The following is a 72,089-nucleotide window of genomic DNA, read 5'->3' on the forward strand; positions in this document are numbered from 1 at the left end:
CAGAATCCACTGATGTCATGTTCCCCGGCCACAGGGTTCCAGAATCCACTGATGTCATGTTCCCAGGCCACCGGATTCCAGAATAAAACCTCAGTCATGTTCCCAGTCCACAGGGTTCCAGAACCAAGCCTCAGTCAGGTTCCCAGGTCCCAGTATTCAACAATCTAAACAGATGTCATGTTCGCAGGCCACAGCATTCCAGAATCACGCCTCAGTCTTGTTCCAGGCCACAGGGTTCCAGAATCAAACCAATGTCAAGTTCCCAGGCCATGGGTTTCAAGTATCAGGTCGCAGTCATGTTTCCAGGGCACAGGGTTCTACAATCAAACCTCAGTCATGTTGCCAGTCCACAGGTTTCTGCCATCAAACCTCAGTCAAGTTCCCAGGCCACAGATTTCCAGAATCAAAGCTCAGTCATATTCCCAGGACACATGGTTCCAGAATCAAACCTCAGTCATGTTCCCAGGCCACAGGGTTCCAGAATCAAACCAATGTCAAATTCCTAGGCCATGGGTTTCCAGTACCAAGCCACAGTCATGTTTCCAGGGCACAGGATTCCAGAATCTCGCCTCAGTCATGTTCCCTGGCCACAGGGTTCCAGAATCAAACCAATGTCAAGTTCCCAGGCCATGGGTTTCAAGTATCAGGTCGCAGTCATGTTTCCAGGGCACAGGGTTCTACAATCAAACCTCAGTCATGTTGCCAGTCCACAGGTTTCTGCCATCAAACCTCAGTCACGTTCCCAGGCAACAGATTTCCAGAATCAAACCTCAGTCATATTCCCAGGACACATGGATCCAGAATCAAACCTCAGTCATGTTTGCAGGACCCATGGTTCCACAATCAAACCACAGTCATGTTCCCAGGACAAAGGTGTCCAGAAGCAAACCTCACTCATGTTCCCAGGGAACAGGGTTCCAGAAACAAACCTCAGTCATGTTGCCAGGCCACAGGTTTCCACCATCAAACCTCAGACATATTCCCAAGGCACAGGGTTCCAGAATCCACTGATGTCATGTTCTCCAGCCACAGGGTTCCAGAATCAATCCTCAGTTATGTTCCAAGGCTACAGGGTTCAAGAATAAATGCTCAGTCATGTTCCCAGTCCACAGGGTTCCAGAACAAAGACTCAGTTAGGTTCCCAGGGCCCAGTATTCCACAATCTAAACAGATGTCATGTTCGCAGGCCACAGCATTCCAGAATCACGCCTCAGTCTTCTTCCTGGCCACAGGGTTCCAGAATCAAACCAATGTCAAGTTCCCAGGCCATGGGTTGCAAGTATCAGGTCGCAGTCATGTTTCCAGGGCACAGGGTTCTACACTCAAACCTCAGTCATGTTACCAGTCCACAGATTTCTGCCGTCAAACCTCAGTAAAGTACCCAGGCCACAGATTTCCAGAATCAAACCTCAGTCATATTCCCAGGCCACACTTTTCCAGAATCACGCCTCAGTCATGTTCCCAGGCCACAGGTTTCCAGAATCAAACCAATGTCAAATTCCTAGGCCATGGGTTTCCACTACCAGGCCACAGTCATGTTTCCAGGGCACAGGGTTCTACAATCAAACCTCAGTCATGTTGCCAGTCCACAGGTTTCTGCCATCAAACCTCAGTCAAGTTCCCAGGCCACAGATTTCCAGAATCAAACCTCAGTCATATTCCCAGGACACATGGATCCAGAATCAAACCTCAGTCATATTTGCAGGACCCATGGTTCCACAATCAAACCACAGTCATGTTCCCAGGACAAAGGTGTCCAGAAGCAAAACTCACTCATGTTCCCAGGGAACAGGGTTCCAGAAACAAACCTCAGTCATGTTGCCAGGCCACAGGTTTCCACCATCAAACCTCAGACATATTCCCAAGGCACAGGGTTCCAGAATCCACTGATGTCATGTTCCCCGGCCACAGGGTTCCAGAATCAATCCTCAGTTATGTTCCAAGGCTACAGGGTTCCAGAATAAATGCTCAGTCATGTTCCCAGTCCACAGGGTTCCAGAACCAAGCCTCAGTCAGGTTCCCAGGGCCCAGTATTCCACAATCTAAACAGATGTCATGTTCGCAGGCCACAGCATTCCAGAATCACGCCTCAGTCTTCTTCCTGGCCACAGGGTTCCAGAATCAAACCAATGTCAAGTTCCCAGGCCATGGGTTTCAAGTATCAGGTCGCAGTCATGTTTCCAGGGCACAGGGTTCTACACTCAAACCTCAGTCACGTTACCATTCCACAGATTTCTGCCGTCAAACCTCAGTCAAGTACCCAGGCCACAGATTTCCAGAATCAAACCTCAGTCATATTCCCAGGCCACACTTTTCCAGAATCACGCCTCAGTCATGTTCCCAGGCCACAGGTTTCCAGAATCAAACCAATGTCAAATTCCTAGGCCATGGGTTTCCACTACCAGGCCACAGTCATGTTTCCAGGGCACAGGGTTCTACAATCAAACCTCAGTCATGTTGCCAGTCCACAGGTTTCTGCCATCAAACCTCAGTCAAGTTCCCAGGCCACAGATTTCCAGAATCAAACCTCAGTCATATTCCCAGGACCCATGGTTCCAGAATCAAACCTCAGTCATGTTTGCAGGACCCATGATTCCACAATCAAACCACAGTCATGTTCCCAGCACAAAGGTGTCCAGAATCAAACCTCAGTCATGTTCCCAGGGAACAGGGTTCCAGAAACAAACCTCAGTCATGTTGCCAAGCCACAGGTTTCCACCATGAAACCTCAGACATGTTCCCAGGCCACAGGGTTCCAGAATCAAACCGTTCTCAAGTTCCCAGGCAACAGGGTTCCAGAATCCACTGATGTCATGTTCCCAGGCCACAGGATTCCAGAATAAAACCCCAGTCATGTTCCCAGTCCACAGGGTTCCAGAACCAAGCCTCAGTCAGGTTCCCAGGGCCCAGTATTCCACAATCTAAACAGATGTCATGTTCGCAGGCCACAGCATTCCAGAATCACGCCTCAGTCTTGTTCCTGGCCACAGGGTTCCAGAATCAAACCAATGTCAAGTTCCCAGGCCATGGGTTTCAAGTATCAGGTCGCAGTCATGTTTCCAGGGCACAGGGTTCTACAATCAAACCTCAGTCATGTTGCCAATCCACAGATTTCTGCCATCAAACCTCAGTCAAGTACCCAGGCCACAGATTTCCAGAATCAAACCTCAGTCATATTCCCAGGACACATGGATCCAGAATCAAACCTCAGTCATGTTTGCAGGACCCATGGTTCCACAATCAAACCACAGTCATGTTCCCAGGACAAAGGTGTCCAGAAGCAAAACTCACTCATGTTCCCAGGGAACAGGGTTCCAGAAACAAACCTCAGTCATGTTGCCAGTCCACAGGTTTCCACCATCAAACCTCAGACATATTCCCAAGGCACAGGGTTCTAGAATCAAACCGTTCTCATGTTCCCAGGCCACAGGGTTCCAGAATCCACTGATGTCATGTTCCCCGGCCACAGGGTTCCAGAATCAATCCTCAGTTATGTTCCAAGGCTACAGGGTTCCAGAATAAAAGCTCAGTCATGTTCCCAGTCCACAGGGTTCCAGAACCAAGCCTCAGTCAGGTTCCCAGGGCACAGTATTCCACAATCTAAACAGATGTCATGTTCCCAGTCCACAGGTTTCCAAAATCACGCCTCAGTCATGTTCCCTGGCCACAGGGATCCAGAATCAAACCTCAGTCATGTTGCCAGGCCATAGGGTACCACCATCAAACCTCAGTCATATTCCCAGACCATAGGTTTCCACAATCAAACCGATTTCATGTTCCCAGGCAACATGGTACCAGAATCCAAACCGATGTCATGTTTCCAGGCCACAGGATTACACAATCTAACATCAGACATATTCCCAGTCCAATGGCTTCCAGAATCAAACCACAGTCATATACCCAGGCGACATGGTCTCAGAATCAATCCTGAGTCATGTTCCCAGTCCACAGGATTCCAGAACCAAGCCTTCAGTCAGGTTCCCAGGGCACAGTATTCCACAATCTAAACAGATGTCATGTTCCCAGGCCGCAGGTTTCCCGAATCACACCTCAGTCATGTTCCCAGGCCACAGGGTTCCAGAATCCACTGATGTCCTGTGCCCCGGCCACAGGGTTCCAGAATCCACTGATGTCATGTTCCCCGGCCACAGGGTTCCAGAATCCACTGATGTCATGTTCCCAGGCCACCGGATTCCAGAATAAAACCTCAGTCATGTTCCCAGTCCACAGGGTTCCAGAACCAAGCCTCAGTCAGGTTCCCAGGGCCCAGTATTCCACAATCTAAACAGATGTCATGTTCGCAGGCCACAGCATTCCAGAATCACGCCTCAGTCTTGTTCCAGGCCACAGGGTTCCAGAATCAAACCAATGTCAAGTTCCCAGGCCATGGGTTTCAAGTATCAGGTCGCAGTCATGTTTCCAGGGCACAGGGTTCTACAATCAAACCTCAGTCATGTTGCCAGTCCACAGGTTTCTGCCATCAAACCTCAGTCAAGTTCCCAGGCCACAGATTTCCAGAATCAAAGCTCAGTCATATTCCCAGGACACATGGTTCCAGAATCAAACCTCAGTCATGTTCCCAGGCCACAGGGTTCCAGAATCAAACCAATGTCAAATTCCTAGGCCATGGGTTTCCAGTACCAAGCCACAGTCATGTTTCCAGGGCACAGGATTCCAGAATCTCGCCTCAGTCATGTTCCCTGGCCACAGGGTTCCAGAATCAAACCAATGTCAAGTTCCCAGGCCATGGGTTTCAAGTATCAGGTCGCAGTCATGTTTCCAGGGCACAGGGTTCTACAATCAAACCTCAGTCATGTTGCCAGTACACAGGTTTCTGCCATCAAACCTCAGTCAAGTTCCCAGGCAACAGATTTCCAGAATCAAACCTCAGTCATATTCCCAGGACACATGGATCCAGAATCAAACCTCAGTCATGTTTGCAGGACCCATGGTTCCACAATCAAACCACAGTCATGTTCCCAGGACAAAGGTGTCCAGAAGCAAACCTCACTCATGTTCCCAGGGAACAGGGTTCCAGAAACAAACCTCAGTCATGTTGCCAGGCCACAGGTTTCCACCATCAAACCTCAGACATATTCCCAAGGCACAGGGTTCCAGAATCCACTGATGTCATGTTCTCCAGCCACAGGGTTCCAGAATCAATCCTCAGTTATGTTCCAAGGCTACAGGGTTCAAGAATAAATGCTCAGTCATGTTCCCAGTCCACAGGGTTCCAGAACAAAGACTCAGTCAGGTTCCCAGGGCCCAGTATTCCACAATCTAAACAGATGTCATGTTCGCAGGCCACAGCATTCCAGAATCACGCCTCAGTCTTCTTCCTGGCCACAGGGTTCCAGAATCAAACCAATGTCAAGTTCCCAGGCCATGGGTTGCAAGTATCAGGTCGCAGTCATGTTTCCAGGGCACAGGGTTCTACACTCAAACCTCAGTCATGTTACCAGTCCACAGATTTCTGCCGTCAAACCTCAGTAAAGTACCCAGGCCACAGATTTCCAGAATCAAACCTCAGTCATATTCCCAGGCCACACTTTTCCAGAATCACGCCTCAGTCATGTTCCCAGGCCACAGGTTTCCAGAATCAAACCAATGTCAAATTCCTAGGCCATGGGTTTCCACTACCAGGCCACAGTCATGTTTCCAGGGCACAGGGTTCTACAATCAAACCTCAGTCATGTTGCCAGTCCACAGGTTTCTGCCATCAAACCTCAGTCAAGTTCCCAGGCCACAGATTTCCAGAATCAAACCTCAGTCATATTCCCAGGACACATGGTTCCAGAATCAAACCTCAGTCATGTTCCCAGGCCACAGGGTTCCAGAATCAAACCAATGGCAAATTCCTAGGCCATGGGTTTCCAGTACCAAGCCACAGTCATGTTTCCAGGGCACAGGATTCCAGAATCTCGCCTCAGTCATGTTCCCAGGCCACAGGGTTCCAGAATCAAACCAATGTCAAGTTCCCAGGCCATGGGTTTCAAGTATCAGGTCGCAGTCATGTTTCCAGGGCACAGGGTTCTACAATCAAACCTCAGTCATGTTGCCAGTCCACAGGTTTCTGCCATCAAACCTCAGTCAAGTTCCCAGGCAACAGATTTCCAGAATCAAACCTCAGTCATATTCCCAGGACACATGGATCCAGAATCAAACCTCAGTCATGTTTGCAGGACCCATGGTTCCACAATCAAACCACAGTCATGTTCCCAGGACAAAGGTGTCCAGAAGCAATCCTCACTCATGTTCCCAGGGAACAGGGTTCCAGAAACAAACCTCAGTCATGTTGCCAGGCCACAGGTTTCCACCATCAAACCTCAGACATATTCCCAAGGCACAGGGTTCCAGAATCCACTGATGTCATGTTCCCCGGCCACAGGGTTCCAGAATCAATCCTCAGTTATGTTCCAAGGCTACAGGGTTCCAGAATAAATGCTCAGTCATGTTCCCAGTCCACAGGGTTCCAGAACCAAGCCTCAGTCAGGTTCCCAGGGCCCAGTATTCCACAATCTAAACAGATGTCATGTTCGCAGGCTACAGCATTCCAGAATCACGCCTCAGTCTTCTTCCTGGCCACAGGGTTCCAGAATCAAACCAATGTCAAGTTCCCAGGCCATGGGTTTCAAGTATCAGGTCGCAGTCATGTTTCCAGGGCACAGGGTTCTACACTCAAACCTCAGTCACGTTACCATTCCACAGATTTCTGCCGTCAAACCTCAGTCAAGTACCCAGGCCACAGATTTCCAGAATCAAACCTCAGTCATATTCCCAGGCCACACTTTTCCAGAATCACGCCTCAGTCATGTTCCCAGGCCACAGGTTTCCAGAATCAAACCAATGTCAAATTCCTAGGCCATGGGTTTCCACTACCAGGCCACAGTCATGTTTCCAGGGCACAGGGTTCTACAATCAAACCTCAGTCATGTTGCCAGTCCACAGGTTTCTGCCATCAAACCTCAGTCAAGTTCCCAGGCCACAGATTTCCAGAATCAAACCTCAGTCATATTCCCAGGACACATGGTTCCAGAATCAAACCTCAGTCATGTTTGCAGGACCCATGATTCCACAATCAAACCACAGTCATGTTCCCAGCACAAAGGTGTCCAGAATCAAACCTCAGTCATGTTCCCAGGGAACAGGGTTCCAGAAACAAACCTCAGTCATGTTGCCAAGCCACAGGTTTCCACCATGAAACCTCAGACATGTTCCCAGGCCACAGGGTTCCAGAATCAAACCGTTCTCAAGTTCCCAGGCAACAGGGTTCCAGAATCCACTGATGTCATGTTCCCAGGCCACAGGATTCCAGAATAAAACCCCAGTCATGTTCCCAGTCCACAGGGTTCCAGAACCAAGCCTCAGTCAGGTTCCCAGGGCCCAGTATTCCACAATCTAAACAGATGTCATGTTCGCAGGCCACAGCATTCCAGAATCACGCCTCAGTCTTGTTCCTGGCCACAGGGTTCCAGAATCAAACCAATGTCAAGTTCCCAGGCCATGGGTTTCAAGTATCAGGTCGCAGTCATGTTTCCAGGGCACAGGGTTCTACAATCAAACCTCAGTCATGTTGCCAATCCACAGATTTCTGCCATCAAACCGCAGTCAAGTACCCAGGCCACAGATTTCCAGAATCAAACCTCAGTCATATTCCCAGGACACATGGATCCAGAATCAAACCTCAGTCATGTTTGCAGGACCCATGGTTCCACAATCAAACCACAGTCATGTTCCCAGGACAAAGGTGTCCAGAAGCAAAACTCACTCATGTTCCCAGGGAACAGGGTTCCAGAAACAAACCTCAGTCATGTTGCCAGTCCACAGGTTTCCACCATCAAACCTCAGACATATTCCCAAGGCACAGGGTTCCAGAATCAAACCGTTCTCATATTCCCAGGCCACAGGGATCCAGAATCCACTGATGTCATGTTCCCCGGCCACAGGGTTCCAGAATCAATCCTCAGTTATGTTCCAAGGCTACAGGGTTCCAGAATAAAAGCTCAGTCATGTTCCCAGTCCACAGGGTTCCAGAACCAAGCCTCAGTCAGGTTCCCAGGGCACAGTATTCCACAATCTAAACAGATGTCATGTTCCCAGTCCACAGGTTTCCAAAATCACGCCTCAGTCATGTTCCCTGGCCACAGGGATCCAGAATCAAACCTCAGTCATGTTGCCAGGCCATAGGGTACCACCATCAAACCTCAGTCATATTCCCAGACCATAGGTTTCCACAATCAAACCGATTTCATGTTCCCAGGCAACATGGTACCAGAATCCAAACCGATGTCATGTTTCCAGGCCACAGGATTACACAGTCTAACATCAGACATATTCCCAGTCCAATGGCTTCCAGAATCAAACCACAGTCATATACCCAGGCGACATGGTCTCAGAATCAATCCTGAGTCATGTTCCCAGTCCACAGGATTCCAGAACCAAGCCTTCAGTCAGGTTCCCAGGGCACAGTATTCCACAATCTAAACAGATGTCATGTTCCCAGGCCGCAGGTTTCCAGAATCACGCCTCAGTCATGTTCCCAGGCCACAGGCTTCCAGAATCAAACCAATGTCAAGTTCCCAGGCCATGGGTTTCAAGTATCAGGTCGCAGTCATGTTTCCAGGGCACAGGGTTCTACAATCAAACCTCAGTCATGTTGCCAGTCCACAGATTTCTACCATCAAACGTCAGTCAAGTACCCAGGCCACAGATTTCCAGAATCAAACCTCAGTCATATACCCAGGACACATGGATCCAGAATCAAACCTCAGTCATGTTTGCAGGACCCATGGTTCCACAATCAAACCACAGTCATGTTCCCAGGACGAAGGTGTCCAGAAGCAAAACTCACTCATGTTCCCAGGGAACAGGGTTCCAGAAACAAACCTCAGTCATGTTGCCAAGCCACAGGTTTCCACCATCAAACCTCAGACATATTCCCAAGGCACAGGGTTCTAGAATCAAACCGTTCTCATGTTCCCAGGCCACAGGGTTCCAGAATCCACTGATGTCATGTTCCCCGGCCACAGGGTTCCAGAATCAATCCTCAGTTATGTTCCAAGGCTACAGGGTTCCAGAATAAAAGCTCAGTCATGTTCCCAGTCCACAGGGTTCCAGAACCAAGCCTCAGTCAGCTTCCCAGGGCACAGTATTCCACAATCTAAACAGATGTCATGTTCCCAGTCCACAGGTTTCCAAAATCACGCCTCAGTCATGTTCCCTGGCCACAGGGATCCAGAATCAAACCTCAGTCATGTTGCCAGGCCATAGGGTACCACCATCAAACCTCAGTCATATTCCCAGACCATAGGTTTCCACAATCAAACCGATTTCATGTTCCCAGGCAACATGGTACCAGAATCCAAACCGATGTCATGTTTCCAGGCCACAGGATTACACAATCTAACATCAGACATATTCCCAGTCCAATGGCTTCCAGAATCAAACCACAGTCATATACCCAGGCGACATGGTCTCAGAATCAATCCTGAGTCATGTTCCCAGTCCACAGGATTCCAGAACCAAGCCTTCAGTCAGGTTCCCAGGGCACAGTATTCCACAATCTAAACAGATGTCATGTTCCCAGGCCGCAGGTTTCCAGAATCACACCTCAGTCATGTTCCCAGGCCACAGGGTTCCAGAATCCACTGATGTCCTGTGCCCCGGCCACAGGGTTCCAGAATCCACTGATGTCATGTTCCCCGGCCACAGGGTTCCAGAATCCACTGATGTCATGTTCCCAGGCCACCGGATTCCAGAATAAAACCTCAGTCATGTTCCCAGTCCACAGGGTTCCAGAACCAAGCCTCAGTCAGGTTCCCAGGGCCCAGTATTCCACAATCTAAACAGATGTCATGTTCGCAGGCCACAGCATTCCAGAATCACGCCTCAGTCTTGTTCCAGGCCACAGGGTTCCAGAATCAAACCAATGTCAAGTTCCCAGGCCATGGGTTTCAAGTATCAGGTCGCAGTCATGTTTCCATGGCACAGGGTTCTACAATCAAACCTCAGTCATGTTGCCAGTCCACAGGTTTCTGCCATCAAACCTCAGTCAAGTTCCCAGGCCACAGATTTCCAGAATCAAAGCTCAGTCATATTCCCAGGACACATGGTTCCAGAATCAAACCTCAGTCATGTTCCCAGGCCACAGGGTTCCAGAATCAAACCAATGTCAAATTCCTAGGCCATGGGTTTCCAGTACCAAGCCACAGTCATGTTTCCAGGGCACAGGATTCCAGAATCTCGCCTCAGTCATGTTCCCTGGCCACAGGGTTCCAGAATCAAACCAATGTCAAGTTCCCAGGCCATGGGTTTCAAGTATCAGGTCGCAGTCATGTTTCCAGGGCACAGGGTTCTACAATCAAACCTCAGTCATGTTGCCAGTCCACAGGTTTCTGCCATCAAACCTCAGTCACGTTCCCAGGCAACAGATTTCCAGAATCAAACCTCAGTCATATTCCCAGGACACATGGATCCAGAATCAAACCTCAGTCATGTTTGCAGGACCCATGGTTCCACAATCAAACCACAGTCATGTTCCCAGGACAAAGGTGTCCAGAAGCAAACCTCACTCATGTTCCCAGGGAACAGGGTTCCAGAAACAAACCTCAGTCATGTTGCCAGGCCACAGGTTTCCACCATCAAACCTCAGACATATTCCCAAGGCACAGGGTTCCAGAATCCACTGATGTCATGTTCTCCAGCCACAGGGTTCCAGAATCAATCCTCAGTTATGTTCCAAGGCTACAGGGTTCAAGAATAAATGCTCAGTCATGTTCCCAGTCCACAGGGTTCCAGAACAAAGACTCAGTCAGGTTCCCAGGGCCCAGTATTCCACAATCTAAACAGATGTCATGTTCGCAGGCCACAGCATTCCAGAATCACGCCTCAGTCTTCTTCCTGGCCACAGGGTTCCAGAATCAAACCAATGTCAAGTTCCCAGGCCATGGGTTGCAAGTATCAGGTCGCAGTCATGTTTCCAGGGCACAGGGTTCTACACTCAAACCTCAGTCATGTTACCAGTCCACAGATTTCTGCCGTCAAACTTCAGTAAAGTACCCAGGCCACAGATTTCCAGAATCAAACCTCAGTCATATTCCCAGGCCACACTTTTCCAGAATCACGCCTCAGTCATGTTCCCAGGCCACAGGTTTCCAGAATCAAACCAATGTCAAATTCCTAGGCCATGGGTTTCCACTACCAGGCCACAGTCATGTTTCCAGGGCACAGGGTTCTACAATCAAACCTCAGTCATGTTGCCAGTCCACAGGTTTCTGCCATCAAACCTCAGTCAAGTTCCCAGGCCACAGATTTCCAGAATCAAACCTCAGTCATATTCCCAGGACACATGGTTCCAGAATCAAACCTCAGTCATGTTCCCAGGCCACAGGGTTCCAGAATCAAACCAATGGCAAATTCCTAGGCCATGGGTTTCCAGTACCAAGCCACAGTCATGTTTCCAGGGCACAGGATTCCAGAATCTCGCCTCAGTCATGTTCCCAGGCCACAGGGTTCCAGAATCAAACCAATGTCAAGTTCCCAGGCCATGGGTTTCAAGTATCAGGTCGCAGTCATGTTTCCAGGGCACAGGGTTCTACAATCAAACCTCAGTCATGTTGCCAGTCCACAGGTTTCTGCCATCAAACCTCAGTCAAGTTCCCAGGCCACAGATTTCCAGAATCAAACCTCAGTCATATTCCCAGGACACATGGATCCAGAATCAAACCTCAGTCATGTTTGCAGGACCCATGGTTCCACAATCAAACCACAGTCATGTTCCCAGGACAAAGGTGTCCAGAAGCAAAACTCACTCATGTTCCCAGGGAACAGGGTTCCAGAAACAAACCTCAGTCATGTTGCCAGGCCACAGGTTTCCACCATCAAACCTCAGACATATTCCCAAGGCACAGGGTTCCAGAATCCACTGATGTCATGTTCCCCGGCCACAGGGTTCCAGAATCAATCCTCAGTTATGTTCCAAGGCTACAGGGTTCCAGAATAAATGCTCAGTCATGTTCCCAGTCCACAGGGTTCCAGAACCAAGCCTCAGTCAGGTTCCCAGGGCCCAGTATTCCACAATCTAAACAGATGTCATGTTCGCAGGCCACAGCATTCCAGAATCACGCCTCAGTCTTCTTCCTGGCCACAGGGTTCCAGAATCAAACCAATGTCAAGTTCCCAGGCCATGGGTTTCAAGTATCAGGTCGCAGTCATGTTTCCAGGGCACAGGGTTCTACACTCAAACCTCAGTCACGTTACCATTCCACAGATTTCTGCCGTCAAACCTCAGTCAAGTACCCAGGCCACAGATTTCCAGAATCAAACCTCAGTCATATTCCCAGGCCACACTTTTCCAGAATCACGCCTCAGTCATGTTGCCAAGCCACAGGTTTCCACCATGAAACCTCAGACATGTTCCCAGGCCACAGGGTTCCAGAATCAAACCGTTCTCAAGTTCCCAGGCAACAGGGTTCCAGAATCCACTGATGTCATGTTCCCAGGCCACAGGATTCCAGAATAAAACCCCAGTCATGTTCCCAGTCCACAGGGTTCCAGAACCAAGCCTCAGTCAGGTTCCCAGGGCCCAGTATTCCACAATCTAAACAGATGTCATGTTCGCAGGCCACAGCATTCCAGAATCACGCCTCAGTCTTGTTCCTGGCCACAGGGTTCCAGAATCAAACCAATGTCAAGTTCCCAGGCCATGGGTTTCAAGTATCAGGTCGCAGTCATGTTTCCAGGGCACAGGGTTCTACAATCAAACCTCAGTCATGTTGCCAATCCACAGATTTCTGCCATCAAACCTCAGTCAAGTACCCAGGCCACAGATTTCCAGAATCAAACCTCAGTCATATTCCCAGGACACATGGATCCAGAATCAAACCTCAGTCATGTTTGCAGGACCCATGGTTCCACAATCAAACCACAGTCATGTTCCCAGGACAAAGGTGTCCAGAAGCAAAACTCACTCATGTTCCCAGGGAACAGGGTTCCAGAAACAAACCTCAGTCATGTTGCCAGTCCACAGGTTTCCACCATCAAACCTCAGACATATTCCCAAGGCACAGGGTTCCAGAATCAAACCGTTCTCATATTCCCAGGCCACAGGGATCCAGAATCCACTGATGTCATGTTCCCCGGCCACAGGGTTCCAGAATCAATCCTCAGTTATGTTCCAAGGCTACAGGGTTCCAGAATAAAAGCTCAGTCATGTTCCCAGTCCACAGGGTTCCAGAACCAAGCCTCAGTCAGGTTCCCAGGGCACAGTATTCCACAATCTAAACAGATGTCATGTTCCCAGTCCACAGGTTTCCAAAATCACGCCTCAGTCATGTTCCCTGGCCACAGGGATCCAGAATCAAACCTCAGTCATGTTGCCAGGCCATAGGGTACCACCATCAAACCTCAGTCATATTCCCAGACCATAGGTTTCCACAATCAAACCGATTTCATGTTCCCAGGCAACATGGTACCAGAATCCAAACCGATGTCATGTTTCCAGGCCACAGGATTACACAGTCTAACATCAGACATATTCCCAGTCCAATGGCTTCCAGAATCAAACCACAGTCATATACCCAGGCGACATGGTCTCAGAATCAATCCTGAGTCATGTTCCCAGTCCACAGGATTCCAGAACCAAGCCTTCAGTCAGGTTCCCAGGGCACAGTATTCCACAATCTAAACAGATGTCATGTTCCCAGGCCGCAGGTTTCCAGAATCACGCCTCAGTCATGTTCCCAGGCCACAGGCTTCCAGAATCAAACCAATGTCAAGTTCCCAGGCCATGGGTTTCAAGTATCAGGTCGCAGTCATGTTTCCAGGGCACAGGGTTCTACAATCAAACCTCAGTCATGTTGCCAGTCCACAGATTTCTACCATCAAACGTCAGTCAAGTACCCAGGCCACAGATTTCCAGAATCAAACCTCAGTCATATACCCAGGACACATGGATCCAGAATCAAACCTCAGTCATGTTTGCAGGACCCATGGTTCCACAATCAAACCACAGTCATGTTCCCAGGACGAAGGTGTCCAGAAGCAAAACTCACTCATGTTCCCAGGGAACAGGGTTCCAGAAACAAACCTCAGTCATGTTGCCAGTCCACAGGTTTCCACCATCAAACCTCAGACATATTCCCAAGGCACAGGGTTCTAGAATCAAACCGTTCTCATGTTCCCAGGCCACAGGGTTCCAGAATCCACTGATGTCATGTTCCCCGGCCACAGGGTTCCAGAATCAATCCTCAGTTATGTTCCAAGGCTACAGGGTTCCAGAATAAAAGCTCAGTCATGTTCCCAGTCCACAGGGTTCCAGAACCAAGCCTCAGTCAGCTTCCCAGGGCACAGTATTCCACAATCTAAACAGATGTCATGTTCCCAGTCCACAGGTTTCCAAAATCACGCCTCAGTCATGTTCCCTGGCCACAGGGATCCAGAATCAAACCTCAGTCATGTTGCCAGGCCATAGGGTACCACCATCAAACCTCAGTCATATTCCCAGACCATAGGTTTCCACAATCAAACCGATTTCATGTTCCCAGGCAACATGGTACCAGAATCCAAACCGATGTCATGTTTCCAGGCCACAGGATTACACAATCTAACATCAGACATATTCCCAGTCCAATGGCTTCCAGAATCAAACCACAGTCATATACCCAGGCGACATGGTCTCAGAATCAATCCTGAGTCATGTTCCCAGTCCACAGGATTCCAGAACCAAGCCTTCAGTCAGGTTCCCAGGGCACAGTATTCCACAATCTAAACAGATGTCATGTTCCCAGGCCGCAGGTTTCCAGAATCACACCTCAGTCATGTTCCCAGGCCACAGGGTTCCAGAATCCACTGATGTCCTGTGCCCCGGCCACAGGGTTCCAGAATCCACTGATGTCATGTTCCCCGGCCACAGGGTTCCAGAATCCACTGATGTCATGTTCCCAGGCCACCGGATTCCAGAATAAAACCTCAGTCATGTTCCCAGTCCACAGGGTTCCAGAACCAAGCCTCAGTCAGGTTCCCAGGGCCCAGTATTCCACAATCTAAACAGATGTCATGTTCGCAGGCCACAGCATTCCAGAATCACGCCTCAGTCTTCTTCCTGGCCACAGGGTTCCAGAATCAAACCAATGTCAAGTTCCCAGGCCATGGGTTGCAAGTATCAGGTCGCAGTCATGTTTCCAGGGCACAGGGTTCTACACTCAAACCTCAGTCATGTTACCAGTCCACAGATTTCTGCCGTCAAACCTCAGTAAAGTACCCAGGCCACAGATTTCCAGAATCAAACCTCAGTCATATTCCCAGGCCACACTTTTCCAGAATCACGCCTCAGTCATGTTCCCAGGCCACAGGTTTCCAGAATCAAACCAATGTCAAATTCCTAGGCCATGGGTTTCCACTACCAGGCCACAGTCATGTTTCCAGGGCACAGGGTTCTACAATCAAACCTCAGTCATGTTGCCAGTCCACAGGTTTCTGCCATCAAACCTCAGTCAAGTTCCCAGGCCACAGATTTCCAGAATCAAACCTCAGTCATATTCCCAGGACACATGGATCCAGAATCAAACCTCAGTCATGTTTGCAGGACCCATGGTTCCACAATCAAACCACAGTCATGTTCCCAGGACAAAGGTGTCCAGAAGCAAAACTCACTCATGTTCCCAGGGAACAGGGTTCCAGAAACAAACCTCAGTCATGTTGCCAGGCCACAGGTTTCCACCATCAAACCTCAGACATATTCCCAAGGCACAGGGTTCCAGAATCCACTGATGTCATGTTCCCCGGCCACAGGGTTCCAGAATCAATCCTCAGTTATGTTCCAAGGCTACAGGGTTCCAGAATAAATGCTCAGTCATGTTCCCAGTCCACAGGGTTCCAGAACCAAGCCTCAGTCAGGTTCCCAGGGCCCAGTATTCCACAATCTAAACAGATGTCATGTTCGCAGGCCACAGCATTCCAGAATCACGCCTCAGTCTTCTTCCTGGCCACAGGGTTCCAGAATCAAACCAATGTCAAGTTCCCAGGCCATGGGTTTCAAGTATCAGGTCGCAGTCATGTTTCCAGGGCACAGGGTTCTACACTCAAACCTCAGTCACGTTACCATTCCACAGATTTCTGCCGTCAAACCTCAGTCAAGTACCCAGGCCACAGATTTCCAGAATCAAACCTCAGTCATATTCCCAGGCCACACTTTTCCAGAATCACGCCTCAGTCATGTTGCCAAGCCACAGGTTTCCACCATGAAACCTCAGACATGTTCCCAGGCCACAGGGTTCCAGAATCAAACCGTTCTCAAGTTCCCAGGCAACAGGGTTCCAGAATCCACTGATGTCATGTTCCCAGGCCACAGGATTCCAGAATAAAACCCCAGTCATGTTCCCAGTCCACAGGGTTCCAGAACCAAGCCTCAGTCAGGTTCCCAGGGCCCAGTATTCCACAATCTAAACAGATGTCATGTTCGCAGGCCACAGCATTCCAGAATCACGCCTCAGTCTTGTTCCTGGCCACAGGGTTCCAGAATCAAACCAATGTCAAGTTCCCAGGCCATGGGTTTCAAGTATCAGGTCGCAGTCATGTTTCCAGGGCACAGGGTTCTACAATCAAACCTCAGTCATGTTGCCAATCCACAGATTTCTGCCATCAAACCTCAGTCAAGTACCCAGGCCACAGATTTCCAGAATCAAACCTCAGTCATATTCCCAGGACACATGGATCCAGAATCAAACCTCAGTCATGTTTGCAGGACCCATGGTTCCACAATCAAACCACAGTCATGTTCCCAGGACAAAGGTGTCCAGAAGCAAAACTCACTCATGTTCCCAGGGAACAGGGTTCCAGAAACAAACCTCAGTCATGTTGCCAGTCCACAGGTTTCCACCATCAAACCTCAGACATATTCCCAAGGCACAGGGTTCCAGAATCAAACCGTTCTCATATTCCCAGGCCACAGGGATCCAGAATCCACTGATGTCATGTTCCCCGGCCACAGGGTTCCAGAATCAATCCTCAGTTATGTTCCAAGGCTACAGGGTTCCAGAATAAAAGCTCAGTCATGTTCCCAGTCCACAGGGTTCCAGAACCAAGCCTCAGTCAGGTTCCCAGGGCACAGTATTCCACAATCTAAACAGATGTCATGTTCCCAGTCCACAGGTTTCCAAAATCACGCCTCAGTCATGTTCCCTGGCCACAGGGATCCAGAATCAAACCTCAGTCATGTTGCCAGGCCATAGGGTACCACCATCAAACCTCAGTCATATTCCCAGACCATAGGTTTCCACAATCAAACCGATTTCATGTTCCCAGGCAACATGGTACCAGAATCCAAACCGATGTCATGTTTCCAGGCCACAGGATTACACAGTCTAACATCAGACATATTCCCAGTCCAATGGCTTCCAGAATCAAACCACAGTCATATACCCAGGCGACATGGTCTCAGAATCAATCCTGAGTCATGTTCCCAGTCCACAGGATTCCAGAACCAAGCCTTCAGTCAGGTTCCCAGGGCACAGTATTCCACAATCTAAACAGATGTCATGTTCCCAGGCCGCAGGTTTCCAGAATCACGCCTCAGTCATGTTCCCAGGCCACAGGCTTCCAGAATCAAACCAATGTCAAGTTCCCAGGCCATGGGTTTCAAGTATCAGGTCGCAGTCATGTTTCCAGGGCACAGGGTTCTACAATCAAACCTCAGTCATGTTGCCAGTCCACAGATTTCTACCATCAAACGTCAGTCAAGTACCCAGGCCACAGATTTCCAGAATCAAACCTCAGTCATATACCCAGGACACATGGATCCAGAATCAAACCTCAGTCATGTTTGCAGGACCCATGGTTCCACAATCAAACCACAGTCATGTTCCCAGGACGAAGGTGTCCAGAAGCAAAACTCACTCATGTTCCCAGGGAACAGGGTTCCAGAAACAAACCTCAGTCATGTTGCCAGTCCACAGGTTTCCACCATCAAACCTCAGACATATTCCCAAGGCACAGGGTTCTAGAATCAAACCGTTCTCATGTTCCCAGGCCACAGGGTTCCAGAATCCACTGATGTCATGTTCCCCGGCCACAGGGTTCCAGAATCAATCCTCAGTTATGTTCCAAGGCTACAGGGTTCCAGAATAAAAGCTCAGTCATGTTCCCAGTCCACAGGGTTCCAGAACCAAGCCTCAGTCAGCTTCCCAGGGCACAGTATTCCACAATCTAAACAGATGTCATGTTCCCAGTCCACAGGTTTCCAAAATCACGCCTCAGTCATGTTCCCTGGCCACAGGGATCCAGAATCAAACCTCAGTCATGTTGCCAGGCCATAGGGTACCACCATCAAACCTCAGTCATATTCCCAGACCATAGGTTTCCACAATCAAACCGATTTCATGTTCCCAGGCAACATGGTACCAGAATCCAAACCGATGTCATGTTTCCAGGCCACAGGATTACACAATCTAACATCAGACATATTCCCAGTCCAATGGCTTCCAGAATCAAACCACAGTCATATACCCAGGCGACATGGTCTCAGAATCAATCCTGAGTCATGTTCCCAGTCCACAGGATTCCAGAACCAAGCCTTCAGTCAGGTTCCCAGGGCACAGTATTCCACAATCTAAACAGATGTCATGTTCCCAGGCCGCAGGTTTCCAGAATCACACCTCAGTCATGTTCCCAGGCCACAGGGTTCCAGAATCCACTGATGTCCTGTGCCCCGGCCACAGGGTTCCAGAATCCACTGATGTCATGTTCCCCGGCCACAGGGTTCCAGAATCCACTGATGTCATGTTCCCAGGCCACCGGATTCCAGAATAAAACCTCAGTCATGTTCCCAGTCCACAGGGTTCCAGAACCAAGCCTCAGTCAGGTTCCCAGGGCCCAGTATTCCACAATCTAAACAGATGTCATGTTCGCAGGCCACAGCATTCCAGAATCACGCCTCAGTCTTCTTCCTGGCCACAGGGTTCCAGAATCAAACCAATGTCAAGTTCCCAGGCCATGGGTTGCAAGTATCAGGTCGCAGTCATGTTTCCAGGGCACAGGGTTCTACACTCAAACCTCAGTCATGTTACCAGTCCACAGATTTCTGCCGTCAAACCTCAGTAAAGTACCCAGGCCACAGATTTCCAGAATCAAACCTCAGTCATATTCCCAGGCCACACTTTTCCAGAATCACGCCTCAGTCATGTTCCCAGGCCACAGGTTTCCAGAATCAAACCAATGTCAAATTCCTAGGCCATGGGTTTCCACTACCAGGCCACAGTCATGTTTCCAGGGCACAGGGTTCTACAATCAAACCTCAGTCATGTTGCCAGTCCACAGGTTTCTGCCATCAAACCTCAGTCAAGTTCCCAGGCCACAGATTTCCAGAATCAAACCTCAGTCATATTCCCAGGACACATGGTTCCAGAATCAAACCTCAGTCATGTTCCCAGGCCACAGGGTTCCAGAATCAAACCAATGGCAAATTCCTAGGCCATGGGTTTCCAGTACCAAGCCACAGTCATGTTTCCAGGGCACAGGATTCCAGAATCTCGCCTCAGTCATGTTCCCAGGCCACAGGGTTCCAGAATCAAACCAATGTCAAGTTCCCAGGCCATGGGTTTCAAGTATCAGGTCGCAGTCATGTTTCCAGGGCACAGGGTTCTACAATCAAACCTCAGTCATGTTGCCAGTCCACAGGTTTCTGCCATCAAACCTCAGTCAAGTTCCCAGGCAACAGATTTCCAGAATCAAACCTCAGTCATATTCCCAGGACACATGGATCCAGAATCAAACCTCAGTCATGTTTGCAGGACCCATGGTTCCACAATCAAACCACAGTCATGTTCCCAGGACAAAGGTGTCCAGAAGCAATCCTCACTCATGTTCCCAGGGAACAGGGTTCCAGAAACAAACCTCAGTCATGTTGCCAGGCCACAGGTTTCCACCATCAAACCTCAGACATATTCCCAAGGCACAGGGTTCCAGAATCCACTGATGTCATGTTCCCCGGCCACAGGGTTCCAGAATCAATCCTCAGTTATGTTCCAAGGCTACAGGGTTCCAGAATAAATGCTCAGTCATGTTCCCAGTCCACAGGGTTCCAGAACCAAGCCTCAGTCAGGTTCCCAGGGCCCAGTATTCCACAATCTAAACAGATGTCATGTTCGCAGGCCACAGCATTCCAGAATCACGCCTCAGTCTTCTTCCTGGCCACAGGGTTCCAGAATCAAACCAATGTCAAGTTCCCAGGCCATGGGTTTCAAGTATCAGTTCGCAGTCATGTTTCCAGGGCACAGGGTTCTACACTCAAACCTCAGTCACGTTACCATTCCACAGATTTCTGCCGTCAAACCTCAGTCAAGTACCCAGGCCACAGATTTCCAGAATCAAACCTCAGTCATATTCCCAGGCCACACTTTTCCAGAATCACGCCTCAGTCATGTTCCCAGGCCACAGGTTTCCAGAATCAAACCAATGTCAAATTCCTAGGCCATGGGTTTCCACTACCAGGCCACAGTCATGTTTCCAGGGCACAGGGTTCTACAATCAAACCTCAGTCATGTTGCCAGTCCACAGGTTTCTGCCATCAAACCTCAGTCAAGTTCCCAGGCCACAGATTTCCAGAATCAAACCTCAGTCATATTCCCAGGACCCATGGTTCCAGAATCAAACCTCAGTCATGTTTGCAGGACCCATGATTCCACAATCAAACCACAGTCATGTTCCCAGCACAAAGGTGTCCAGAATCAAACCTCAGTCATGTTCCCAGGGAACAGGGTTCCAGAAACAAACCTCAGTCATGTTGCCAAGCCACAGGTTTCCACCATGAAACCTCAGACATGTTCCCAGGCCACAGGGTTCCAGAATCAAACCGTTCTCAAGTTCCCAGGCAACAGGGTTCCAGAATCCACTGATGTCATGTTCCCAGGCCACAGGATTCCAGAATAAAACCCCAGTCATGTTCCCAGTCCACAGGGTTCCAGAACCAAGCCTCAGTCAGGTTCCCAGGGCCCAGTATTCCACAATCTAAACAGATGTCATGTTCGCAGGCCACAGCATTCCAGAATCACGCCTCAGTCTTGTTCCTGGCCACAGGGTTCCAGAATCAAACCAATGTCAAGTTCCCAGGCCATGGGTTTCAAGTATCAGGTCGCAGTCATGTTTCCAGGGCACAGGGTTCTACAATCAAACCTCAGTCATGTTGCCAATCCACAGATTTCTGCCATCAAACCTCAGTCAAGTACCCAGGCCACAGATTTCCAGAATCAAACCTCAGTCATATTCCCAGGACACATGGATCCAGAATCAAACCTCAGTCATGTTTGCAGGACCCATGGTTCCACAATCAAACCACAGTCATGTTCCCAGGACAAAGGTGTCCAGAAGCAAAACTCACTCATGTTCCCAGGGAACAGGGTTCCAGAAACAAACCTCAGTCATGTTGCCAGTCCACAGGTTTCCACCATCAAACCTCAGACATATTCCCAAGGCACAGGGTTCCAGAATCAAACCGTTCTCATATTCCCAGGCCACAGGGATCCAGAATCCACTGATGTCATGTTCCCCGGCCACAGGGTTCCAGAATCAATCCTCAGTTATGTTCCAAGGCTACAGGGTTCCAGAATAAAAGCTCAGTCATGTTCCCAGTCCACAGGGTTCCAGAACCAAGCCTCAGTCAGGTTCCCAGGGCACAGTATTCCACAATCTAAACAGATGTCATGTTCCCAGTCCACAGGTTTCCAAAATCACGCCTCAGTCATGTTCCCTGGCCACAGGGATCCAGAATCAAACCTCAGTCATGTTGCCAGGCCATAGGGTACCACCATCAAACCTCAGTCATATTCCCAGACCATAGGTTTCCACAATCAAACCGATTTCATGTTCCCAGGCAACATGGTACCAGAATCCAAACCGATGTCATGTTTCCAGGCCACAGGATTACACAGTCTAACATCAGACATATTCCCAGTCCAATGGCTTCCAGAATCAAACCACAGTCATATACCCAGGCGACATGGTCTCAGAATCAATCCTGAGTCATGTTCCCAGTCCACAGGATTCCAGAACCAAGCCTTCAGTCAGGTTCCCAGGGCACAGTATTCCACAATCTAAACAGATGTCATGTTCCCAGGCCGCAGGTTTCCAGAATCACGCCTCAGTCATGTTCCCAGGCCACAGGCTTCCAGAATCAAACCAATGTCAAGTTCCCAGGCCATGGGTTTCAAGTATCAGGTCGCAGTCATGTTTCCAGGGCACAGGGTTCTACAATCAAACCTCAGTCATGTTGCCAGTCCACAGATTTCTACCATCAAACGTCAGTCAAGTACCCAGGCCACAGATTTCCAGAATCAAACCTCAGTCATATACCCAGGACACATGGATCCAGAATCAAACCTCAGTCATGTTTGCAGGACCCATGGTTCCACAATCAAACCACAGTCATGTTCCCAGGACGAAGGTGTCCAGAAGCAAAACTCACTCATGTTCCCAGGGAACAGGGTTCCAGAAACAAACCTCAGTCATGTTGCCAAGCCACAGGTTTCCACCATCAAACCTCAGACATATTCCCAAGGCACAGGGTTCTAGAATCAAACCGTTCTCATGTTCCCAGGCCACAGGGTTCCAGAATCCACTGATGTCATGTTCCCCGGCCACAGGGTTCCAGAATCAATCCTCAGTTATGTTCCAAGGCTACAGGGTTCCAGAATAAAAGCTCAGTCATGTTCCCAGTCCACAGGGTTCCAGAACCAAGCCTCAGTCAGCTTCCCAGGGCACAGTATTCCACAATCTAAACAGATGTCATGTTCCCAGTCCACAGGTTTCCAAAATCACGCCTCAGTCATGTTCCCTGGCCACAGGGATCCAGAATCAAACCTCAGTCATGTTGCCAGGCCATAGGGTACCACCATCAAACCTCAGTCATATTCCCAGACCATAGGTTTCCACAATCAAACCGATTTCATGTTCCCAGGCAACATGGTACCAGAATCCAAACCGATGTCATGTTTCCAGGCCACAGGATTACACAATCTAACATCAGACATATTCCCAGTCCAATGGCTTCCAGAATCAAACCACAGTCATATACCCAGGCGACATGGTCTCAGAATCAATCCTGAGTCATGTTCCCAGTCCACAGGATTCCAGAACCAAGCCTTCAGTCAGGTTCCCAGGGCACAGTATTCCACAATCTAAACAGATGTCATGTTCCCAGGCCGCAGGTTTCCAGAATCACACCTCAGTCATGTTCCCAGGCCACAGGGTTCCAGAATCCACTGATGTCCTGTGCCCCGGCCACAGGGTTCCAGAATCCACTGATGTCATGTTCCCCGGCCACAGGGTTCCAGAATCCACTGATGTCATGTTCCCAGGCCACCGGATTCCAGAATAAAACCTCAGTCATGTTCCCAGTCCACAGGGTTCCAGAACCAAGCCTCAGTCAGGTTCCCAGGGCCCAGTATTCCACAATCTAAACAGATGTCATGTTCGCAGGCCACAGCATTCCAGAATCACGCCTCAGTCTTGTTCCAGGCCACAGGGTTCCAGAATCAAACCAATGTCAAGTTCCCAGGCCATGGGTTTCAAGTATCAGGTCGCAGTCATGTTTCCAGGGCACAGGGTTCTACAATCAAACCTCAGTCATGTTGCCAGTCCACAGGTTTCTGCCATCAAACCTCAGTCAAGTTCCCAGGCCACAGATTTCCAGAATCAAAGCTCAGTCATATTCCCAGGACACACTTTTCCAGAATCACGCCTCAGTCATGTTCCCAGGCCACAGGTTTCCAGAATCAAACCAATGTCAAATTCCTAGGCCATGGGTTTCCACTACCAGGCCACAGTCATGTTTCCAGGGCACAGGGTTCTACAATCAAACCTCAGTCATGTTGCCAGTCCACAGGTTTCTGCCATCAAACCTCAGTCAAGTTCCCAGGCCACAGATTTCCAGAATCAAACCTCAGTCATATTCCCAGGACACATGGTTCCAGAATCAAACCTCAGTCATGTTCCCAGGCCACAGGGTTCCAGAATCAAACCAATGGCAAATTCCTAGGCCATGGGTTTCCAGTACCAAGCCACAGTCATGTTTCCAGGGCACAGGATTCCAGAATCTCGCCTCAGTCATGTTCCCAGGCCACAGGGTTCCAGAATCAAACCAATGTCAAGTTCCCAGGCCATGGGTTTCAAGTATCAGGTCGCAGTCATGTTTCCAGGGCACAGGGTTCTACAATCAAACCTCAGTCATGTTGCCAGTCCACAGGTTTCTGCCATCAAACCTCAGTCAAGTTCCCAGGCAACAGATTTCCAGAATCAAACCTCAGTCATATTCCCAGGACACATGGATCCAGAATCAAACCTCAGTCATGTTTGCAGGACCCATGGTTCCACAATCAAACCACAGTCATGTTCCCAGGACAAAGGTGTCCAGAAGCAATCCTCACTCATGTTCCCAGGGAACAGGGTTCCAGAAACAAACCTCAGTCATGTTGCCAGGCCACAGGTTTCCACCATCAAACCTCAGACATATTCCCAAGGCACAGGGTTCCAGAATCCACTGATGTCATGTTCCCCGGCCACAGGGTTCCAGAATCAATCCTCAGTTATGTTCCAAGGCTACAGGGTTCCAGAATAAATGCTCAGTCATGTTCCCAGTCCACAGGGTTCCAGAACCAAGCCTCAGTCAGGTTCCCAGGGCCCAGTATTCCACAATCTAAACAGATGTCATGTTCGCAGGCCACAGCATTCCAGAATCACGCCTCAGTCTTCTTCCTGGCCACAGGGTTCCAGAATCAAACCAATGTCAAGTTCCCAGGCCATGGGTTTCAAGTATCAGGTCGCAGTCATGTTTCCAGGGCACAGGGTTCTACACTCAAACCTCAGTCACGTTACCATTCCACAGATTTCTGCCGTCAAACCTCAGTCAAGTACCCAGGCCACAGATTTCCAGAATCAAACCTCAGTCATATTCCCAGGCCACACTTTTCCAGAATCACGCCTCAGTCATGTTCCCAGGCCACAGGTTTCCAGAATCAAACCAATGTCAAATTCCTAGGCCATGGGTTTCCACTACCAGGCCACAGTCATGTTTCCAGGGCACAGGGTTCTACAATCAAACCTCAGTCATGTTGCCAGTCCACAGGTTTCTGCCATCAAACCTCAGTCAAGTTCCCAGGCCACAGATTTCCAGAATCAAACCTCAGTCATATTCCCAGGACCCATGGTTCCAGAATCAAACCTCAGTCATGTTTGCAGGACCCATGATTCCACAATCAAACCACAGTCATGTTCCCAGCACAAAGGTGTCCAGAATCAAACCTCAGTCATGTTCCCAGGGAACAGGGTTCCAGAAACAAACCTCAGTCATGTTGCCAAGCCACAGGTTTCCACCATGAAACCTCAGACATGTTCCCAGGCCACAGGGTTCCAGAATCAAACCGTTCTCAAGTTCCCAGGCAACAGGGTTCCAGAATCCACTGATGTCATGTTCCCAGGCCACAGGATTCCAGAATAAAACCCCAGTCATGTTCCCAGTCCACAGGGTTCCAGAACCAAGCCTCAGTCAGGTTCCCAGGGCCCAGTATTCCACAATCTAAACAGATGTCATGTTCGCAGGCCACAGCATTCCAGAATCACGCCTCAGTCTTGTTCCTGGCCACAGGGTTCCAGAATCAAACCAATGTCAAGTTCCCAGGCCATGGGTTTCAAGTATCAGGTCGCAGTCATGTTTCCAGGGCACAGGGTTCTACAATCAAACCTCAGTCATGTTGCCAATCCACAGATTTCTGCCATCAAACCTCAGTCAAGTACCCAGGCCACAGATTTCCAGAATCAAACCTCAGTCATATTCCCAGGACACATGGATCCAGAATCAAACCTCAGTCATGTTTGCAGGACCCATGGTTCCACAATCAAACCACAGTCATGTTCCCAGGACAAAGGTGTCCAGAAGCAAAACTCACTCATGTTCCCAGGGAACAGGGTTCCAGAAACAAACCTCAGTCATGTTGCCAGTCCACAGGTTTCCACCATCAAACCTCAGACATATTCCCAAGGCACAGGGTTCCAGAATCAAACCGTTCTCATATTCCCAGGCCACAGGGATCCAGAATCCACTGATGTCATGTTCCCCGGCCACAGGGTTCCAGAATCAATCCTCAGTTATGTTCCAAGGCTACAGGGTTCCAGAATAAAAGCTCAGTCATGTTCCCAGTCCACAGGGTTCCAGAACCAAGCCTCAGTCAGGTTCCCAGGGCACAGTATTCCACAATCTAAACAGATGTCATGTTCCCAGTCCACAGGTTTCCAAAATCACGCCTCAGTCATGTTCCCTGGCCACAGGGATCCAGAATCAAACCTCAGTCATGTTGCCAGGCCATAGGGTACCACCATCAAACCTCAGTCATATTCCCAGACCATAGGTTTCCACAATCAAACCGATTTCATGTTCCCAGGCAACATGGTACCAGAATCCAAACCGATGTCATGTTTCCAGGCCACAGGATTACACAATCTAACATCAGACATATTCCCAGTCCAATGGCTTCCAGAATCAAACCACAGTCATATACCCAGGCGACATGGTCTCAGAATCAATCCTGAGTCATGTTCCCAGTCCACAGGATTCCAGAACCAAGCCTTCAGTCAGGTTCCCAGGGCACAGTATTCCACAATCTAAACAGATGTCATGTTCCCAGGCCGCAGGTTTCCAGAATCACACCTCAGTCATGTTCCCAGGCCACAGGGTTCCAGAATCCACTGATGTCCTGTGCCCCGGCCACAGGGTTCCAGAATCCACTGATGTCATGTTCCCCGGCCACAGGGTTCCAGAATCCACTGATGTCATGTTCCCAGGCCACCGGATTCCAGAATAAAACCTCAGTCATGTTCCCAGTCCACAGGGTTCCAGAACCAAGCCTCAGTCAGGTTCCCAGGGCCCAGTATTCCACAATCTAAACAGATGTCATGTTCGCAGGCCACAGCATTCCAGAATCACGCCTCAGTCTTGTTCCAGGCCACAGGGTTCCAGAATCAAACCAATGTCAAGTTCCCAGGCCATGGGTTTCAAGTATCAGGTCGCAGTCATGTTTCCAGGGCACAGGGTTCTACAATCAAACCTCAGTCATGTTGCCAGTCCACAGGTTTCTGCCATCAAACCTCAGTCAAGTTCCCAGGCCACAGATTTCCAGAATCAAAGCTCAGTCATATTCCCAGGACACATGGTTCCAGAATCAAACCTCAGTCATGTTCCCAGGCCACAGGGTTCCAGAATCAAACCAATGTCAAATTCCTAGGCCATGGGTTTCCAGTACCAAGCCACAGTCATGTTTCCAGGGCACAGGATTCCAGAATCTCGCCTCAGTCATGTTCCCTGGCCACAGGGTTCCAGAATCAAACCAATGTCAAGTTCCCAGGCCATGGGTTTCAAGTATCAGGTCGCAGTCATGTTTCCAGGGCACAGGGTTCTACAATCAAACCTCAGTCATGTTGCCAGTCCACAGGTTTCTGCCATCAAACCTCAGTCACGTTCCCAGGCAACAGATTTCCAGAATCAAACCTCAGTCATATTCCCAGGACACATGGATCCAGAATCAAACCTCAGTCATGTTTGCAGGACCCATGGTTCCACAATCAAACCACAGTCATGTTCCCAGGACAAAGGTGTCCAGAAGCAAACCTCACTCATGTTCCCAGGGAACAGGGTTCCAGAAACAAACCTCAGTCATGTTGCCAGGCCACAGGTTTCCACCATCAAACCTCAGACATATTCCCAAGGCACAGGGTTCCAGAATCCACTGATGTCATGTTCTCCAGCCACAGGGTTCCAGAATCAATCCTCAGTTATGTTCCAAGGCTACAGGGTTCAAGAATAAATGCTCAATCATGTTCCCAGTCCACAGGGTTCCAGAACAAAGACTCAGTCAGGTTCCCAGGGCCCAGTATTCCACAATCTAAACAGATGTCATGTTCGCAGGCCACAGCATTCCAGAATCACGCCTCAGTCTTCTTCCTGGCCACAGGGTTCCAGAATCAAACCAATGTCAAGTTCCCAGGCCATGGGTTGCAAGTATCAGGTCGCAGTCATGTTTCCAGGGCACAGGGTTCTACACTCAAACCTCAGTCATGTTACCAGTCCACAGATTTCTGCCGTCAAACCTCAGTAAAGTACCCAGGCCACAGATTTCCAGAATCAAACCTCAGTCATATTCCCAGGCCACACTTTTCCAGAATCACGCCTCAGTCATGTTCCCAGGCCACAGGTTTCCAGAATCAAACCAATGTCAAATTCCTAGGCCATGGGTTTCCACTACCAGGCCACAGTCATGTTTCCAGGGCACAGGGTTCTACAATCAAACCTCAGTCATGTTGCCAGTCCACAGGTTTCTGCCATCAAACCTCAGTCAAGTTCCCAGGCCACAGATTTCCAGAATCAAACCTCAGTCATATTCCCAGGACACATGGTTCCAGAATCAAACCTCAGTCATGTTCCCAGGCCACAGGGTTCCAGAATCAAACCAATGGCAAATTCCTAGGCCATGGGTTTCCAGTACCAAGCCACAGTCATGTTTCCAGGGCACAGGATTCCAGAATCTCGCCTCAGTCATGTTCCCAGGCCACAGGGTTCCAGAATCAAACCAATGTCAAGTTCCCAGGCCATGGGTTTCAAGTATCAGGTCGCAGTCATGTTTCCAGGGCACAGGGTTCTACAATCAAACCTCAGTCATGTTGCCAGTCCACAGGTTTCTGCCATCAAACCTCAGTCAAGTTCCCAGGCAACAGATTTCCAGAATCAAACCTCAGTCATATTCCCAGGACACATGGATCCAGAATCAAACCTCAGTCATGTTTGCAGGACCCATGGTTCCACAATCAAACCACAGTCATGTTCCCAGGACAAAGGTGTCCAGAAGCAATCCTCACTCATGTTCCCAGGGAACAGGGTTCCAGAAACAAACCTCAGTCATGTTGCCAGGCCACAGGTTTCCACCATCAAACCTCAGACATATTCCCAAGGCACAGGGTTCCAGAATCCACTGATGTCATGTTCCCCGGCCACAGGGTTCCAGAATCAATCCTCAGTTATGTTCCAAGGCTACAGGGTTCCAGAATAAATGCTCAGTCATGTTCCCAGTCCACAGGGTTCCAGAACCAAGCCTCAGTCAGGTTCCCAGGGCCCAGTATTCCACAATCTAAACAGATGTCATGTTCGCAGGCCACAGCATTCCAGAATCACGCCTCAGTCTTCTTCCTGGCCACAGGGTTCCAGAATCAAACCAATGTCAAGTTCCCAGGCCATGGGTTTCAAGTATCAGGTCGCAGTCATGTTTCCAGGGCACAGGGTTCTACACTCAAACCTCAGTCACGTTACCATTCCACAGATTTCTGCCGTCAAACCTCAGTCAAGTACCCAGGCCACAGATTTCCAGAATCAAACCTCAGTCATATTCCCAGGCCACACTTTTCCAGAATCACGCCTCAGTCATGTTCCCAGGCCACAGGTTTCCAGAATCAAACCAATGTCAAATTCCTAGGCCATGGGTTTCCACTACCAGGCCACAGTCATGTTTCCAGGGCACAGGGTTCTACAATCAAACCTCAGTCATGTTGCCAGTCCACAGGTTTCTGCCATCAAACCTCAGTCAAGTTCCCAGGCCACAGATTTCCAGAATCAAACCTCAGTCATATTCCCAGGACACATGGTTCCAGAATCAAACCTCAGTCATGTTTGCAGGACCCATGATTCCACAATCAAACCACAGTCATGTTCCCAGCACAAAGGTGTCCAGAATCAAACCTCAGTCATGTTCCCAGGGAACAGGGTTCCAGAAACAAACCTCAGTCATGTTGCCAAGCCACAGGTTTCCACCATGAAACCTCAGACATGTTCCCAGGCCACAGGGTTCCAGAATCAAACCGTTCTCAAGTTCCCAGGCAACAGGGTTCCAGAATCCACTGATGTCATGTTCCCAGGCCACAGGATTCCAGAATAAAACCCCAGTCATGTTCCCAGTCCACAGGGTTCCAGAACCAAGCCTCAGTCAGGTTCCCAGGGCCCAGTATTCCACAATCTAAACAGATGTCATGTTCGCAGGCCACAGCATTCCAGAATCACGCCTCAGTCTTGTTCCTGGCCACAGGGTTCCAGAATCAAACCAATGTCAAGTTCCCAGGCCATGGGTTTCAAGTATCAGGTCGCAGTCATGTTTCCAGGGCACAGGGTTCTACAATCAAACCTCAGTCATGTTGCCAATCCACAGATTTCTGCCATCAAACCTCAGTCAAGTACCCAGGCCACAGATTTCCAGAATCAAACCTCAGTCATATTCCCAGGACACATGGATCCAGAATCAAACCTCAGTCATGTTTGCAGGACCCATGGTTCCACAATCAAACCACAGTCATGTTCCCAGGACAAAGGTGTCCAGAAGCAAAACTCACTCATGTTCCCAGGGAACAGGGTTCCAGAAACAAACCTCAGTCATGTTGCCAGTCCACAGGTTTCCACCATCAAACCTCAGACATATTCCCAAGGCACAGGGTTCCAGAATCAAACCGTTCTCATATTCCCAGGCCACAGGGATCCAGAATCCACTGATGTCATGTTCCCCGGCCACAGGGTTCCAGAATCAATCCTCAGTTATATTCCAAGGCTACAGGGTTCCAGAATAAAAGCTCAGTCATGTTCCCAGTCCACAGGGTTCCAGAACCAAGCCTCAGTCAGGTTCCCAGGGCACAGTATTCCACAATCTAAACAGATGTCATGTTCCCAGTCCACAGGTTTCCAAAATCACGCCTCAGTCATGTTCCCTGGCCACAGGGATCCAGAATCAAACCTCAGTCATGTTGCCAGGCCATAGGGTACCACCATCAAACCTCAGTCATATTCCCAGACCATAGGTTTCCACAATCAAACCGATTTCATGTTCCCAGGCAACATGGTACCAGAATCCAAACCGATGTCATGTTTCCAGGCCACAGGATTACACAGTCTAACATCAGACATATTCCCAGTCCAATGGCTTCCAGAATCAAACCACAGTCATATACCCAGGCGACATGGTCTCAGAATCAATCCTGAGTCATGTTCCCAGTCCACAGGATTCCAGAACCAAGCCTTCAGTCAGGTTCCCAGGGCACAGTATTCCACAATCTAAACAGATGTCATGTTCCCAGGCCGCAGGTTTCCAGAATCACGCCTCAGTCATGTTCCCAGGCCACAGGCTTCCAGAATCAAACCAATGTCAAGTTCCCAGGCCATGGGTTTCAAGTATCAGGTCGCAGTCATGTTTCCAGGGCACAGGGTTCTACAATCAAACCTCAGTCATGTTGCCAGTCCACAGATTTCTACCATCAAACGTCAGTCAAGTACCCAGGCCACAGATTTCCAGAATCAAACCTCAGTCATATACCCAGGACACATGGATCCAGAATCAAACCTCAGTCATGTTTGCAGGACCCATGGTTCCACAATCAAACCACAGTCATGTTCCCAGGACGAAGGTGTCCAGAAGCAAAACTCACTCATGTTCCCAGGGAACAGGGTTCCAGAAACAAACCTCAGTCATGTTGCCAAGCCACAGGTTTCCACCATCAAACCTCAGACATATTCCCAAGGCACAGGGTTCTAGAATCAAACCGTTCTCATGTTCCCAGGCCACAGGGTTCCAGAATCCACTGATGTCATGTTCCCCGGCCACAGGGTTCCAGAATCAATCCTCAGTTCTGTTCCAAGGCTACAGGGTTCCAGAATAAAAGCTCAGTCATGTTCCCAGTCCACAGGGTTCCAGAACCAAGCCTCAGTCAGCTTCCCAGGGCACAGTATTCCACAATCTAAACAGATGTCATGTTCCCAGTCCACAGGTTTCCAAAATCACGCCTCAGTCATGTTCCCTGGCCACAGGGATCCAGAATCAAACCTCAGTCATGTTGCCAGGCCATAGGGTACCACCATCAAACCTCAGTCATATTCCCAGACCATAGGTTTCCACAATCAAACCGATTTCATGTTCCCAGGCAACATGGTACCAGAATCCAAACCGATGTCATGTTTCCAGGCCACAGGATTACACAATCTAACATCAGACATATTCCCAGTCCAATGGCTTCCAGAATCAAACCACAGTCATATACCCAGGCGACATGGTCTCAGAATCAATCCTGAGTCATGTTCCCAGTCCACAGGATTCCAGAACCAAGCCTTCAGTCAGGTTCCCAGGGCACAGTATTCCACAATCTAAACAGATGTCATGTTCCCAGGCCGCAGGTTTCCAGAATCACACCTCAGTCATGTTCCCAGGCCACAGGGTTCCAGAATCCACTGATGTCCTGTGCCCCGGCCACAGGGTTCCAGAATCCACTGATGTCATGTTCCCCGGCCACAGGGTTCCAGAATCCACTGATGTCATGTTCCCAGGCCACCGGATTCCAGAATAAAACCTCAGTCATGTTCCCAGTCCACAGGGTTCCAGAACCAAGCCTCAGTCAGGTTCCCAGGGCCCAGTATTCCACAATCTAAACAGATGTCATGTTCGCAGGCCACAGCATTCCAGAATCACGCCTCAGTCTTCTTCCTGGCCACAGGGTTCCAGAATCAAACCAATGTCAAGTTCCCAGGCCATGGGTTGCAAGTATCAGGTCGCAGTCATGTTTCCAGGGCACAGGGTTCTACACTCAAACCTCAGTCATGTTACCAGTCCACAGATTTCTGCCGTCAAACCTCAGTAAAGTACCCAGGCCACAGATTTCCAGAATCAAACCTCAGTCATATTCCCAGGCCACACTTTTCCAGAATCACGCCTCAGTCATGTTCCCAGGCCACAGGTTTCCAGAATCAAACCAATGTCAAATTCCTAGGCCATGGGTTTCCACTACCAGGCCACAGTCATGTTTCCAGGGCACAGGGTTCTACAATCAAACCTCAGTCATGTTGCCAGTCCACAGGTTTCTGCCATCAAACCTCAGTCAAGTTCCCAGGCCACAGATTTCCAGAATCAAACCTCAGTCATATTCCCAGGACACATGGTTCCAGAATCAAACCTCAGTCATGTTCCCAGGCCACAGGGTTCCAGAATCAAACCAATGGCAAATTCCTAGGCCATGGGTTTCCAGTACCAAGCCACAGTCATGTTTCCAGGGCACAGGATTCCAGAATCTCGCCTCAGTCATGTTCCCAGGCCACAGGGTTCCAGAATCAAACCAATGTCAAGTTCCCAGGCCATGGGTTTCAAGTATCAGGTCGCAGTCATGTTTCCAGGGCACAGGGTTCTACAATCAAACCTCAGTCATGTTGCCAGTCCACAGGTTTCTGCCATCAAACCTCAGTCAAGTTCCCAGGCAACAGATTTCCAGAATCAAACCTCAGTCATATTCCCAGGACACATGGATCCAGAATCAAACCTCAGTCATGTTTGCAGGACCCATGGTTCCACAATCAAACCACAGTCATGTTCCCAGGACAAAGGTGTCCAGAAGCAATCCTCACTCATGTTCCCAGGGAACAGGGTTCCAGAAACAAACCTCAGTCATGTTGCCAGGCCACAGGTTTCCACCATCAAACCTCAGACATATTCCCAAGGCACAGGGTTCCAGAATCCACTGATGTCATGTTCCCCGGCCACAGGGTTCCAGAATCAATCCTCAGTTATGTTCCAAGGCTACAGGGTTCCAGAATAAATGCTCAGTCATGTTCCCAGTCCACAGGGTTCCAGAACCAAGCCTCAGTCAGGTTCCCAGGGCCCAGTATTCCACAATCTAAACAGATGTCATGTTCGCAGGCCACAGCATTCCAGAATCACGCCTCAGTCTTCTTCCTGGCCACAGGGTTCCAGAATCAAACCAATGTCAAGTTCCCAGGCCATGGGTTTCAAGTATCAGGTCGCAGTCATGTTTCCAGGGCACAGGGTTCTACACTCAAACCTCAGTCACGTTACCATTCCACAGATTTCTGCCGTCAAACCTCAGTCAAGTACCCAGGCCACAGATTTCCAGAATCAAACCTCAGTCATATTCCCAGGCCACACTTTTCCAGAATCACGCCTCAGTCATGTTCCCAGGCCACAGGTTTCCAGAATCAAACCAATGTCAAATTCCTAGGCCATGGGTTTCCACTACCAGGCCACAGTCATGTTTCCAGGGCACAGGGTTCTACAATCAAACCTCAGTCATGTTGCCAGTCCACAGGTTTCTGCCATCAAACCTCAGTCAAGTTCCCAGGCCACAGATTTCCAGAATCAAACCTCAGTCATATTCCCAGGACACATGGTTCCAGAATCAAACCTCAGTCATGTTTGCAGGACCCATGATTCCACAATCAAACCACAGTCATGTTCCCAGCACAAAGGTGTCCAGAATCAAACCTCAGTCATGTTCCCAGGGAACAGGGTTCCAGAAACAAACCTCAGTCATGTTGCCAAGCCACAGGTTTCCACCATGAAACCTCAGACATGTTCCCAGGCCACAGGGTTCCAGAATCAAACCGTTCTCAAGTTCCCAGGCAACAGGGTTCCAGAATCCACTGATGTCATGTTCCCAGGCCACAGGATTCCAGAATAAAACCCCAGTCATGTTCCCAGTCCACAGGGTTCCAGAACCAAGCCTCAGTCAGGTTCCCAGGGCCCAGTATTCCACAATCTAAACAGATGTCATGTTCGCAGGCCACAGCATTCCAGAATCACGCCTCAGTCTTGTTCCTGGCCACAGGGTTCCAGAATCAAACCAATGTCAAGTTCCCAGGCCATGGGTTTCAAGTATCAGGTCGCAGTCATGTTTCCAGGGCACAGGGTTCTACAATCAAACCTCAGTCATGTTGCCAATCCACAGATTTCTGCCATCAAACCTCAGTCAAGTACCCAGGCCACAGATTTCCAGAATCAAACCTCAGTCATATTCCCAGGACACATGGATCCAGAATCAAACCTCAGTCATGTTTGCAGGACCCATGGTTCCACAATCAAACCACAGTCATGTTCCCAGGACAAAGGTGTCCAGAAGCAAAACTCACTCATGTTCCCAGGGAACAGGGTTCCAGAAACAAACCTCAGTCATGTTGCCAGTCCACAGGTTTCCACCATCAAACCTCAGACATATTCCCAAGGCACAGGGTTCCAGAATCAAACCGTTCTCATATTCCCAGGCCACAGGGATCCAGAATCCACTGATGTCATGTTCCCCGGCCACAGGGTTCCAGAATCAATCCTCAGTTATGTTCCAAGGCTACAGGGTTCCAGAATAAAAGCTCAGTCATGTTCCCAGTCCACAGGGTTCCAGAACCAAGCCTCAGTCAGGTTCCCAGGGCACAGTATTCCACAATCTAAACAGATGTCATGTTCCCAGTCCACAGGTTTCCAAAATCACGCCTCAGTCATGTTCCCTGGCCACAGGGATCCAGAATCAAACCTCAGTCATGTTGCCAGGCCATAGGGTACCACCATCAAACCTCAGTCATATTCCCAGACCATAGGTTTCCACAATCAAACCGATTTCATGTTCCCAGGCAACATGGTACCAGAATCCAAACCGATGTCATGTTTCCAGGCCACAGGATTACACAGTCTAACATCAGACATATTCCCAGTCCAATGGCTTCCAGAATCAAACCACAGTCATATACCCAGGCGACATGGTCTCAGAATCAATCCTGAGTCATGTTCCCAGTCCACAGGATTCCAGAACCAAGCCTTCAGTCAGGTTCCCAGGGCACAGTATTCCACAATCTAAACAGATGTCATGTTCCCAGGCCGCAGGTTTCCAGAATCACGCCTCAGTCATGTTCCCAGGCCACAGGCTTCCAGAATCAAACCAATGTCAAGTTCCCAGGCCATGGGTTTCAAGTATCAGGTCGCAGTCATGTTTCCAGGGCACAGGGTTCTACAATCAAACCTCAGTCATGTTGCCAGTCCACAGATTTCTACCATCAAACGTCAGTCAAGTACCCAGGCCACAGATTTCCAGAATCAAACCTCAGTCATATACCCAGGACACATGGATCCAGAATCAAACCTCAGTCATGTTTGCAGGACCCATGGTTCCACAATCAAACCACAGTCATGTTCCCAGGACGAAGGTGTCCAGAAGCAAAACTCACTCATGTTCCCAGGGAACAGGGTTCCAGAAACAAACCTCAGTCATGTTGCCAAGCCACAGGTTTCCACCATCAAACCTCAGACATATTCCCAAGGCACAGGGTTCTAGAATCAAACCGTTCTCATGTTCCCAGGCCACAGGGTTCCAGAATCCACTGATGTCATGTTCCCCGGCCACAGGGTTCCAGAATCAATCCTCAGTTATGTTCCAAGGCTACAGGGTTCCAGAATAAAAGCTCAGTCATGTTCCCAGTCCACAGGGTTCCAGAACCAAGCCTCAGTCAGCTTCCCAGGGCACACTATTCCACAATCTAAACAGATGTCATGTTCCCAGTCCACAGGTTTCCAAAATCACGCCTCAGTCATGTTCCCTGGCCACAGGGATCCAGAATCAAACCTCAGTCATGTTGCCAGGCCATAGGGTACCACCATCAAACCTCAGTCATATTCCCAGACCATAGGTTTCCACAATCAAACCGATTTCATGTTCCCAGGCAACATGGTACCAGAATCCAAACCGATGTCATGTTTCCAGGCCACAGGATTACACAATCTAACATCAGACATATTCCCAGTCCAATGGCTTCCAGAATCAAACCACAGTCATATACCCAGGCGACATGGTCTCAGAATCAATCCTGAGTCATGTTCCCAGTCCACAGGATTCCAGAACCAAGCCTTCAGTCAGGTTCCCAGGGCACAGTATTCCACAATCTAAACAGATGTCATGTTCCCAGGCCGCAGGTTTCCAGAATCACACCTCAGTCATGTTCCCAGGCCACAGGGTTCCAGAATCCACTGATGTCCTGTGCCCCGGCCACAGGGTTCCAGAATCCACTGATGTCATGTTCCCGGCCACAGGGTTCCAGAATCCACTGATGTCATGTTCCCAGGCCACCGGATTCCAGAATAAAACCTCAGTCATGTTCCCAGTCCACAGGGTTCCAGAACCAAGCCTCAGTCAGGTTCCCAGGGCCCAGTATTCCACAATCTAAACAGATGTCATGTTCGCAGGCCACAGCATTCCAGAATCACGCCTCAGTCTTCTTCCTGGCCACAGGGTTCCAGAATCAAACCAATGTCAAGTTCCCAGGCCATGGGTTGCAAGTATCAGGTCGCAGTCATGTTTCCAGGGCACAGGGTTCTACACTCAAACCTCAGTCATGTTACCAGTCCACAGATTTCTGCCGTCAAACCTCAGTAAAGTACCCAGGCCACAGATTTCCAGAATCAAACCTCAGTCATATTCCCAGGCCACACTTTTCCAGAATCACGCCTCAGTCATGTTCCCAGGCCACAGGTTTCCAGAATCAAACCAATGTCAAATTCCTAGGCCATGGGTTTCCACTACCAGGCCACAGTCATGTTTCCAGGGCACAGGGTTCTACAATCAAACCTCAGTCATGTTGCCAGTCCACAGGTTTCTGCCATCAAACCTCAGTCAAGTTCCCAGGCCACAGATTTCCAGAATCAAACCTCAGTCATATTCCCAGGACACATGGTTCCAGAATCAAACCTCAGTCATGTTCCCAGGCCACAGGGTTCCAGAATCAAACCAATGGCAAATTCCTAGGCCATGGGTTTCCAGTACCAAGCCACAGTCATGTTTCCAGGGCACAGGATTCCAGAATCTCGCCTCAGTCATGTTCCCAGGCCACAGGGTTCCAGAATCAAACCAATGTCAAGTTCCCAGGCCATGGGTTTCAAGTATCAGGTCGCAGTCATGTTTCCAGGGCACAGGGTTCTACAATCAAACCTCAGTCATGTTGCCAGTCCACAGGTTTCTGCCATCAAACCTCAGTCAAGTTCCCAGGCAACAGATTTCCAGAATCAAACCTCAGTCATATTCCCAGGACACATGGATCCAGAATCAAACCTCAGTCATGTTTGCAGGACCCATGGTTCCACAATCAAACCACAGTCATGTTCCCAGGACAAAGGTGTCCAGAAGCAATCCTCACTCATGTTCCCAGGGAACAGGGTTCCAGAAACAAACCTCAGTCATGTTGCCAGGCCACAGGTTTCCACCATCAAACCTCAGACATATTCCCAAGGCACAGGGTTCCAGAATCCACTGATGTCATGTTCCCCGGCCACAGGGTTCCAGAATCAATCCTCAGTTATGTTCCAAGGCTACAGGGTTCCAGAATAAATGCTCAGTCATGTTCCCAGTCCACAGGGTTCCAGAACCAAGCCTCAGTCAGGTTCCCAGGGCCCAGTATTCCACAATCTAAACAGATGTCATGTTCGCAGGCCACAGCATTCCAGAATCACGCCTCAGTCTTCTTCCTGGCCACAGGGTTCCAGAATCAAACCAATGTCAAGTTCCCAGGCCATGGGTTTCAAGTATCAGGTCGCAGTCATGTTTCCAGGGCACAGGGTTCTACACTCAAACCTCAGTCACGTTACCATTCCACAGATTTCTGCCGTCAAACCTCAGTCAAGTACCCAGGCCACAGATTTCCAGAATCAAACCTCAGTCATATTCCCAGGCCACACTTTTCCAGAATCACGCCTCAGTCATGTTCCCAGGCCACAGGTTTCCAGAATCAAACCAATGTCAAATTCCTAGGCCATGGGTTTCCACTACCAGGCCACAGTCATGTTTCCAGGGCACAGGGTTCTACAATCAAACCTCAGTCATGTTGCCAGTCCACAGGTTTCTGCCATCAAACCTCAGTCAAGTTCCCAGGCCACAGATTTCCAGAATCAAACCTCAGTCATATTCCCAGGACACATGGTTCCAGAATCAAACCTCAGTCATGTTCCCAGGCCACAGGGTTCCAGAATCAAACCAATGGCAAATTCCTAGGCCATGGGTTTCCAGTACCAAGCCACAGTCATGTTTCCAGGGCACAGGATTCCAGAATCTCGCCTCAGTCATGTTCCCAGGCCACAGGGTTCCAGAATCAAACCAATGTCAAGTTCCCAGGCCATGGGTTTCAAGTATCAGGTCGCAGTCATGTTTCCAGGGCACAGGGTTCTACAATCAAACCTCAGTCATGTTGCCAGTCCACAGGTTTCTGCCATCAAACCTCAGTCAAGTTCCCAGGCAACAGATTTCCAGAATCAAACCTCAGTCATATTCCCAGGACACATGGATCCAGAATCAAACCTCAGTCATGTTTGCAGGACCCATGGTTCCACAATCAAACCACAGTCATGTTCCCAGGACAAAGGTGTCCAGAAGCAATCCTCACTCATGTTCCCAGGGAACAGGGTTCCAGAAACAAACCTCAGTCATGTTGCCAGGCCACAGGTTTCCACCATCAAACCTCAGACATATTCCCAAGGCACAGGGTTCCAGAATCCACTGATGTCATGTTCCCCGGCCACAGGGTTCCAGAATCAATCCTCAGTTATGTTCCAAGGCTACAGGGTTCCAGAATAAATGCTCAGTCATGTTCCCAGTCCACAGGGTTCCAGAACCAAGCCTCAGTCAGGTTCCCAGGGCCCAGTATTCCACAATCTAAACAGATGTCATGTTCGCAGGCCACAGCATTCCAGAATCACGCCTCAGTCTTCTTCCTGGCCACAGGGTTCCAGAATCAAACCAATGTCAAGTTCCCAGGCCATGGGTTGCAAGTATCAGGTCGCAGTCATGTTTCCAGGGCACAGGGTTCTACACTCAAACCTCAGTCACGTTACCATTCCACAGATTTCTGCCGTCAAACCTCAGTCAAGTACCCAGGCCACAGATTTCCAGAATCAAACCTCAGTCATATTCCCAGGCCACACTTTTCCAGAATCACGCCTCAGTCATGTTCCCAGGCCACAGGTTTCCAGAATCAAACCAATGTCAAATTCCTAGGCCATGGGTTTCCACTACCAGGCCACAGTCATGTTTCCAGGGCACAGGGTTCTACAATCAAACCTCAGTCATGTTGCCAGTCCACAGGTTTCTGCCATCAAACCTCAGTCAAGTTCCCAGGCCACAGATTTCCAGAATCAAACCTCAGTCATATTCCCAGGACACATGGTTCCAGAATCAAACCTCAGTCATGTTTGCAGGACCCATGATTCCACAATCAAACCACAGTCATGTTCCCAGCACAAAGGTGTCCAGAATCAAACCTCAGTCATGTTCCCAGGGAACAGGGTTCCAGAAACAAACCTCAGTCATGTTGCCAAGCCACAGGTTTCCACCATGAAACCTCAGATATGTTCCCAGGCCACAGGGTTCCAGAATCAAACCGTTCTCAAGTTCCCAGGCAACAGGGTTCCAGAATCCACTGATGTCATGTTCCCAGGCCACAGGATTCCAGAATAAAACCCCAGTCATGTTCCCAGTCCACAGGGTTCCAGAACCAAGCCTCAGTCAGGTTCCCAGGGCCCAGTATTCCACAATCTAAACAGATGTCATGTTCGCAGGCCACAGCATTCCAGAATCACGCCTCAGTCTTGTTCCTGGCCACAGGGTTCCAGAATCAAACCAATGTCAAGTTCCCAGGCCATGGGTTTCAAGTATCAGGTCGCAGTCATGTTTCCAGGGCACAGGGTTCTACAATCAAACCTCAGTCATGTTGCCAATCCACAGATTTCTGCCATCAAACCTCAGTCAAGTACCCAGGCCACAGATTTCCAGAATCAAACCTCAGTCATATTCCCAGGACACATGGATCCAGAATCAAACCTCAGTCATGTTTGCAGGACCCATGGTTCCACAATCAAACCACAGTCATGTTCCCAGGACAAAGGTGTCCAGAAGCAAAACTCACTCATGTTCCCAGGGAACAGGGTTCCAGAAACAAACCTCAGTCATGTTGCCAGTCCACAGGTTTCCACCATCAAACCTCAGACATATTCCCAAGGCACAGGGTTCCAGAATCAAACCGTTCTCATATTCCCAGGCCACAGGGATCCAGAATCCACTGATGTCATGTTCCCCGGCCACAGGGTTCCAGAATCAATCCTCAGTTATGTTCCAAGGCTACAGGGTTCCAGAATAAAAGCTCAGTCATGTTCCCAGTCCACAGGGTTCCAGAACCAAGCCTCAGTCAGGTTCCCAGGGCACAGTATTCCACAATCTAAACAGATGTCATGTTCCCAGTCCACAGGTTTCCAAAATCACGCCTCAGTCATGTTCCCTGGCCACAGGGATCCAGAATCAAACCTCAGTCATGTTGCCAGGCCATAGGGTACCACCATCAAACCTCAGTCATATTCCCAGACCATAGGTTTCCACAATCAAACCGATTTCATGTTCCCAGGCAACATGGTACCAGAATCCAAACCGATGTCATGTTTCCAGGCCACAGGATTACACAGTCTAACATCAGACATATTCCCAGTCCAATGGCTTCCAGAATCAAACCACAGTCATATACCCAGGCGACATGGTCTCAGAATCAATCCTGAGTCATGTTCCCAGTCCACAGGATTCCAGAACCAAGCCTTCAGTCAGGTTCCCAGGGCACAGTATTCCACAATCTAAACAGATGTCATGTTCCCAGGCCGCAGGTTTCCAGAATCACGCCTCAGTCATGTTCCCAGGCCACAGGCTTCCAGAATCAAACCAATGTCAAGTTCCCAGGCCATGGGTTTCAAGTATCAGGTCGCAGTCATGTTTCCAGGGCACAGGGTTCTACAATCAAACCTCAGTCATGTTGCCAGTCCACAGATTTCTACCATCAAACGTCAGTCAAGTACCCAGGCCACAGATTTCCAGAATCAAACCTCAGTCATATACCCAGGACACATGGATCCAGAATCAAACCTCAGTCATGTTTGCAGGACCCATGGTTCCACAATCAAACCACAGTCATGTTCCCAGGACGAAGGTGTCCAGAAGCAAAACTCACTCATGTTCCCAGGGAACAGGGTTCCAGAAACAAACCTCAGTCATGTTGCCAAGCCACAGGTTTCCACCATCAAACCTCAGACATATTCCCAAGGCACAGGGTTCTAGAATCAAACCGTTCTCATGTTCCCAGGCCACAGGGTTCCAGAATCCACTGATGTCATGTTCCCCGGCCACAGGGTTCCAGAATCAATCCTCAGTTATGTTCCAAGGCTACAGGGTTCCAGAATAAAAGCTCAGTCATGTTCCCAGTCCACAGGGTTCCAGAACCAAGCCTCAGTCAGCTTCCCAGGGCACAGTATTCCACAATCTAAACAGATGTCATGTTCCCAGTCCACAGGTTTCCAAAATCACGCCTCAGTCATGTTCCCTGGCCACAGGGATCCAGAATCAAACCTCAGTCATGTTGCCAGGCCATAGGTTTCCACAATCAAACCGATTTCATGTTCCCAGGCAACATGGTACCAGAATCCAAACCGATGTCATGTTTCCAGGCCACAGGATTACACAATCTAACATCAGACATATTCCCAGTCCAATGGCTTCCAGAATCAAACCACAGTCATATACCCAGGCGACATGGTCTCAGAATCAATCCTGAGTCATGTTCCCAGTCCACAGGATTCCAGAACCAAGCCTTCAGTCAGGTTCCCAGGGCACAGTATTCCACAATCTAAACAGATGTCATGTTCCCAGGCCGCAGGTTTCCAGAATCACACCTCAGTCATGTTCCCAGGCCACAGGGTTCCAGAATCCACTGATGTCCTGTGCCCCGGCCACAGGGTTCCAGAATCCACTGATGTCATGTTCCCCGGCCACAGGGTTCCAGAATCCACTGATGTCATGTTCCCAGGCCACCGGATTCCAGAATAAAACCTCAGTCATGTTCCCAGTCCACAGGGTTCCAGAACAAAGACTCAGTCAGGTTCCCAGGGCCCAGTATTCCACAATCTAAACAGATGTCATGTTCGCAGGCCACAGCATTCCAGAATCACGCCTCAGTCTTCTTCCTGGCCACAGGGTTCCAGAATCAAACCAATGTCAAGTTCCCAGGCCATGGGTTGCAAGTATCAGGTCGCAGTCATGTTTCCAGGGCACAGGGTTCTACACTCAAACCTCAGTCATGTTACCAGTCCACAGATTTCTGCCGTCAAACCTCAGTAAAGTACCCAGGCCACAGATTTCCAGAATCAAACCTCAGTCATATTCCCAGGCCACACTTTTCCAGAATCACGCCTCAGTCATGTTCCCAGGCCACAGGTTTCCAGAATCAAACCAATGTCAAATTCCTAGGCCATGGGTTTCCACTACCAGGCCACAGTCATGTTTCCAGGGCACAGGGTTCTACAATCAAACCTCAGTCATGTTGCCAGTCCACAGGTTTCTGCCATCAAACCTCAGTCAAGTTCCCAGGCCACAGATTTCCAGAATCAAACCTCAGTCATATTCCCAGGACACATGGTTCCAGAATCAAACCTCAGTCATGTTCCCAGGCCACAGGGTTCCAGAATCAAACCAATGGCAAATTCCTAGGCCATGGGTTTCCAGTACCAAGCCACAGTCATGTTTCCAGGGCACAGGATTCCAGAATCTCGCCTCAGTCATGTTCCCAGGCCACAGGGTTCCAGAATCAAACCAATGTCAAGTTCCCAGGCCATGGGTTTCAAGTATCAGGTCGCAGTCATGTTTCCAGGGCACAGGGTTCTACAATCAAACCTCAGTCATGTTGCCAGTCCACAGGTTTCTGCCATCAAACCTCAGTCAAGTTCCCAGGCAACAGATTTCCAGAATCAAACCTCAGTCATATTCCCAGGACACATGGATCCAGAATCAAACCTCAGTCATGTTTGCAGGACCCATGGTTCCACAATCAAACCACAGTCATGTTCCCAGGACAAAGGTGTCCAGAAGCAATCCTCACTCATGTTCCCAGGGAACAGGGTTCCAGAAACAAACCTCAGTCATGTTGCCAGGCCACAGGTTTCCACCATCAAACCTCAGACATATTCCCAAGGCACAGGGTTCCAGAATCCACTGATGTCATGTTCCCCGGCCACAGGGTTCCAGAATCAATCCTCAGTTATGTTCCAAGGCTACAGGGTTCCAGAATAAATGCTCAGTCATGTTCCCAGTCCACAGGGTTCCAGAACCAAGCCTCAGTCAGGTTCCCAGGGCCCAGTATTCCACAATCTAAACAGATGTCATGTTCGCAGGCCACAGCATTCCAGAATCACGCCTCAGTCTTCTTCCTGGCCACAGGGTTCCAGAATCAAACCAATGTCAAGTTCCCAGGCCATGGGTTTCAAGTATCAGGTCGCAGTCATGTTTCCAGGGCACAGGGTTCTACACTCAAACCTCAGTCACGTTACCATTCCACAGATTTCTGCCGTCAAACCTCAGTCAAGTACCCAGGCCACAGATTTCCAGAATCAAACCTCAGTCATATTCCCAGGCCACACTTTTCCAGAATCACGCCTCAGTCATGTTCCCAGGCCACAGGTTTCCAGAATCAAACCAATGTCAAATTCCTAGGCCATGGGTTTCCACTACCAGGCCACAGTCATGTTTCCAGGGCACAGGGTTCTACAATCAAACCTCAGTCATGTTGCCAGTCCACAGGTTTCTGCCATCAAACCTCAGTCAAGTTCCCAGGCCACAGATTTCCAGAATCAAACCTCAGTCATATTCCCAGGACACATGGTTCCAGAATCAAACCTCAGTCATGTTTGCAGGACCCATGATTCCACAATCTAACCACAGTCATGTTCCCAGCACAAAGGTGTCCAGAATCAAACCTCAGTCATGTTCCCAGGGAACAGGGTTCCAGAAACAAACCTCAGTCATGTTGCCAAGCCACAGGTTTCCACCATGAAACCTCAGACATGTTCCCAGGCCACAGGGTTCCAGAATCAAACCGTTCTCATGTTCCCAGGCCACAGGGTTCCAGAATCCACTGATGTCCTGTTCCCCGGCCACAGGGTTCCAGAATCCACGGATGTCATGTTCCCCGGGCACAGGATTCCAGAATCCACGGATGTCATGTTCCCAGGCCACAGGATTCCAGAATAAAACCTCAGTCATGTTCCCAGTCCACAGGGCTCCAGAACCAAGCCTCAGTCAGATTCCCAGGGCCCAGTATTCCACAATCTAAACAGATGTCATGTTCGCAGGCCACAGCATTCCAGAATCACGCCTCAGTCTTGTTCCAGGCCACAGGGTTCCAGAATCAAACCAATGTCAAGTTCCCAGGCCATGGGTTTCAAGTATCAGGTCGCAGTCATGTTTCCAGGGCACAGGGTTCTACAATCAAACCTCAGTCATGTTGCCAGTCCACAGGTTTCTGCCATCAAACCTCAGTCAAGTTCCCACGCCACAGATTTCCAGAATCAAAGCTCAGTCATATTCCCAGGACACATGGTTCCAGAATCAAACCTCAGTCATGTTCGCAGGCCACAGGATTCCACAATCAAACCACAGTCATGTTCCCAGGACAAAGGTGTCCAGAAGCAAAACTCACTCATGTTCCCAGGGAACAGCGTTCCAGAAACAAACCTCAGTCATGTTGCCAGGCCACAGGTTTCCACCATCAAACCTCAGATATATTCCCAAGACACAGGGTTCCAGAATCAAACCGTTCTCAAGTTCCCAGGCAACAGGGTTCCAGAATCCACTGATGTCATGTTCCCAGGCCACAGGATTCCAGAATAAAACCTCAGTCATGTTCCCAGTCCACAGGGTTCCAGAACCAAGCCTCAGTCAGGTTCCCAGGGCCCAGTATTCCACAATCTAAACAGATGTCATGTTCGCAGGCCACAGCATTCCAGAATCACGCCTCAGTCTTGTTCCAGGCCACAGGGTTCCAGAATCAAACCAATGTCAAGTTCCCAGGCCATGGGTTTCAAGTATCAGGTCGCAGTCAGGTTTCCAGGGCACAGGGTTCTACAATCAAACCTCAGTCATGTTGCCAGTCCACAGGTTTCTGCCATCAAACCTCAGTCAAGTTCCCAGGCCACAGATTTCCAGAATCAAACCTCAGTCATATTCCCAGGACACATGGATCCAGAATCAAACCTCAGTCATGTTTGCAGGACCCATGGTTCCACAATCAAACCACAGTCATGTTCCCAGGACAAAGGTGTCCAGAAGCAAACCTCACTCATGTTCCCAGGGAACAGGGTTCCAGAAACAAACCTCAGTCATGTTGCCAGGCCACAGGTTTCCACCATCAAACCTCAGACATATTCTCAAGGCACAGGGTTCCAGAATCAAACCGTTCTCATGTTCCCAGGCCACAGGGTTCCAGAATCCACTGATGTCATGTTCCCCGGCCACAGGATTCCAGAATAAAACCTCAGTCATGTTCCCAGTCCACAGGGTTCCAGAACCAAGCCTCAGTCAGTTTCCCAGGGCCCAGTATTCCACAATCTAAACAGATGTCATGTTCGCAGGCCACAGCATTCCAGAATCACGCCTCAGTCTTGTTCCAGGCCACAGGGTTCCAGAATCAAACCAATGTCAAGTTCCCAGGCCATGGGTTTCAAGTATCAGGTCGCAGTCATGTTTCCAGGGCACAGGGTTCTACAATCAAACCTCAGTCATGTTGCCAGTCCACAGGTTTCTGCCATCAAACCTCAGTCAAGTTCCCAGGCCACAGATTTCCAGAATCAAACCTCAGCATATTCCCAGGACACATGGATCCAGAATCATACCTGAGTCATGTTTGCAGGACTCATGGTTCCACAATCAAACCACAGTCATGTTCCCAGGACAATGGTGTCCAGAAGCAAAACTCACTCATGTTCCCAGGGAACAGGGTTCCAGAAACAAACCTCAGTCATGTTGCCAGGCCACAGATTTCCACCATCAAACCTCAGATATATTCCCAAGGCACAGGGTTCCAGAATCAAACCGTTCTCATGTTCCCAGGCCACAGGGTTCCAGAATCCACTGATGTCATGTTCCCCGGCCACAGGGTTCCAGAATCAATCCTCAGTTATGTTCCAAGGCTACAGGGTTCCAGAATAAAAGCTCAGTCATGTTCCCAGTCCACAGGGTTCCAGAACCAAGCCTCAGTCAGGTTCCCAGGGCCCAGTATTCCACAATCTAAACAGATGTCATGTTCGCAGGCCACAGCCTTCCAGAATCACGCCTCAGTCTTGTTCCTGGCCACAGGGTTCCAGAATCAAACCAATGTCAATTTCCCAGGCCATGGGTTTCAAGTATCAGGTCGCAGTCATGTTTCCAGGGCACAGGGTTCTACAATCAAACCTCAGTCATGTTGCCAGTCCACAGATTTCTGCCATCAAACCTCAGTCAAGTACCCAGGCCACAGATTTCCAGAATCAAACCTCAGTCATATTCCCAGGCCACACTTTTCCAGAATCACGCCTCAGTCATGTTCTCAGGCCACAGGTTTCCAGAATCAAACCAATGTCAAATTCCTAGGCCATGGGTTTCCACTACCAGGCCAAAGTCATGTTTCCAGGGCACAGGGTTCTACAATCAAACCTCAGTCATGTTGCCAGTCCACAGGTTTCTGCCGTCAAACCTCAGTCAAGTGCCCAGGCCACAGATTTCCAGAATCAAACCTCAGTCATATTCCCAGGACACATGGTTCCAGAATCAAACCTCAGTCATGTTTGCAGGACCCATGATTCCACAATCAAAACACAGTCATGTTCCCAGCACAAAGGTGTCAAGAATCAAACCTCAGTCATGTTCCCAGGGAACAGGGTTCCAGAAACAAACCTCAGTCATGTTGCCAAGCCACAGGTTTCCACCATGAAACCTCAGACATGTTCCCAGGCCACAGGGTTCCAGAATCAAACCGTTCTCATGTTCCCAGGCCACAGGGTTCCAGAATCCACTGATGTCCTGTTCCCCGGACACAGGGTTCCAGAAACCACTCATGTCATGTTCTCCGGGCACAGGGTTCCAGAATCCACTGATGTCATGTTCCCAGGCCACAGGATTCCAGAATAAAACCTCAGTCATGTTCCCAGTCCACAGGGTTCCAGAACCAAGCCTCAGTCAGGTTCCCAGGGCCCAGTATTCCACAATCTAAACAGATGTCATGTTCGCAGGCCACAGCATTCCAGAATCACGCCTCAGTCTTGTTCCAGGCCACAGGGTTCCAGAATCAAACCAATGTCAAGTTCCCAGGCCATGGGTTTCAAGTATCAGGTCGCAGTCAGGTTTCCAGGGCACAGGGTTCTACAATCAAACCTCAGTCATGTTGCCAGTCCACAGGTTTCTGCCATCAAACCTCAGTCAAGTTCCCAGGCCACAGATTTCCAGAATCAAACCTCAGTCATATTCCCAGGACACATGGATCCAGAATCAAACCTCAGTCATGTTTGCAGGACCCATGGTTCCACAATCAAACCACAGTCATGTTCCCAGGACAAAGGTGTCCAGAAGCAAAACTCACTCATGTTCCCAGGGAACAGGGTTCCAGAAACAAACCTCAGTCATGTTGCCAGGCCACAGGTTTCCACCATCAAACCTCAGACATATTCCCAAGGCACAGGGTTCCAGAATCAAACCGTTCTCATATTCCCAGGCCACAGGGTTCCAGAATCCACTGATGTCATGTTCCCCGGCCACAGGGTTCCAGAATCAATCCTCAGTTATGTTCCAAGGCTACAGGGTTCCAGAATAAAAGCTCAGTCATGTTCCCAGTCCACAGGGTTCCAGAACCAAGCCTCAGTCAGGTTCCCAGGGCACAGTATTCCACAATCTAAACAGATGTCATGTTCCCAGTCCACAGGTTTCCAAAATCACGCCTCAGTCATGTTCCCTGGCCACAGGGATCCAGAATCAAACCTCAGTCATGTTGCCAGGCCATAGGGTACCACCATCAAACCTCAGTCATATTCTCAGACCATAGGTTTCCACAATCAAACCGATTTCATGTTCCCAGGCAACATGGTACCAGAATCCAAACCGATGTCATGTTTCCAGGCCACAGGATTACACAATCTAACATCAGACATATTCCCAGTCCAATGGCTTCCAGAATCAAACCACAGTCATATACCCAGGCGACATGGTCTCAGAATCAATCCTGAGTCATGTTCCCAATCCACAGGGTTCCAGAACCAAGCCTTCAGTCAGGTTCCCAGGGCACAGTATTCCACAATCTAAACAGATGTCATGTTCCCAGGCCGCAGGTTTCCAGAATCACGCCTCAGTCATGTTCCCAGGCCACAGGGTTCCAGAATCAAACCAATGTCAAGTTCCCAGGCCATGGGTTTCAAGTATCAGGTCGCAGTCATGTTTCCAGGGCACAGGGTTCTACAATCAAACCTCAGTCATGTTGCCAGTCCACAGGTTTCTGCCATCAAACCTCAGTCAAGTTCCCAGGCAACAGATTTCCAGAATCAAACCTCAGTCATATACCCAGGACACATGGATCCAGAATCAAACTTCAGTCATGTTTGCAGGACCCATGGTTCCACAATCAAACCACAGTCATGTTCCCAGGACGAAGGTGTCCAGAAGCAAAACTCACTCATGTTCCCAGGGAACAGGGTTCCAGAAACAAACCTCAGTCATGTTGCCAGGCCACAGGTTTCCACCATCAAACCTCAGACATATTCCCAAGGCACAGGGTTCTAGAATCAAACCGTTCTCATGTTCCCAGGCCACAGGGTTCCAGAATCCACTGATGTCATGTTCCCCGGGCACAGAGTTCCAGAATCCACTGATGTCATGTTCCCAGGCCACAGGATTCCAGAATAAAACCTCAGTCATGTTCCCAGTCCACAGGGTTCCAGAACCAAGCCTCAGTCAGGTTCCCAGGGCCCAGTATTCCACAATCTAAACAGATGTCATGTTCGCAGGCCACAGCATTCCAGAATCACGCCTCAGTCTTGTTCCAGGCCACAGGGTTCCAGAATCAAACCAATGTCAAGTTCCCAGGCCATGGGTTTCAAGTATCAGGTCGCAGTCATGTTTCCAGGGCACAGGGTTCTACAATCAAACCTCAGTCATGTTGCCAGTCCACAGGTTTCTGCCATCAAACCTCAGTCAAGTTCCCAGGCCACAGATTTCCAGAATCAAAGCTCAGTCATATTCCCAGGACACATGGTTCCAGAATCAAACCTCAGTCATGTTCCCAGGCCACAGGGTTCCAGAATCAAACCAATGTCAAATTCCTAGGCCATGGGTTTCCAGTACCAAGCCACAGTCATGTTTCCAGGGCACAGGATTCCAGAATCTCGCCTCAGTCATGTTCCCTGGCCACAGGGTTCCAGAATCAAACCAATGTCAAGTTCCCAGGCCATGGGTTTCAAGTATCAGGTCGCAATCATGTTTCCAGGGCACAGGGTTCTACAATCAAACCTCAGTCATGTTGCCAGTCCACAGGTTTCTGCCATCAAACCTCAGTCAAGTTCCCAGGCAACAGATTTCCAGAATCAAACCTCAGTCATATTCCCAGGACACATGGATCCAGAATCAAACCTCAGTCATGTTTGCAGGACCCATGGTTCCACAATCAAACCACAGTCATGTTCCCAGGACAAAGGTGTCCAGAAGCAAACCTCACTCATGTTCCCAGGGAACAGGGTTCCAGAAACAAACCTCAGTCATGTTGCCAGGCCACAGGTTTCCACCATCAAACCTCAGACATATTCCCAAGGCACAGGGTTCCAGAATCCACTGATGTCATGTTCTCCAGCCACAGGGTTCCAGAATCAATCCTCAGTTATGTTCCAAGGCTACAGGGTTCCAGAATAAATGCTCAGTCATGTTCCCAGTCCACAGGGTTCCAGAACCAAGCCTCAGTCAGGTTCCCAGGGCCCAGTATTCCACAATCTAAACAGATGTCATGTTCGCAGGCCATAGCATTCCAGAATCACGCCTCAGTCTTCTTCCTGGCCACAGGGTTCCAGAATCAAACCAATGTCAAGTTCCCAGGCCATGGGTTTCAAGTATCAGGTCGCAGTCATGTTTCCAGGGCACAGGGTTCTACACTCAAACCTCAGTCATGTTACCAGTCCACAGATTTCTGCCGTCAAACCTCAGTCAAGTACCCAGGCCACAGATTTCCAGAATCAAACCTCAGTCATATTCCCAGGCCACACTTTTCCAGAATCACGCCTCAGTCATGTTCCCAGGCCACAGGTTTCCAGAATCAAACCAATGTCAAATTCCTAGGCCATGGGTTTCCACTACCAGGCCACAGTCATGTTTCCAGGGCACAGGGTTCTACAATCAAACCTCAGTCATGTTGCCAGTCCACAGGTTTCTGCCATCAAACCTCAGTCAAGTTCCCAGGCCACAGATTTCCAGAATCAAACCTCAGTCATATTCCCAGGACACATGGTTCCAGAATCAAACCTCAGTCATGTTCCCAGCCCACAGGGTTCCAGAATCAAACCAATGGCAAATTCCTAGGCCATGGGTTTCCAGTACCAAGCCACAGTCATGTTTCCAGGGCACAGGATTCCAGAATATCGCCTCAGTCATGTTCCCAGGCCACAGGGTTCCAGAATCAAACCGTTCTCATGTTCCCAGGCCACAGGGTTCCAGAATCAATCCTCAGTTATGTTCCAAGGCTACAGGGTTCCAGAATAAAAGCTCAGTCATGTTCCCAGTCCACAGGGTTCCAGAACCAAGCCTCAGTCAGCTTCCCAGGGCACAGTATTCCACAATCTAAACAGATGTCATGTTCCCAGTCCACAGGTTTCCAAAATCACGCCTCAGTCATGTTCCCTGGCCACAGGGATCCAGAATCAAACCTCAGTCATGTTGCCAGGCCATAGGGTACCACCATCAAACCTCAGTCATATTCCCAGACCATAGGTTTCCACAATCAAACCGATTTCATGTTCCCAGGCAACATGGTACCAGAATCCAAACCGATGTCATGTTTCCAGGCCACAGGATTACACAGTCTAACATCAGACATATTCCCAGTCCAATGGCTTCCAGAATCAAACCACAGCCATATACCCAGGTGACATGGTCTCAGAATCAATCCTGAGTCATGTTCCCAGTCCACAGGATTCCAGAACCAAGCCTTCAGTCAGGTTCCCAGGGCACACTATTCCACAATCTAAACAGATGTCATGTTCCCAGGCCGCAGGTTTCCAGAATCACGCCTCAGTCATGTTCCCAGGCCACAGGGTTCCAGAATCAAACCAATGTCAAGTTCCCAGGCCATGGGTTTCCAGTACCAGGCCGCAGTCATGTTTCCATGGCACAGGGTTCTACAATCAAACCTCAGTCATGTTGCCAGTCCACAGGTTTCTGCCATCAAACCTCAGTCAAGTGCCCAGGCCACAGATTTCCAGAATCAAAGCTCAGTCATATTCCCAGGACACATGGTTCCAGAATCAAACCTCAGTCATGTTCCCAGGCCACAGGGTTCCAGAATCAAACCAATGTCAAATTCCTAGGCCATGGGTTTCCACTACCAGGCCACAGTCATGTTTCCAGGGCACAGGGTTCTACAATCAAACCTCAGTCATGTTGCCAGTCCACAGGTTTCTGCCATCAAACCTCAGTCAAGTTCCCAGGCCACAGATTTCCAGAATCAAACCTCAGTCATATTCCCAGGACACATGGTTCCAGAATCAAACCTCAGTCATGTTCCCAGGCCACAGGGTTCCAGAATCAAACCAATGGCAAATTCCTAGGCCATGGGTTTCCAGTACCAAGCCACAGTCATGTTTCCAGGGCACAGGATTCCAGAATATCGCCTCAGTCATGTTCCCAGGCCACAGGGTTCCAGAATCAAACCGTTCTCATGTTCCCAGGCCACAGGGTTCCAGAATCAATCCTCAGTTATGTTCCAAGGCTACAGGGTTCCAGAATAAAAGCTCAGTCATGTTCCCAGTCCACAGGGTTCCAGAACCAAGCCTCAGTCAGCTTCCCAGGGCACAGTATTCCACAATCTAAACAGATGTCATGTTCCCAGTCCACAGGTTTCCAAAATCACGCCTCAGTCATGTTCCCTGGCCACAGGGATCCAGAATCAAACCTCAGTCATGTTGCCAGGCCATAGGGTACCACCATCAAACCTCAGTCATATTCCCAGACCATAGGTTTCCACAATCAAACCGATTTCATGTTCCCAGGCAACATGGTACCAGAATCCAAACCGATGTCATGTTTCCAGGCCACAGGATTACACAGTCTAACATCAGACATATTCCCAGTCCAATGGCTTCCAGAATCAAACCACAGCCATATACCCAGGTGACATGGTCTCAGAATCAATCCTGAGTCATGTTCCCAGTCCACAGGATTCCAGAACCAAGCCTTCAGTCAGGTTCCCAGGGCACACTATTCCACAATCTAAACAGATGTCATGTTCCCAGGCCGCAGGTTTCCAGAATCACGCCTCAGTCATGTTCCCAGGCCACAGGGTTCCAGAATCAAACCAATGTCAAGTTCCCAGGCCATGGGTTTCCAGTACCAGGCCGCAGTCATGTTTCCATGGCACAGGGTTCTACAATCAAACCTCAGTCATGTTGCCAGTCCACAGGTTTCTGCCATCAAACCTCAGTCAAGTGCCCAGGCCACAGATTTCCAGAATCAAAGCTCAGTCATATTCCCAGGACACATGGTTCCAGAATCAAACCTCAGTCATGTTCGCAGGCCACAGGATTCCACAATCAAACCACAGTCATGTTCCCAGGACAAAGGTGTGCAGAAGCAAAACTCACTCATGTTCCCAGGGAACAAGGTTCCAGAAACAAACCTCAGTCATGTTGCCAGGCCACAGGTTTCCACCATCAAACCTCAGATATATTCCCAAGACACAGGGTTCCAGAATCAAACCGTTCTCAAGTTCCCAGGCAACAGGGTTCCAGAATCCACTGATGTCATGTTCCCAGGCCACAGGATTCCAGAATAAAACCTCAGTCATGTTCCCAGTCCACAGGGTTCCAGAACCAAGCCTCAGTCAGGTTCCCAGGGCCCAGTATTCCACAATCTAAACAGATGTCATGTTCGCAGGCCACAGCATTCCAGAATCACGCCTCAGTCTTGTTCCTGGCCACAGGGTTCCAGAATCAAACCAATGTCAAGTTCCCAGGCCATGGGTTTCAAGTATCAGGTCGCAGTCATGTTTCCAGGGCACAGGGTTCTACAATCAAACCTCAGTAATGCTGCCAGTCCACAGATTTCTGCCATCAAACCTCAGTCAAGTACCCAGGCCACAGATTTCCAGAATCAAACCTCAGTCATATTCCCAGGCCACACTTTTCCAGAATCACGCCTCAGTCATGTTCCCAGGCCACAGGTTTCCAGAATCAAACCAATGTCAAATTCCTAGGCCATGGGTTTCCACTACCAGGCCACAGTCATTTTTCCAGGGCACAGGGTTCTACAATCAAACCTCAGTCATGTTGCCAGTCCACAGGTTTCTGCCATCAAACCTCAGTCAAGTTCCCAGGCCACAGATTTCCAGAATCAAACCTCAGTCATATTCCCAGGACACATGGTTCCAGAATCAAACCTCAGTCATGTTTGCAGAACCCATGATTCCACAATCAAAACACAGTCATGTTCTCAGCACAAAGGTGTCCAGAATCAAACCTCAGTCATGTTCCCAGGGAACAGGGTTCCAGAAACAAACCTCAGTCATGTTGACAAGCCACAGGTTTCCACCATGAAACCTCAGACATGTTCCCAGGCCACAGGGTTCCAGAATCAAACCGTTCTCATGTTCCCAGGCCACAGGATTCCAGAATCCACTGATGTCCTGTTCCCCGGCCACAGGGTTCCAGAATCCACTGATGTCATGTTCCCCGGGCACAGGGTTCCAGAATCCACTGATGTCATGTTCCCAGGCCACAGGATTCCAGAATAAAACCTCAGTCATGTTCCCAGTCCACAGGGTTCCAGAACCAAGCCTCAGTCAGGTTCCCAGGGCCCAGTATTCCACAATCTAAACAGATGTCATGTTCGCAGGCCACAACATTCCAGAATCACGCCTCAGTCTTGTTCCAGGCCACAGGGTTCCAGAATCAAACCAATGTCAACTTCCCAGGCCATGGGTTTCAAGTATCAGGTCGCAGTCATGTTTCCAGGGCACAGGGTTCTACAATCAAACCTCAGTCATGTTGCCAGTCCACAGGTTTCTGCCATCAAACCTCAGTCAAGTTCCCAGCCCACAGATTTCCAGAATCAAAGCTCAGTCATATTCCCAGGACACATGGTTCCAGAATCAAACCTCAGTCATGTTTGCAGGACCCATGGTTCCACAATCAAACCACAGTCATGTTCCCAGGACAAAGGTGTCCAGAAGCAAAACTCACTCATGTTCCCAGGGAACAGGGTTCCAGAAACAAACCTCAGTCATGTTGCCAGGCCACAGGTTTCCACCATCAAACCTCAGACATATTCCCAAGGCACAGGGTTCTAGAATCAAACCGTTCTCATATTCCCAGGCCACAGGGTTCCAGAATCCACTGATGTCATGTTCCCCGGCCACAGGGTTCCAGAATCAATCCTCAGTTATGTTCCAAGGCTACAGGGTTCCAGAATAAAAGCTCAGTCATGTTCCCAGTCCACAGGGTTCCAGAACCAAGCCTCAGTCAGCTTCCCAGGGCACAGTATTCCACAATCTAAACAGATGTCATGTTCCCAGTCCACAGGTTTTCAAAATCACGCCTCAGTCATGTTCCCTGGCCACAGGGATCCAGAATCAAACCTCAGTCATGTTGCCAGGCCATAGGGTACCACCATCAAACCTCAGTCATATTCCCAGACCATAGGTTTCCACAATCAAACCGATTTCATGTTCCCAGGCAACATGGTACCAGAATCCAAACCGATGTCATGTTTCCAGGCCACAGGATTACACAGTCTAACATCAGACATATTCCCAGTCCAATGGCTTCCAGAATCAAACCACAGTCATATACCCAGGCGACATGGTCTCAGAATCAATCCTGAGTCATGTTCCCAGTCCACAGGATTCCAGAACCAAGCCTTCAGTCAGGTTCCCAGGGCACAGTATTCCACAATCTAAACAGATGTCATGTTCCCAGGCCGCAGGTTTCCAGAATCACGCCTCAGTCATGTTCCCAGGCCACAGGGTTCCAGAATCAAACCAATGTCAAGTTCCCAGGCCATGGGTTTCCAGTACCAGGCCGCAGTCATGTTTCCATGGCAGAGGGTTCTACAATCAAACCTCAGTCATGTTGCCAGTCCACAGGTTTCTGCCATCAAACCTCAGTCAAGTTCCCAGGCCACAGATTTCCAGAATCAAACCTCAGTCATATTCCCAGGACACATGGTTCCAGAATCAAACCTCAGTCATGTTCCCAGGCCACAGGGTTCCAGAATCAAACCAATGGCAAATTCCTAGACCATGGGTTTCCAGTACCAAGCCACAGTCATGTTTCCAGGGCACAGGATTCCAGAATATCGCCTCAGTCATGTTCCCAGGCCACAGGGTTCCAGAATCAAACCAATGTCAAGTTCCCAGGCCATGGGTTTCAAGTATCAGGTCGCAGTCATGTTTCCAGGGCACAGGGTTCTACAATCAAACCTCAGTCATGTTGCCAGTCCACAGATTTCTACCATCAAACCTCAGTGAAGTACCCAGGCCACAGATTTCCAGAATCAAACCTCAGTCATATACCCAGGACACATGGATCCAGAATCAAACCTCAGTCATGTTTGCAGGACCCATGGTTCCACAATCAAACCACAGTCATGTTCCCAGGACGAAGGTGTCCAGAAGCAAAACTCACTCATGTTCCCAGGGAACAGGGTTCCAGAAACAAACCTCAGTCATGTTGCCAGGCCACAGGTTTCCACCATCAAACCTCAGACATATTCCCAAAGCACAGGGTTCTAGAATCAAACCGTTCTCATGTTCCCAGGCCACAGGGTTCCAGAATCCACTGATGTCATGTTCCCCGGCCACAGGGTTCCAGAATCACTCCTCAGTTATGTTCCAAGGCTACAGGGTTCCAGAATAAAAGCTCAGTCATGTTCCCAGTCCACAGGGTTCCAGAACCAAGCCTCAGTCAGGTTCCCAGGGCACAGTAATTCACAATCTAAACAGATGTCATGTTCCCAGTCCACAGGTTTCCAAAATCACGCCTCAGTCATGTTCCCTGGCCACAGGGATCCAGAATCAAACCTCAGTCATGTTGCCAGGCCATAGGGTACCACCATCAAACCTCAGTCATATTCCCAGACCATAGGTTTCCACAATCAAACCGATTTCATGTTCCCAGGCAACATGGTACCAGAATCCAAACCGATGTCATGTTTCCAGGCCACAGGATTACACAGTCTAACATCAGACATATTCCCAGTCCAATGGCTTCCAGAATCAAACCACAGTCATATACCCAGGCGACATGGTCTCAGAATCAATCCTGAGTCATGTTCCCAGTCCACAGGATTCCAGAACCAAGCCTTCAGTCAGGTTCCCAGGGCACAGTATTCCACAATCTAAACAGATATCATGTCCCCAGGCCGCAGGTTTCCAGAATCACACCTCAGTCATGTTCCCAGGCCACAGGGTTCCAGAATCCACTGATGTCCTGTGCCCCGGCCACAGGGTTCCAGAATCCACTGGTGTCATGTTCCCCGGCCACAGGGTTCCAGAATCCAGATGTCATGTTCCCAGGCCACAGGATTCCAGAATAAAACCTCAGTCATGTTCCCAGTCCACAGGGTTCCAGAACCAAGCCTCAGTCAGTTTCCCAGGGCCCAGTATTCCACAATCTAAACAGATGTCATGTTCGCAGGCCACAGCATTCCAGAATCACGCCTCAGTCTTGTTCCAGGCCACAGGGTTCCAGAATCAAACCAATGTCAAGTTCCCAGGCCATGGGTTTCAAGTATCAGGTCGCAGTCATGTTTCCAGGGCACAGGGTTCTACAATCAAACCTCAGTCATGTTGCCAGTCCACAGGTTTCTGCCATCAAACCTCAGTCAAGTTCCCAGGCCACAGATTTCCAGAATCAAACCTCAGTCATATTCCCAGGACACATGGATCCAGAATCATACCTGAGTCATGTTTGCAGGACTCATGGTTCCACAATCAAACCACAGTCATGTTCCCAGGACAAAGGTGTCCAGAAGCAAAACTCACTCATGTTCCCAGGGAACAGGGTTCCAGAAACAAACCTCAGTCATGTTGCCAGGCCACAGATTTCCACCATCAAACCTCAGATATATTCCCAAGGCACAGGGTTCCAGAATCAAACCGTTCTCATGTTCCCAGGCCACAGGGTTCCAGAATCCACTGATGTCATGTTCCCCGGCCACAGGGTTCCAGAATCAATCCTCAGTTATGTTCCAAGGCTACAGGGTTCCAGAATAAAAGCTCAGTCATGTTCCCAGTCCACAGGGTTCCAGAACCAAGCCTCAGTCAGGTTCCCAGGGCCCAGTATTCCACAATCTAAACAGATGTCATGTTCGCAGGCCACAGCCTTCCAGAATCACGCCTCAGTCTTGTTCCTGGCCACAGGGTTCCAGAATCAAACCAATGTCAAGTTCCCAGGCCATGGGTTTCAAGTATCAGGTCGCAGTCATGTTTCCAGGGCACAGGGTTCTACAATCAAACCTCAGTCATGTTGCCAGTCCACAGATTTCTGCCATCAAACCTCAGTCAAGTACCCAGGCCACAGATTTCCAGAATCAAACCTCAGTCATATTCCCAGGCCACACTTTTCCAGAATCACGCCTCAGTCATGTTCCCAGGCCACAGGTTTCCAGAATCAAACCAATGTCAAATTCCTAGGCCATGGGTTTCCACTACCAGGCCACGTCATGTTTCCAGGGCACAGGGTTCTACAATCAAACCTCAGTCATGTTGCCAGTCCACAGGTTTCTGCCGTCAAACCTCAGTCAAGTGCCCAGGCCACAGATTTCCAGAATCAAACCTCAGTCATATTCCCAGGACACATGGTTCCAGAATCAAACCTCAGTCATGTTTGCAGGACCCATGATTCCACAATCAAAACACAGTCATGTTCCCAGCACAAAGGTGTCAAGAATCAAACCTCAGTCATGTTCCCAGGGAACAGGGTTCCAGAAACAAACCTCAGTCATGTTGCCAAGCCACAGGTTTCCACCATGAAACCTCAGACATGTTCCCAGGCCACAGGGTTCCAGAATCAAACCGTTCTCATGTTCCCAGGCCACAGGATTCCAGAATCCACTGATGTCCTGTTCCCCGGACACAGGGTTCCAGAATCCACTCATGTCATGTTCCCCGGGCACAGGGTTCCAGAATCCACTGATGTCATGTTCCCAGGCCACAGGATTCCAGAATAAAACCTCAGTCATGTTCCCAGTCCACAGGGTTCCAGAACCAAGCCTCAGTCAGGTTCCCAGGGCCCAGTATTCCACAATCTAAACAGATGTCATGTTCGCAGGCCACAGCATTCCAGAATCACGCCTCAGTCTTGTTCCCAGGCCACAGGTTTCCAGAATCAAACCAATGTCAAATTCCTAGGCCATGGGTTTCCACTACCAGGCCACAGTCACGTTTCCAGGGCACAGGGTTCTACAATCAAACCTCAGTCATGTTGCCAGTCCACAGGTTTCTGCCATCAAACCTCAGTCAAGTGCCCAGGCCACAGATTTCCAGAATCAAAGCTCAGTCATATTCCCAGGACAAATGGTTCCAGAATCAAACCTCAGGCATGTTCGCAGGCCACAGGATTCCACGATCAAACCACAGTCATTTTCCCAGGACAAAGGTGTCCAGAAGCAAAACTCACTCATGTTCCCAGGGAACAGGGTTCCAGAAACAAACCTCAGTCATGTTGCCAGGCCACAGGTTTCCACCATCAAACCTCAGATATATTCCCAAGACACAGGGTTCCAGAATCAAACCGTTCTCAAGTTCCCAGGCAACAGGGTTCCAGAATCCACTGATGTCATGTTCCCAGGCCACAGGATTCCAGAATCCACTGATGTCATGTTCCCCGGGCACAGAGTTCCAGAATCCACTGATGTCATGTTCCCAGGCCACAGTATTCCAGAATAAAACCTCAGTCATGTTCCCAGTCCACAGGGTTCCAGAACCAAGCCTCAGTCAGGTTCCCAGGGCCCAGTATTCCACAATCTAAACAGATGTCATGTTCGCAGGCCACAGCATTCCAGAATCACGCCTCAGTCTTGTTCCAGGCCACAGGGTTCCAGAATCAAACCAATGTCAAGTTCCCAGGCCATGGGTTTCAAGTATCAGGTCGCAGTCATGTTTCCAGGGCACAGGGTTCTACAATCAAACCTCAGTCATGTTGCCAGTCCACAGGTTTCTGCCATCAAACCTCAGTCAAGTTCCCAGGCCACAGATTTCCAGAATCAAACCTCAGTCATATTCCCAGGACACATGGTTCCAGAATCAAACCTCAGTCATGTTTGCAGGACCCATGGTTCCACAATCAAACCACAGTCATGTTCCCAGGACAAAGGTGTCCAGAAGCAAAACTCACTCATGTTCCCAGGGAACAGGGTTCCAGAAACAAACCTCAGTCATGTTGCCAGGCCACAGGTTTCCACCATCAAACCTCAGACATATTCCCAAGGCACAGGGTTCCAGAATCAAACCGTTCTCATATTCCCAGGCCACAGGGTTCCAGAATCCACTGATGTCATGTTCCCCGGCCACAGGGTTCCAGAATCAATCCTCAGTTATGTTCCAAGGCTACAGGGTTCCAGAATAAAAGCTCAGTCATGTTCCCAGTCCACAGGGTTCCAGAACCAAGCCTCAGTCAGCTTCCCAGGGCACAGTATTCCACAATCTAAACAGATGTCATGTTCCCAGTCCACAGGTTTCCAAAATCACGCCTCAGTCATGTTCCCTGGCCACAGGGATCCAGAATCAAACCTCAGTCATGTTGCCAGGCCATAGGGTACCACCATCAAACCTCAGTCATATTCCCAGACCATAGGTTTCCACAATCAAACCGATTTCATGTTCCCAGGCAACATGGTACCAGAATCCAAACCGATGTCATGTTTCCAGGCCACAGGATTACACAGTCTAACATCAGACATATTCCCAGTCCAATGGCTTCCAGAATCAAACCACAGTCATATACCCAGGCGACATGGTCTCAGAATCAATCCTGAGTCATGTTCCCAGTCCACAGGATTCCAGAAAAAACCTCAGTCATGTTCCCAGTCCACAGGGTTCCAGAACCAAGCCTCAGTCAGGTTCCCAGGGCCCAGTATTCCACAATCTAAACAGATGTCATGTTCGCAGGCCACAGCATTCCAGAATCACGCCTCAGTCTTGTTCCTGGCCACAGGGTTCCAGAATCAAACCAATGTCAAGTTCCCAGGCCATGGGTTTCAAGTATCAGGTCGCAGTCATGTTTCCAGGGCACAGGGTTCTACAATCAAACCTCAGTCATGTTGCCAGTCCACAGATTTCTGCCATCAAACCTCAGTCAAGTACACAGGCCACAGATTACCAGAATCAAACCTCAGTCATATTCCCAGGACACATGGATCCAGAATCAAACCTCAGTCATGTTTGCAGGACCCATGGTTCCACAATCAAACCACAGTCATGTTCCCAGGACAAAGGTGTCCAGAAGCAAAACTCACTCATGTTCCCAGGGAACAGGGTTCCAGAAACAAACCTCAGTCATGTTGCCAGTCCACAGGTTTCCACCATCAAACCTCAGACATATTCCCAAGGCACAGGGTTCCAGAATCAAACCGTTCTCATATTCCCAGGCCACAGGGATCCAGAATCCCCTGATGTCATGTTCCCCGGCCACAGGGTTCCAGAATCAATCCTCAGTTATGTTCCAAGGCTACAGGGTTCCAGAATAAAAGCTCAGTCATGTTCCCAGTCCACAGGGTTCCAGAACCAAGCCTCAGTCAGGTTCCCAGGGCCCAGTATTCCACAATCTAAACAGATGTCATGTTCCCAGTCCACAGGTTTCCAAAATCACGCCTCAGTCATGTTCCCTGGCCACAGGGATCCAGAATCAAACCTCAGTCATGTTGCCAGGCCATAGGGTACCACCATCAAACCTCAGTCATATTCCCAGACCATAGGTTTCCACAATCAAACCGATTTCATGTTCCCAGGCAACATGGTACCAGAATCCAAACCGATGTCATGTTTCCAGGCCACAGGATTACACAGTCTAACATCAGACATATTCCCAGTCCAATGGCTTCCAGAATCAAACCACAGTCATATACCCAGGCGACATGGTCTCAGAATCAATCCTGAGTCATGTTCCCAGTCCACAGGATTCCAGAAAAAACCTCAGTCATGTTCCCAGTCCACAGGGTTCCAGAACCAAGCCTCAGTCAGGTTCCCAGGGCCCAGTATTCCACAATCTAAACAGATGTCATGTTCGCAGGCCACAGCATTCCAGAATCACGCCTCAGTCTTGTTCCTGGCCACAGGGTTCCAGAATCAAACCAATGTCAAGTTCCCAGGCCATGGGTTTCAAGTATCAGGTCGCAGTCATGTTTCCAGGGCACAGGGTTCTACACTCAAACCTCAGTCACGTTACCAGTCCACAGATTTCTGCCGTCAAACCTCAGTCAAGTACCCAGGCCACAGATTTCCAGAATCAAACCTCAGTCATATTCCCAGGCCACACTTTTCCAGAATCACGCCTCAGTCATGTTCCCAGGCCACAGGTTTCCAGAATCAAACCAATGTCAAATTCCTAGGCCATGGGTTTCCACTACCAGGCCACAGTCATGTTTCCAGGGCACAGGGTTCTACAATCAAACCTCAGTCATGTTGCCAGTCCACAGGTTTCTGCCATCAAACCTCAGTCAAGTTCCCAGGCCACAGATTTCCAGAATCAAACCTCAGTCATATTCCCAGGACACATGGTTCCAGAATCAAACCTCAGTCATGTTTGCAGGACCCATGATTCCACAATCAAACCACAGTCATGTTCCCAGCACAAAGGTGTCCAGAATCAAACCTCAGTCATGTTCCCAGGGAACAGGGTTCCAGAAACAAACCTCAGTCATGTTCCCAAGCCACAGGTTTCCACCATGAAACCTCAGACATGTTCCCAGGCCACAGGGTTCCAGAATCAAACCGTTCTCATGTTCCCAGGCCACAGGGTTCCAGAATCAATCCTCAGTTATGTTCCAAGGCTACAGGGTTCCAGAATAAAAGCTCAGTCATGTTCCCAGTCCACAGGGTTCCAGAACCAAGCCTCAGTCAGCTTCCCAGGGCACAGTATTCCACAATCTAAACAGATGTCATGTTCCCAGTCCACAGGTTTCCAAAATCACGCCTCAGTCATGTTCCCTGGCCACAGGGATCCAGAATCAAACCTCAGTCATGTTGCCAGGCCATAGGGTACCACCATCAAACCTCAGTCATATTCCCAGACCATAGGTTTCCACAATCAAACCGATTTCATGTTCCCAGGCAACATGGTACCAGAATCCAAACCGATGTCATGTTTCCAGGCCACAGGATTACACAGTCTAACATCAGACATATTCCCAGTCCAATGGCTTCCAGAATCAAACCACAGCCATATACCCAGGTGACATGGTCTCAGAATCAATCCTGAGTCATGTTCCCAGTCCACAGGATTCCAGAACCAAGCCTTCAGTCAGGTTCCCAGGGCACACTATTCCACAATCTAAACAGATGTCATGTTCCCAGGCCGCAGGTTTCCAGAATCACGCCTCAGTCATGTTCCCAGGCCACAGGGTTCCAGAATCAAACCAATGTCAAGTTCCCAGGCCATGGGTTTCCAGTACCAGGCCGCAGTCATGTTTCCATGGCACAGGGTTCTACAATCAAACCTCAGTCATGTTGCCAGTCCACAGGTTTCTGCCATCAAACCTCAGTCAAGTGCCCAGGCCACAGATTTCCAGAATCAAAGCTCAGTCATATTCCCAGGACACATGGTTCCAGAATCAAACCTCAGTCATGTTCGCAGGCCACAGGATTCCACAATCAAACCACAGTCATGTTCCCAGGACAAAGGTGTGCAGAAGCAAAACTCACTCATGTTCCCAGGGAACAGGGTTCCAGAAACAAACCTCAGTCATGTTGCCAGGCCACAGGTTTCCACCATCAAACCTCAGATATATTCCCAAGACACAGGGTTCCAGAATCAAACCGTTCTCAAGTTCCCAGGCAACAGGGTTCCAGAATCCACTGATGTCATGTTCCCAGGCCACAGGATTCCAGAATAAAACCTCAGTCATGTTCCCAGTCCACAGGGTTCCAGAACCAAGCCTCAGTCAGGTTCCCAGGGCCCAGTATTCCACAATCTAAACAGATGTCATGTTCGCAGGCCACAGCATTCCAGAATCACGCCTCAGTCTTGTTCCTGGCCACAGGGTTCCAGAATCAAACCAATGTCAAGTTCCCAGGCCATGGGTTTCAAGTATCAGGTCGCAGTCATGTTTCCAGGGCACAGGGTTCTACAATCAAACCTCAGTAATGCTGCCAGTCCACAGATTTCTGCCATCAAACCTCAGTCAAGTACCCAGGCCACAGATTTCCAGAATCAAACCTCAGTCATATTCCCAGGCCACACTTTTCCAGAATCACGCCTCAGTCATGTTCCCAGGCCACAGGTTTCCAGAATCAAACCAATGTCAAATTCCTAGGCCATGGGTTTCCACTACCAGGCCACAGTCATTTTTCCAGGGCACAGGGTTCTACAATCAAACCTCAGTCATGTTGCCAGTCCACAGGTTTCTGCCATCAAACCTCAGTCAAGTTCCCAGGCCACAGATTTCCAGAATCAAACCTCAGTCATATTCCCAGGACACATGGTTCCAGAATCAAACCTCAGTCATGTTTGCAGAACCCATGATTCCACAATCAAAACACAGTCATGTTCTCAGCACAAAGGTGTCCAGAATCAAACCTCAGTCATGTTCCCAGGGAACAGGGTTCCAGAAACAAACCTCAGTCATGTTGACAAGCCACAGGTTTCCACCATGAAACCTCAGACATGTTCCCAGGCCACAGGGTTCCAGAATCAAACCGTTCTCATGTTCCCAGGCCACAGGATTCCAGAATCCACTGATGTCCTGTTCCCCGGCCACAGGGTTCCAGAATCCACTGATGTCATGTTCCCCGGGCACAGGGTTCCAGAATCCACTGATGTCATGTTCCCAGGCCACAGGATTCCAGAATAAAACCTCAGTCATGTTCCCAGTCTACAGGGTTCCAGAACCAAGCCTCAGTCAGGTTCCCAGGGCCCAGTATTCCACAATCTAAACAGATGTCATGTTCGCAGGCCACAGCATTCCAGAATCACGCCTCAGTCTTGTTCCTGGCCACAGGGTTCCAGAATCAAACCAATGTCAAGTTCCCAGGCCATGGGTTTCAAGTATCAGGTCGCAGTCATGTTTCCAGGGCACAGGGTTCTACAATCAAACCTCAGTCATGTTGCCAGTCCACAGATTTCTGCCATCAAACCTCAGTCAAGTACCCAGGCCACAGATTTCCAGAATCAAACCTCAGTCATATTCCCAGGACACATGGATCCAGAATCAAACCTCAGTCATGTTTGCAGGACCCATGGTTCCACAATCAAACCACAGTCATGTTCCCAGGACAAAGGTGTCCAGAAGCAAAACTCACTCATGTTCCCAGGGAACAGGGTTCCAGAAACAAACCTCAGTCATGTTGCCAGTCCACAGGTTTCCACCATCAAACCTCAGACATATTCCCAAGGCACAGGGTTCCAGAATCAAACCGTTCTCATATTCCCAGGCCACAGGGATCCAGAATCCACTGATGTCATGTTCCCCGGCCACAGGGTTCCAGAATCAATCCTCAGTTATGTTCCAAGGCTACAGGGTTCCAGAATAAAAGCTCAGTCATGTTCCCAGTCCACAGGGTTCCAGAACCAAGCCTCAGTCAGGTTCCCAGGGCCCAGTATTCCACAATCTAAACAGATGTCATGTTCCCAGTCCACAGGTTTCCAAAATCACGCCTCAGTCATGTTCCCTGGCCACAGGGATCCAGAATCAAACCTCAGTCATGTTGCCAGGCCATAGGGTACCACCATCAAACCTCAGTCATATTCCCAGACCATAGGTTTCCACAATCAAACCGATTTCATGTTCCCAGGCAACATGGTACCAGAATCCAAACCGATGTCATGTTTCCAGGCCACAGGATTACACAGTCTAACATCAGACATATTCCCAGTCCAATGGCTTCCAGAATCAAACCACAGTCATATACCCAGGCGACATGGTCTCAGAATCAATCCTGAGTCATGTTCCCAGTCCACAGGATTCCAGAAAAAACCTCAGTCATGTTCCCAGTCCACAGGGTTCCAGAACCAAGCCTCAGTCAGGTTCCCAGGGCCCAGTATTCCACAATCTAAACAGATGTCATGTTCGCAGGCCACAGCATTCCAGAATCACGCCTCAGTCTTGTTCCTGGCCACAGGGTTCCAGAATCAAACCAATGTCAAGTTCCCAGGCCATGGGTTTCAAGTATCAGGTCGCAGTCATGTTTCCAGGGCACAGGGTTCTACACTCAAACCTCAGTCACGTTACCAGTCCACAGATTTCTGCCGTCAAACCTCAGTCAAGTACCCAGGCCACAGATTTCCAGAATCAAACCTCAGTCATATTCCCAGGCCACACTTTTCCAGAATCACGCCTCAGTCATGTTCCCAGGCCACAGGTTTCCAGAATCAAACCAATGTCAAATTCCTAGGCCATGGGTTTCCACTACCAGGCCACAGTCATGTTTCCAGGGCACAGGGTTCTACAATCAAACCTCAGTCATGTTGCCAGTCCACAGGTTTCTGCCATCAAACCTCAGTCAAGTTCCCAGGCCACAGATTTCCAGAATCAAACCTCAGTCATATTCCCAGGACACATGGTTCCAGAATCAAACCTCAGTCATGTTTGCAGGACCCATGATTCCACAATCAAACCACAGTCATGTTCCCAGCACAAAGGTGTCCAGAATCAAACCTCAGTCATGTTCCCAGGGAACAGGGTTCCAGAAACAAACCTCAGTCATGTTGCCAAGCCACAGGTTTCCACCATGAAACCTCAGACATGTTCCCAGGCCACAGGGTTCCAGAATCAAACCGTTCTCATGTTCCCAGGCCACAGGGTTCCAGAATCAATCCTCAGTTATGTTCCAAGGCTACAGGGTTCCAGAATAAAAGCTCAGTCATGTTCCCAGTCCACAGGGTTCCAGAACCAAGCCTCAGTCAGCTTCCCAGGGCACAGTATTCCACAATCTAAACAGATGTCATGTTCCCAGTCCACAGGTTTCCAAAATCACGCCTCAGTCATGTTCCCTGGCCACAGGGATCCAGAATCAAACCTCAGTCATGTTGCCAGGCCATAGGGTACCACCATCAAACCTCAGTCATATTCCCAGACCATAGGTTTCCACAATCAAACCGATTTCATGTTCCCAGGCAACATGGTACCAGAATCCAAACCGATGTCATGTTTCCAGGCCACAGGATTACACAGTCTAACATCAGACATATTCCCAGTCCAATGGCTTCCAGAATCAAACCACAGCCATATACCCAGGTGACATGGTCTCAGAATCAATCCTGAGTCATGTTCCCAGTCCACAGGATTCCAGAACCAAGCCTTCAGTCAGGTTCCCAGGGCACACTATTCCACAATCTAAACAGATGTCATGTTCCCAGGCCGCAGGTTTCCAGAATCACGCCTCAGTCATGTTCCCAGGCCACAGGGTTCCAGAATCAAACCAATGTCAAGTTCCCAGGCCATGGGTTTCCAGTACCAGGCCGCAGTCATGTTTCCATGGCACAGGGTTCTACAATCAAACCTCAGTCATGTTGCCAGTCCACAGGTTTCTGCCATCAAACCTCAGTCAAGTGCCCAGGCCACAGATTTCCAGAATCAAAGCTCAGTCATATTCCCAGGACACATGGTTCCAGAATCAAACCTCAGTCATGTTCGCAGGCCACAGGATTCCACAATCAAACCACAGTCATGTTCCCAGGACAAAGGTGTGCAGAAGCAAAACTCACTCATGTTCCCAGGGAACAGGGTTCCAGAAACAAACCTCAGTCATGTTGCCAGGCCACAGGTTTCCACCATCAAACCTCAGATATATTCCCAAGACACAGGGTTCCAGAATCAAACCGTTCTCAAGTTCCCAGGCAACAGGGTTCCAGAATCCACTGATGTCATGTTCCCAGGCCACAGGATTCCAGAATAAAACCTCAGTCATGTTCCCAGTCCACAGGGTTCCAGAACCAAGCCTCAGTCAGGTTCCCAGGGCCCAGTATTCCACAATCTAAACAGATGTCATGTTCGCAGGCCACAGCATTCCAGAATCACGCCTCAGTCTTGTTCCTGGCCACAGGGTTCCAGAATCAAACCAATGTCAAGTTCCCAGGCCATGGGTTTCAAGTATCAGGTCGCAGTCATGTTTCCAGGGCACAGGGTTCTACAATCAAACCTCAGTAATGCTGCCAGTCCACAGATTTCTGCCATCAAACCTCAGTCAAGTACCCAGGCCACAGATTTCCAGAATCAAACCTCAGTCATATTCCCAGGCCACACTTTTCCAGAATCACGCCTCAGTCATGTTCCCAGGCCACAGGTTTCCAGAATCAAACCAATGTCAAATTCCTAGGCCATGGGTTTCCACTACCAGGCCACAGTCATTTTTCCAGGGCACAGGGTTCTACAATCAAACCTCAGTCATGTTGCCAGTCCACAGGTTTCTGCCATCAAACCTCAGTCAAGTTCCCAGGCCACAGATTTCCAGAATCAAACCTCAGTCATATTCCCAGGACACATGGTTCCAGAATCAAACCTCAGTCATGTTTGCAGAACCCATGATTCCACAATCAAACCACAGTCATGTTCTCAGCACAAAGGTGTCCAGAATCAAACCTCAGTCATGTTCCCAGGGAACAGGGTTCCAGAAACAAACCTCAGTCATGTTGACAAGCCACAGGTTTCCACCATGAAACCTCAGACATGTTCCCAGGCCACAGGGTTCCAGAATCAAACCGTTCTCATGTTCCCAGGCCACAGGATTCCAGAATCCACTGATGTCCTGTTCCCCGGCCACAGGGTTCCAGAATCCACTGATGTCATGTTCCCCGGGCACAGGGTTCCAGAATCCACTGATGTCATGTTCCCAGGCCACAGGATTCCAGAATAAAACCTCAGTCATGTTCCCAGTCTACAGGGTTCCAGAACCAAGCCTCAGTCAGGTTCCCAGGGCCCAGTATTCCACAATCTAAACAGATGTCATGTTCGCAGGCCACAGCATTGCAGAATCACGCCTCAGTCTTGTTCCAGGCCACAGGGTTCCAGAATCAAACCAATGTCAAGTTCCCAGGCCATGGGTTTCAAGTATCAGGTCGCAGTCATGTTTCCAGGGCACAGGGTTCTACAATCAAACCTCAGTCATGTTGCCAGTCCACAGGTTTCTGCCATCAAACCTCAGTCAAGTTCCCAGCCCACAGATTTCCAGAATCAAAGCTCAGTCATATTCCCAGGACACATGGTTCCAGAATCAAACCTCAGTCATGTTTGCAGGACCCATGGTTCCACAATCAAACCACAGTCATGTTCCCAGGACAAAGGTGTCCAGAAGCAAAACTCACTCATGTTCCCAGGGAACAGGGTTCCAGAAACAAACCTCAGTCATGTTGCCAGGCCACAGGTTTCCACCATCAAACCTCAGACATATTCCCAAGGCACAGGGTTCCAGAATCAATCCGTTCTCATATTCCCAGGCCACAGGGTTCCAGAATCCACTGATGTCATGTTCCCCGGCCACAGGGTTCCAGAATCAATCCTCAGTTATGTTCCAAGGCTACAGGGTTCCAGAATAAAAGCTCAGTCATGTTCCCAGTCCACAGGGTTCCAGAACCAAGCCTCAGTCAGCTTCCCAGGGCACAGTATTCCACAATCTAAACAGATGTCATGTTCCCAGTCCACAGGTTTCCAAAATCACGCCTCAGTCATGTTCCCTGGCCACAGGGATCCAGAATCAAACCTCAGTCATGTTGCCAGGCCATAGGGTACCACCATCAAACCTCAGTCATATTCCCAGACCATAGGTTTCCACAATCAAACCGATTTCATGTTCCCAGGCAACATGGTACCAGAATCCAAACCGATGTCATGTTTCCAGGCCACAGGATTACACAGTCTAACATCAGACATATTCCCAGTCCAATGGCTTCCAGAATCAAACCACAGTCATATACCCAGGCAACATGGTCTCAGAATCAATCCTGAGTCATGTTCCCAGTCCACAGGATTCCAGAAAAAACCTCAGTCATGTTCCCAGTCCACAGGGCTCCAGAACCAAGCCTCAGTCAGGTTCCCAGGGCCCAGTATTCCACAATCTAAACAGATGTCATGTTCGCAGGCCACAGCATTCCAGAATCACGCCTCAGTCTTGTTCCTGGCCACAGGGTTCCAGAATCAAACCAATGTCAAGTTCCCAGGCCATGGGTTTCAAGTATCAGGTCGCAGTCATGTTTCCAGGGCACAGGGTTCTACAATCAAACCTCAGTAATGTTGCCAGTCCACAGATTTCTGCCATCAAATCTCAGTCAAGTACCCAGGCCACAGATTTCCAGAATCAAACCTCAGTCATATTCCCAGGCCACACTTTTCCAGAATCAAACCTCAGTCATATTCCCAGGACACATGGTTCCAGAATCAAACCTCAGTCATGTTTGCAGAACCCATGATTCCACAATCAAAACACAGTCATGTTCCCAGCACAAAGGTGTCCAGAATCAAACCTCAGTCATGTTCCCAGGGAACAGGGTTCCAGAAACAAACCTCAGTCATGTTGACAAGCCACAGGTTTCCACCATGAAACCTCAGACACGTTCCCAGGCCACAGGGTTCCAGAATCAAACCGTTCTCATGTTCCCAGGCCACAGGATTCCAGAATCCACTGATGTCCTGTTCCCCGGCCACAGGGTTCCAGAATCCACTGATGTCATGTTCCCCAGGCACAGGGTTCCAGAATCCACTGATGTCATGTTCCCAGGCCACAGGATTCCAGAATAAAACCTCAGTCATGTTCAAAGTCCACAGGGTTCCAGAACCAAGCCTCAGTCAGGTTCCCAGGGCCCAGTATTCCACAATCTAAACAGATGTCATGTTCGCAGGCCACAGCATTCCAGAATCACGCCTCAGTCTTGTTCCAGGCCACAGGGTTCCAGAATCAAACCAATGTCAAGTTCCCAGGCCATGGGTTTCAAGTATCAGGTCGCAGTCATGTTTCCAGGGCACAGGGTTCTACAATCAAACCTCAGTCATGTTGCCAGTCCACAGGTTTCTGCCATCAAACCTCAGTCAAGTTCCCAGCCCACAGATTTCCAGAATCAAAGCTCAGTCATATTCCCAAGACACATGGTTCCAGAATCAAACCTCAGTTATGTTCGCAGGCCACAGGATTCCACGATCAAACCACAGTCATGTTCCCAGGACAAAGGTGTCCAGAAGCAAAACTCACTCATGTTCCCAGGGAACAGGGTTCCAGAAACAAACCTCAGTCATGTTGCCAGGCCACAGGTTTCTACCATCAAACCTCAGATATATTCCCAAGACACAGGGTTCCAGAATCAAACCGTTCTCAAGTTCCCAGGCAACAGGGTTCCAGAATCCACTGATGTCATGTTCCCAGGCCACAGGATTCCAGAATAAAACCCCAGTCATGTTCCCAGTCCACAGGGTTCCAGAACCAAGCCTCAGTCAGGTTCCCAGGGCCCAGTATTCCACAATCTAAACAGATGTCATGTTCGCAGGCCACATCATTCCAGAATCACGCCTCAGTCTTGTTCCTGGCCACAGGGTTCCAGAATCAAACCAATGTCAAGTTCCCAGGCCATGGGTTTCAAGTATCAGGTCGCAGTCATGTTTCCAGGGCACAGGGTTCTACAATCAAACCTCAGTCATGTTGCCAGTCCACAGATTTCTGCCATCAAACCTCAGTCAAGTACCCAGGCCACAGATTTCCAGAATCAAACCTCAGTCATATTCCCAGGACACATGGATCCAGAATCAAACCTCAGTCATGTTTGCAGGACCCATGGTTCCACAATCAAACCACAGTCATGTTCCCAGGACAAAGGTGTCCAGAAGCAAAACTCACTCATGTTCCCAGGGAACAGGGTTCCAGAAACAAACCTCAGTCATGTTGCCAGTCCACAGGTTTCCACCATCAAACCTCAGACATATTCCCAAGGCACAGGGTTCCAGAATCAAACCGTTCTCATATTCCCAGGCCACAGGGATCCAGAATCCACTGATGTCATGTTCCCCGGCCA

This window comes from Balaenoptera ricei, chromosome 19 (assembly GCF_028023285.1).
Source record: "Balaenoptera ricei isolate mBalRic1 chromosome 19, mBalRic1.hap2, whole genome shotgun sequence".
NCBI classification, from domain to species: Eukaryota; Metazoa; Chordata; class Mammalia; order Artiodactyla; family Balaenopteridae; genus Balaenoptera; species Balaenoptera ricei.